Raw genomic sequence first — 72,089 nt, 5'->3', positions numbered from 1 at the left:
TAGTGCGGTGTGAGGCTTCTCTATCCACTGCGAATTCCACATTTTTCCTCTAACTGCTATCATTCACTGGTCAAGTGTGACGTGAGGGTCATTCTTTCTCTGTCCTCGAATATATTACTTAAATGTTTCCATGCATCTTATGAGGTTACATATTTTCTTCAAAGTTTTAAAAATTTCTGACCACAGTGATAACTCTGTATGCTTTGGCATTTTTATTGCCACAATGATCAAATCGGAAAACTGCAATTTATTCTAAATACTAGTCGAAGGATCATATGACCTCAGGCAGATTTAAAGCCAATGTATCGCTATTCTCAATGTGTTCTGTAACAAAACAGGCAGCCGTTGTCCTGGCCTGTTTCACAAAGGACACGTAATAGAGTCCTTACATTTTTATGTCCTCCTTTTCCAATGACGTTTTCCACATATACTCTTCTTTTCTTTGAAATCGAATTTACAATTGATCTCTTCAACGTACGTAGCACGTGTCATATGACTACTGGTCCAGATCGACGTTGGGACAGATGGGTGCCTTTACTGTCCGCTTCCTCCTCACTTTTGGGCTGCCTGACTCATGTAGGTCTGCATGTCTGCATCGTCTTCTCAGAAAAGTGACAGCTCAACAAAAGAGGACTGATTCACGTTCTTACTCCTAGAGGAAGTCCTGTCATTCTCTGCCTCATGGTTTCCTTTCCTATCTTAAGCGCATTTGCACCTAGGAGTGGAAGTGTGTAAAACAAGTGTGCCTCTGATTGGTGAGATGTCCTTTGGAACATTACGGTTCTGATTCTCACAAATATGGGTCAATTTCCATCACGGAGTAAACTGTGAAAGGGTTTCAAATGGCGTTGCTCCTCCCATCCTGATCAATGCACGGATATTTGCAAGAAATTTTTCCTTTCTTCCTTTACTTTCCAGCGAAGACTGAACACGAAAAAGACAAGTTCCTATAACGTATTCCACTCTTTTCCTGAGACACTGTTTATGTTCCTCCCTGTGTGTGTGTGTGTGTGTGAAAGAGAGAGAGTGGGGTGAGCTAAACCCCGATATTGGTAATTTTAAATGCTGAATTTTAAGAAATTTGAATGTGTTCGCATTTCCAACCTGTGAAATTGACATTGAACTTTCCTATTTTTTTTCAGAGGAACTCAAGAAAAACTTGGGTAAGCTGTTTCATGTCCCTCTACTTCAATAGTTCCCTAGGATGCCTGGTATTTGGACTCTGTGATACCCCTGCCAAATTATCTCTAATGCATCAATTTACGTGCACTTCTAGTGAGTGTTGACTTTTCACACTCAAATCGGATGGTGTTGAGCTTCCTCCGTTCTAAGTTCTGTCCGTTTCCGTTCCTCTTCCCTCCATTCTCTTCCGTTCCTGCTATTTGCATTTCATCCCATGCCATCCCTGGAAACGGTGGCTTCTTCTGTCCTGCAGACATTTCCCAGACTTTCTCTAAGAGGTTGTCGAGATGAAGGACATTTCGTTGGTTGCCATATGGGTTTTATTCCAGATATGTTCCCGGAAAACCTTCTAACTTAAGACTTCTTTCGTACGTTCCAAGTTTGAGGGCCTGTGACTATGAAATTCATACTTACCCACTATACTGAAAGACAAGAGAAGATCCCAAAGAGCTGAGGGTAACATCTCTATCCATTGTGTGTTTAAAGTTGTTGTTATTACTGATATCATTCATTGGTCAAGGGTGAGATGAGGGTCACTCTCCCACTGCCCTCAAGCTTACTAGCCAAGTCTTCCCATGCGTGTAAATACGTTACACATTCCTCCTAACTTTTAAAACATTTCCGACCACAATGATAGCTCCTTAATCTTTGTCGTGTTCATTGCCACAATGATCAAATCGGCAAGCTGCAATTTATTCTAAATATTGGTAGAAGGATTGCATGACCTATGGCAGGTTCAAATCTACTGTATTGCAATTTTCAATGGTTTCTGTAACAGCACAGGCAGCTATTGTCCTGCACTCTTGCCCAAGGGACGCGTAATAGACTCATTACGTTTTTGCATCCGTCTTTTCCAATACGTTTTCCAGTGATACACTTGATTTCTTTGGAACGGAATTTACAAATTTATCTCTTGAACGTACACAGCACGTGTCATGTGACTGCAGGTCCAGATCGAGATTGGCACAGATGGGTGTGCTTACTGTCTGCTCCTCATCACTTTTGGAGTCCCTGTCTCATGTACGTGTGCATGTCTGCATCATATCCTGAAAAACATGACAGCTCGACAAAAGAGGACTGACTCGTCTTCTTAATCCTAGAGGAAGTCCTATCGTTACTCCCCTCATGGTTTCCTTTCCTATCTTAATTGCTTTTGCCCCAAGGAGTGGAGGGACGTAAAACACCAGTGCCCCTGATGGGTGACATGTCCTCGTAAACTTAAGGTTCTGATTCTCACAAATATGAGTCCATTGGCATCACAGAGTAAACCTGGAAAATGTTTCAGGTGACGGTGGTCCTCCCATCCTGCCATGTACCTTCATTTGCAATAAACTGTTCCTCTCTTTCTTTACTTTTCAGCAAGGACTGAACAAGAAAAAGGCAAGTTCCTGTAATGTATTCCACTGCTTACCTGAGCCTCTGTGTATGTCTCTTGCTGTGTGTTTGCGTGTGTGTGTGTGTGACAGAGAGAGTGAGGTGAGCTAAATCTTGCTAGAGTTAGTTTTAAATACTGTATTTGAAGAAATTTCAAGTTGTTTTCAAATTTCCATCCTGTGAAGTAGACATTGAACTTTGCTATTTTTTCCCAGAGGAACTTAAGATAAACCTTGGTAAGTTGTCTGACATCCCTCTACTTCCATAGCTCCTTAGGATGCCTGGTTTCTTGGCCTCTGTGAGACCCCTGCCTTTATATCTCTAAGCCATCCATTTAAATGCACTTCTCCTGAGTGTGGACTGTTCCCACCCAAATTGCATGGTGTTGGGCTTCTTCCATTTTAAGATGTATCCGTGTCCGTTCCTCTTCCATCCGTCCACTTCCATTCCTGCTATTTCCATTTCATCCCATGCTTGCCCGGAAACATTGGCTTGTTCTGTGCTGCAGACGTTTCCCACAGTTTCTTTAAGAAGCTGGCAAAGTGAAGGACATTACTTTGATAGGCGTATGGGTTTTATTCTATATATATTTCTGAAAAACATCATAACTTAAGACTTCTTTCGTATGTCCCAAATTGGAGGGCCCATGCCTCTGCAACTCATACGTACCCAGTACAACGAAACAGAGGAGAAGATCCCAAAGTGCTGAGCGAAGCATCTCGACCCATTGAGTGTTCAAAGTTGTTGTTATAACTGATATCTTTCATTGGCGAAGTGTGACCTGAGGGTCACTCTGCCCCTGCCCTCGAACATACTACCCAAGTCCTCCCATGCATGTGAATATGTTACATATTTCCTCCTAACTGGTAGAGAATTTCCAACCACCCTGATCGCCCTGTATTCCTTGACGTTTTTGTTGCCTCAAGGATCAAATGGGCAAGCTGCAACTTCTTCTAAATACTGGTACAGGGATTGTATGACCTACGGAAGGTTCAAATCTAATGTATCTCAATTCTCAGTTTGTTCTGTAGCAACACAGGCAGCTATTGCCCTGGCCAGTTTCCCCAAGGACACGTAATAGAATCCTTACATTTTTACCTCCTCCTTTTCCAATGACGTTTTCCGGTTATACTCTTGTTTTCTTTAGAAAGGAATTTACAAATTTACCTCTTCAGTGTACATAGCACGTTTCATATGATTACTGGTCCAGAAAGAGATGGGACAGATGGGTGCCTTTGCTGTCTGCTTCCTCATCCCTTCTGCAGTGCCTGACTCATGTATGTCCGCATGTCTGCATTGGCTTCTGAAAAACGGGACAGCTCGGCAAAGCGGTTCTGATTGATAGTCTTAATCCTAGAGGAAGTCCTATCATTTCTGCCCTCAGGGTTTCCTTTCCTATCTTAATTCCTTTTGCCCCAAGGAGTGGAGGGATGTAAGACAAGTGTGCCTCTGATGGGTGAGATGTCCTGTGGAACCTTGAGATTCGGATTCTCACAAATATGGGTCAATTTGCATCACAGACTAAACTAGGAAAGAGTTTAAAATGGCGGTGCTCCTCGCATCCTGACAATGTACCTTCCTTTGTAATAAAATGTTCCTTTCTTCCTTTACTTTTCAGTGGAGCCTGGACAGGACAAAGGTAAGTTCCTGTGACGTATTCCACTGTTCATCTGAGCCACTGTTTATTTCTCTTTCTGTGTGTGTGCCTGTGTGTGTGTGTTTGAGTGCGAGGTCAGCTACAGCTTGAAAGTCGTAATTTTAGATACTGAATTTTAAGAAATTTGAACTTGTTTCCGCATTTCCGGCCTCCGAACTGTTTCTTTCTTTCTTTTTTTTTTTTTTTGAGAGGAACTTAAGAAAGGCTTTGGTAAGGAATCTGATAACCCTCTACTTCCACAGCTCCTAAGGATGCCTGGTTTCTTGGCCTCTGTGAGACCCCTGCCATTATGTCTCTAAGGCATCCATTTACACCCACTTCTCCTGGGTGTTGACAGTTCCCACCGTGCTTTTCCCATGTCGTGTTCTGTCAGTTACCATTCCTCTTCCCACTCTCCGCTACCATTCCTGCTAATTCCATTTCATCTCATGCCATCCTTGGAAACATTGGCTTCTTCTGTGCTGTAGACATTTCCCAGAGTTTCTATAAGAAGTCGGCGAAACGAAGGATATTACGTTGATAGGCTTGTGGGTTTTATTCCATATATATTTCTGGAAAACATCTTAAGACTTCTTTCGTATGTTCCAAGTTTGTGGGCCCATGCCTATGCAACTCATACTTACCCAATACACAAAAAGGGAAGAGAAGATCCCAAACTGCTGAGTGAAGCATCTCTATCCGTTGTGTCTTCTAAATTGTTGTTGTAACTGATATCGTTCACTGGTCAAGTGTGAGATGAGGATCACTGCCCTCTGCCCTCAAACATATTACCCAAGTGTTCCCATGCATCGAAATACGTTCCATCCTTTCCCCTAAGTTCAAAAGCATTACAACCACACTGCTCGCTCTTTATTCTTTGACATTTTTATTGCCACGATGATCAAATCGGCAAGCTGCAATTTCTTCTAAATGTTGGTACAAGGATTGTATGGCCTAAGGAAGGTTCAAATCTAATGTGTCTCAATTCTGAATGTGTTCTGTAACAACACGGGCAGCTAATGGCCTGGCCTGTTTCCCCAAGGACACGCAATAGAATCCTTACATTTTCAACTCCTCCCTTTCCAATGACGTTTCCCAGGTATACTCTTGTTTTCTTTGGCGTGGAATTTAGAAATTTATCTCTTCCATGTACGTAGCACGTGTCACATGACTACTGGTCCAGCTAGAGATTAGGACAGCTGGGTGCCTTTACTGTCCGCTTCCTCATCACTTTTGCAGTGCCTGACTCCTGTATGTCTGCATGTCTGCATGGTCCTCTGAAAAATGGTACAGCTCGACAAAACAGGACTGACTGATATTCGTAATCCTACAGGAAGTCCTATCATTCCTGCCCTCATGGTTCCCTTTCCTATCTTAATTGCTTTTGCACCTAGGAGTGGAGGGATGTACAACAACTGTGCCTCCCATGGGTGAGATGTCCTTTGCAACCGTAGGGTTCTGGTTCTCACAAATATGGGTCATTTTGCACACGGTGTAAACTACGAAAGGGTTTCAAATGGCGGTGCTCCTCCCATCCTGGCATTGTAGCTTCATTTGCAAGAAAGCTTTCCTTTCTTCCTTTCCTTTTCAGTGAAGACTGAACGTGAAAAAGACAAGTTCCTTTAACATATTCCACTGTTTGCCTGAGGCACTGTATATGTTCCTTGCTGTGTAGGTGTGTTTGTGTGGGGGGTGGGGTGTATGAGTGTGTGTCAGTGAGGGAGAGTGACGTGAGCGAAACCCTGATGGCGGTAATTTTAAATACTGAATTTCAAGAAATGTGAATGTGTTCGCATTTCCACCCTGTGAGATTGACATAGAACTTTGCTATTTTTTTTCAGAGGAACTCAAGGAAAACTTTGGTAAGTTGTTTCATATCCCTCTACTTCAATAGTTCCTTAGGATGCCTGGTTTCTTATCCTCTGTGAGACCCCTGACAAAATATCTCTAATTCATCCGTTTACGTGCACTTCTCCTGAGTGTTGACTTTTCACACTCAAATCGGATGGTGTTGGGCTTCCTCCGTTCTAAGTTCTGTCTGTTTCCGTTCCTCTTCCCTCCATCCTCTTCCGTTCCTGCTATTTGCATCTCATCCCATGCCGTCTCTGGAAACATTGGCTTCTTCTGTGCTGCAGACACGTCCCAGATTTTCTATTCGAAGATGGCGAAACGAAGGACGTTACCTTGATTACCATAGTCGCTTTATTCTATGTATATTTCTGGAAAACATCCTATCTTAAGGCTTCCTTCATATGTTCCAAGCTTGTGGGCCCATGCCTATACAACTCATACTTACTCAACACAGTGCAAAAGAAGAGAAGATCCCAAACGGCTGAGTGAAGCATCTCGATCCATTCTTTGCTCAAAGTTGTTGTTATAACTGATATCATTCATTGGTCAAGTGTGACCTGAGGGTCACTCTCCCTCTGCCCTCGAACGTATTACCCAAGTGTTCCCATGCATCTTATGAGGTTACATATTTTCTTCAAAGTTTTAAAAATTTCCGACCACAGTGATGACTCTTTATTCTTTGGCATTTTTATTGCCACAATGATCAAATCGGCAAACTGCAATTTATTCTAAATACTAGTCGAAGGATCATATGACCTCAGGCAGATTTACAGCTAATGTATCGCTGTTCTCAATGTGTTCTGTAACAACACAGGCAGCCGTTGTCCTGGCCTGTTTCGCAAAGGACACGTAATAGAGTCCTTACATTTTTATGTCCTCCTTTTCCAAGGACGTTTCCCACATATACTCTTCTTTGCTTTGAAATCGAATTTACAATTGATCTCTTCAACGTACGTAGCACGTGTCATATGACTATTGGTCCAGATCGACATTGGGACAGATGGGTGCCTTTACTGTCCGCTTCCTCCTCACTTTTGGGCTGCCTGACTCATGTAGGTCTGCATGTCTGCATCGTCTTCTCAGAAAAGTGACAACTCAACAAAAGAGGACTGATTCACGTTCTTACTCCTAGAGGAAGTCCTGTCATTCTCTGCCTCATGGTCTCCTTTCCTATCTTAAGCGCACTTGCACCTAGGAGTGGAAGTGTGTAAAACAAGTGCGCCTCTGATGGTGAGATGTCCTTTGGAACATTACGGTTCTTGTTCTCACAAATATGGGTCAATTTGGATCAGGGAGGAAACTATGAAAGGGTTTCAAATGGCACTGCTCCTCCCATCCTGACAATGTCCCCTCATTTGCAAGAAATTTTTCCTTTCTTCCTTTACTTTTCAGAGATGACTGAACACGAAAAAGACAACTTCCTATAATTATGCCACTGTTTGCCTGAGACACTGTGTATGTTCCTCGCTGTGTGTGTGTGTGTGTGTGCGTGTGTGTGAAAGAGAGAGAGTGAGGTGATCTAAACCCTGATAGTGGTAATTTTAAATACTGAATTTCAAGAAATTTGAATGTGTTCGCATTTCCATCCTGTGAAATTGACATTGAACTTTGCTACTTTTTTTCAGAGGAACTCAAGAAAAGCTTAGGTAAGTTGGTTCATATCCCTCTACTTCAATAGTTCCTTAGGATGCCTGGTTTCTTATCGTCTGTCAAACCCCTGCCAAATTATCTCCATTTCATGCATTTACATGAACTTCTCCTGAGTGTTGACTTTTCACACTCAAATCGGATGGTGTTGCGCTTCCTCCGTTCTAAGTTCTGTCTGTTTCCGTTCCTCTTCCCTCCATCCTCTTCCATTCCTGCTATTTGCATCTCATCTCATGCCGTCCCTGGAAACATTGGCTTCTTCTGTCCTGCAGACACTTCCCAGATTTTCTGTTAGAAGATGGCGAAACGAAGGACGTTACCTTGATTGCCATATTGGATTTGTTCTATGTATATTTCTGAAAAACATCCTAACTTCAGGCTTCTTTCATATGTTCCAAGTTTGTGGGCCCATGCCTATACAGCTCATACTTACTCAACACAATGCAAAAGAAAAGAAGATCCCAAACGGCTGAGTGAGGCATCTCGATCCATTCTTTGCTCAAAGTTGTTGTTATAACTGATATCATTCATTGGTCAAATGGGACCTGAGGGTCACTCTCCCTCTGCCCTCGAACATATTACCCAAGTGTTCCCATGCATCTTAATAGCTTACATATTTTCTTGAAAGTTTTAAAAATTTCCGACCACAGTGATAACTCTTTATTCTTTGGCATTTTTATTGCCACAATGATCAAATCGGCAAACTGCAATTTATTCTAAATACTAGTCGAAGGCTCATATGACCTCAGGCAGATTTAAAGCTGATGTATCGCTGTTCTCAATGTGTTCTGTAACAACACAGGCAGCCATTGTCCTGGCCTGTTTCAGAAAGGACACGTAATTGAGTCCTTAGATTTTTATGTCCTCCTACTCCAAGGACGTTTTCCACTTATACTCTTCTTTTGTTTGAAATCGAATTTACTATTCATGTCTTCAACGTACGTAGCACGTGTCATATGACTACTGGTCCAGATCGACATTGGGACAGATGGGTGCCTTTACTGTCCGCTTCCTCCTCACTTTTGGGCTGCCTGACTCATGTAGGTCTGCATGTCTGCATCGTCTTCTCACGAAAGTGACGGCTCAACAAAAGAGGACTGATTCACGTTCTTACTCCTAGAGGAAGTCCTGTCATTCTCTGCCTCATGGTTTCCTTTCCTATCTTAAGTGCATTTGCACCTAGGAGTGGAAGTGTGTAAAACAAGTGTGCCTCTGATGGGTGAGATGTCCTTTGGAACATTACGGTTCTGATTCTCACAAATATGGGTCAATTTCCATCACGCAGGAAACTATGAAAGAGTTTCAAATGGCAATCCTCCTCCCATCCTGAAAATGTACCCTCATTTGCAAGAAATTTTTCCTTTCTTCCTTTACTTTTCAGAGAAGACTGAACACAGAAAAGACAAGTTCCCATAATGTATTCCACTGTTTGCCTGAGACACTGTGTATGTTCCTCGCTGTGTGTGTGTTTGTGTTTGTGTGTTTGTGTGGGTATGAGTGAGGGAGAGTGAGGTGAGCTAAACCTTGATAGTGGTAATTTTAAATACTGTATTTTAAACAATTTGAATGTGTTCGCATTTCCATCCTGTGAAATTGACATTGAACTTTGCTCTTTTTTTTCAGAGGAACTCAAGAAAAACTTCGGTAAGTTGTTTCATATCCCTCTACTTCAATAGTTCCTTAGGATGCCTGGTTTTTGGCCTCTGTGAGACCCCTGTCAAAATTATGTCTAATTCATCCACTTACATGAACTTCTCCTGAGTGTTGACTTTTCACACTCAAATCGGATGGTGTTGGGCTTCCTCCGTTCTAAGTTCTGTCTGTTTCCGTTTTATTGCCACAATGATCAAATCGGCAAACTGCAATTTATTCTAAATACTAGTCGAAGGATCATATGACCTCAGGCAGATTTACAGCTAATGTATCGCTGTTCTCAATGTGTTCTGTAACAACACAGGCAGCCGTTGTCCTGGCCTGTTTCGCAAAGGACACGTAATAGAGTCCTTACATTTTTATGTCCTCCATTTCCAAGGACGTTTTCCACATATACTCTTCTTTTCTTTGAAATCGAATTTACAATTGATCTCTTCAACGTACGTAGCACGTGTCATATGACTACTGGTCCAGATCGACATTGGGACAGATGGGTGCCTTTACTGTCCGCTTCCTCCTCACTTTGGGGTGCCTGACGCATGTAGGTCTGCATGTCTGCATCATCTTCTCACAAAAGTGAAAGCTCAACAAAAGAGGACTGATTCACGTTCTTACTCCTAGAGGAAGTCCTGTCATTCTCTGCCTCATGGTTTCCTTTCCTATCTTAAGCGCATTTGCACCTAGGAGTGGAAGTGTGTAAAACAAGTGTGCCTCTGATGGGTGAGATGTCCTTTGGAACATTACGGTTCTGATTCTCACAAATATGGGTCAATTTCCATCACGGAGTAAACTATGAAAGGGTTTCAAATGGCACTGCTCCTCCCATCCTGACAATGTACCCTCATTTGCAAGAAATTTTTCCTTTCTTCCTTTACTTTCCAGCGAAGACTGAACACGAAAAAGACAAGTTCCTATAACGTATTCCACTGTTTTCCTGAGACACTGTTTATGTTCCTCCCTGTGTGTGTGTGTGTGTGTGTGTGTGTGTGTGTGTGTGTGAAAGAGAGAGAGTGGGGTGAGCTAAACCCTGATATTGGTAATTTTAAATGCTGAATTTTAAGAAATTTGAATGTGTTCGCATTTCCAACCTGTGAAATTGACATTGAACTTTCCTATTTTTTTTCAGAGGAACTCAAGAAAAACTTGGGTAAGCTGTTTCATGTCCCTCTACTTCAATAGTTCCCTAGGATGCCTGGTATTTGGACTCTGTGATACCCCTGCCAAATTATCTCTAATTCATCAATTTACGTGCACTTCTCCTGAGTGTTGACTTTTCACACTCAAATCGGATGGTGTTGAGCTTCCTCCGTTCTAAGTTCTGTCCGTTTCCGTTCCTCTTCCCTCCATTCTCTTCCGTTCCTGCTATTTGCATTTCATCCCATGCCATCCCTGGAAACGGTGGCTTCTTCTGTCCTGCAGACATTTCCCAGACTTTCTCTAAGAAGTTGTCGAGACGAAGGACATTTCGTTGGTTGCCGTATGGGTTTTATTCCAGATATATTCCCGGAAAACATTCTAACTTAAGACTTCTTTCGTACGTTCCAAGTTTGAGGGCCTGTGACTATGAAATTCATACTTACCCACTATACCGAAAGACAAGAGAAGATCCCAAAGAGCTGAGGGAAGCATCTCTATCCATTGTGTGTTTAAAGTTGTTGTTATAACTGATATCATTCATTGGTCAAGGGTGAGATGAGGGTCACTCTCCCACTGCCCTCAAGCTTACTAGCCAAGTCTTCCCATGCGTGTAAATACGTTACACATTCCTCCTAACTTTTAAAACATTTCCGACCACAATGATAGCTCCTTATTCTTTGACGTTTTTATTGCCACAATGATCAAATCGGCAAGCTGCAATTTATTCTAAATATTGGTAGAAGGATTGTATGACCTAGGGCAGGTTCAAATCTACTGTATTGCAATTTTCAATGGGTTCTGTAACAACACAGGCAGCTATTGTCCTGCACTCTTGCCCAAGGGACGCGTAATAGAATCATTACGTTTTTCCATCCTCCTTTTCCAATGACGTTTTCCCGTTATACACTTGTTTTCTTTGGAACGGAATTTACAAATTTATCTCTTGAACGTATACAGCACGTGCCATGTGACTGCAGGTCCAGATCGAGATCGGCACAGATGGGTGTGCTTACTGTCTGCTCCTCATCACTTGAGGAGTCCCTGTCTCATGTACGTGTGCATGTCTGCATCATATCCTAAAAAGCATGACAGCTCGACAAAAGAGGACTGACTCGTCTTCTTAATCCTAGAGGAAGTCCTATCGTTACCCACCTCATGGTTTCCTTTCCTATCTTAATTGCTTTTGCCCCAAGGAGTGGAGGGACGTAAAACACCAGTGCCCCTGATGGGTGACATGTCCTCGTAAACTTAAGGTTCTGATTCTCACAAATATGAGTCCATTGGCATCACAGAGTAAACCTGGAAAATGTTTCAGGTGACGGTGGTCCTCCCATCCTGCCATGTACCTTCATTTGCAATAAACTGTTCCTCTCTTTCTTTACTTTTCAGCAAGGACTGAACAAGAAAAAGGCAAGTTCCTGTAATGTATTCCACTGCTTACCTGAGCCTCTGTGTATGTCTCTTGCTGTGTGTTTGCGTGTGTGTGTGTGTGACAGAGAGAGTGAGGTGAGCTAAATCTTGCTAGAGTTAGTTTTAAATACTGTATTTGAAGAAATTTCAAGTTGTTTTCAAATTTCCATCCTGTGAAGTAGACATTGAACTTTGCTATTTTTTTCCAGAGGAACTTAAGATAAACCTTGGTAAGTTGTCTGACATCCCTCTACTTCCATAGCTCCTTAGGATGCCTGGTTTCTTGGCCTCTGTGAGACCCCTGCCTTTATATCTCTAAGCCATCCATTTAAATGCACTTCTCCTGAGTGTGGACTGTTCCCACCCAAATTGCATGGTGTTGGGCTTCTTCCATTTTAAGATGTATCCGTGTCCGTTCCTCTTCCATCCGTCCACTTCCATTCCTGCTATTTCCATTTCATCCCATGCTTGCCCGGAAACATTGGCTTGTTCTGTGCTGCAGACGTTTCCCACAGTTTCTTTAAGAAGCTGGCAAAGTGAAGGACATTACTTTGATAGGCGTATGGGTTTTATTCTAATCATAACTTAAGACTTCTTTCGTATGTCCCAAATTGGAGGGCCCATGCCTCTGCAACTCATACGTACCCAGTACAACGAAACAGAGGAGAAGATCCCAAAGTGCTGAGCGAAGCATCTCGACCCATTGAGTGTTCAAAGTTGTTGTTATAACTGATATCTTTCATTGGCGAAGTGTGACCTGAGGGTCACTCTGCCCCTGCCCTCGAACATACTACCCAAGTCCTCCCATGCATGTGAATATGTTACATATTTCCTCCTAACTGGTAGAGAATTTCCAACCACCCTGATCGCCCTGTATTCCTTGACGTTTTTGTTGCCTCAAGGATCAAATGGGCAAGCTGCAACTTCTTCTAAATACTGGTACAGGGATTGTATGACCTACGGAAGGTTCAAATCTAATGTATCTCAATTCTCAGTTTGTTCTGTAGCAACACAGGCAGCTATTGCCCTGGCCAGTTTCCCCAAGGACACGTAATAGAATCCTTACATTTTTACCTCCTCCTTTTCCAATGACGTTTTCCGGTTATACTCTTGTTTTCTTTAGAAAGGAATTTACAAATTTACCTCTTCAGTGTACATAGCACGTTTCATATGATTACTGGTCCAGAAAGAGATGGGACAGATGGGTGCCTTTGCTGTCTGCTTCCTCATCCCTTCTGCAGTGCCTGACTCATGTATGTCCGCATGTCTGCATTGGCTTCTGAAAAACGGGACAGCTCGGCAAAGCGGTTCTGATTGATAGTCTTAATCCTAGAGGAAGTCCTATCATTTCTGCCCTCAGGGTTTCCTTTCCTATCTTAATTCCTTTTGCCCCAAGGAGTGGAGGGATGTAAGACAAGTGTGCCTCTGATGGGTGAGATGTCCTGTGGAACCTTGAGATTCGGATTCTCACAAATATGGGTCAATTTGCATCACAGACTAAACTAGGAAAGAGTTTAAAATGGCGGTGCTCCTCGCATCCTGACAATGTACCTTCCTTTGTAATAAAATGTTCCTTTCTTCCTTTACTTTTCAGTGGAGCCTGGACAGGACAAAGGTAAGTTCCTGTGACGTATTCCACTGTTCATCTGAGCCACTGTTTATTTCTCTTTCTGTGTGTGTGCCTGTGTGTGTGTGTTTGAGTGCGAGGTCAGCTACAGCTTGAAAGTCGTAATTTTAGATACTGAATTTTAAGAAATTTGAATTTGTTTCCGCATTTCCGGCCTCCGAACTGTTTCTTTCTTTCTTTTTTTTTTTTTTTTTGAGAGGAACTTAAGAAAGGCTTTGGTAAGGAATCTGATAACCCTCTACTTCCACAGCTCCTAAGGATGCCTGGTTTCTTGGCCTCTGTGAGACCCCTGCCATTATGTCTCTAAGGCATCCATTTACACCCACTTCTCCTGGGTGTTGACAGTTCCCACCGTGCTTTTCCCATGTCGTGTTCTGTCAGTTACCATTCCTCTTCCCACTCTCCGCTACCATTCCTGCTAATTCCATTTCATCTCATGCCATCCTTGGAAACATTGGCTTCTTCTGTGCTGTAGACATTTCCCAGAGTTTCTATAAGAAGTCGGCGAAACGAAGGATATTACGTTGATAGGCTTGTGGGTTTTATTCCATATATATTTCTGGAAAACATCTTAAGACTTCTTTCGTATGTTCCAAGTTTGTGGGCCCATGCCTATGCAACTCATACTTACCCAATACACAAAAAGGGAAGAGAAGATCCCAAACTGCTGAGTGAAGCATCTCTATCCGTTGTGTCTTCTAAATTGTTGTTGTAACTGATATCGTTCACTGGTCAAGTGTGAGATGAGGATCACTGCCCTCTGCCCTCGAACATATTACCCAAGTGTTCCCATGCATCGAAATACGTTCCATCCTTTCCCCTAAGTTCAAAAGCATTACAACCACACTGCTCGCTCTTTATTCTTTGACATTTTTATTGCCACGATGATCAAATCGGCAAGCTGCAATTTCTTCTAAATGTTGGTACAAGGATTGTATGGCCTAAGGAAGGTTCAAATCTAATGTGTCTCAATTCTGAATGTGTTCTGTAACAACACGGGCAGCTAATGGCCTGGCCTGTTTCCCCAAGGACACGCAATAGAATCCTTACATTTTCAACTCCTCCCTTTCCAATGACGTTTCCCAGGTATACTCTTGTTTTCTTTGGCGTGGAATTTAGAAATTTATCTCTTCCATGTACGTAGCACGTGTCACATGACTACTGGTCCAGCTAGAGATTAGGACAGCTGGGTGCCTTTACTGTCCGCTTCCTCATCACTTTTGCAGTGCCTGACTCCTGTATGTCTGCATGTCTGCATGGTCTTCTGAAAAATGGTACAGCTCGACAAAACAGGACTGACTGATATTCGTAATCCTACAGGAAGTCCTATCATTCCTGCCCTCATGGTTCCCTTTCCTGTCTTAATTGCTTTTGCACCTAGGAGTGGAGGGATGTACAACAACTGTGCCTCCCATGGGTGAGATGTCCTTTGCAACCGTAGGGTTCTGGTTCTCACAAATATGGGTCATTTTGCACACGGTGTAAACTACGAAAGGGTTTCAAATGGCGGTGCTCCTCCCATCCTGGCATTGTAGCTTCATTTGCAAGAAAGCTTTCCTTTCTTCCTTTCCTTTTCAGTGAAGACTGAACGTGAAAAAGACAAGTTCCTTTAACATATTCCACTGTTTGCCTGAGGCACTGTATATGTTCCTTGCTGTGTGGGTGTGTTTGTGTGTGGGGTGGGGTGTATGAGTGTGTGTCAGTGAGGGAGAGTGACGTGAGCGAAACCCTGATGGCAGTAATTTTAAATACTGAATTTCAAGAAATGTGAATGTGTTCGCATTTCCACCCTGTGAGATTGACATAGAACTTTGCTATTTTTTTTCAGAGGAACTCAAGGAAAACTTTGGTAAGTTGTTTCATATCCCTCTACTTCAATAGTTCCTTAGGATGCCTGGTTTCTTATCCTCTGTGAGACCCCTGACAAAATATCTCTAATTCATCCGTTTACGTGCACTTCTCCTGAGTGTTGACTTTTCACACTCAAATCGGATGGTGTTGGGCTTCCTCCGTTCTAAGTTCTGTCTGTTTCCGTTCCTCTTCCCTCCATCCTCTTCCGTTCCTGCTATTTGCATCTCATCCCATGCCGTCTCTGGAAACATTGGCTTCTTCTGTGCTGCAGACACGTCCCAGATTTTCTATTCGAAGATGGCGAAACGAAGGACGTTACCTTGATTACCATAGTCGCTTTATTCTATGTATATTTCTGGAAAACATCCTATCTTAAGGCTTCCTTCATATGTTCCAAGCTTGTGGGCCCATGCCTATACAACTCATACTTACTCAACACAGTGCAAAAGAAGAGAAGATCCCAAACGGCTGAGTGAAGCATCTCGATCCATTCTTTGCTCAAAGTTGTTGTTATAACTGATATCATTCATTGGTCAAGTGTGACCTGAGGGTCACTCTCCCTCTGCCCTCGAACGTATTACCCAAGTGTTCCCATGCATCTTATGAGGTTACATATTTTCTTCAAAGTTTTAAAAATTTCCGACCACAGTGATAACTCTTTATTCTTTGGCATTTTTATTGCCACAATGATCAAATCGGCAAACTGCAATTTATTCTGAATACTAGTCGAAGGATCATATGACCTCAGGCAGATTTAAAGCTACTTTGTTATTCTCTATTCTCTATTATTCTCTGTTATTCGCTATTCTCAATGTGTTCTGTAACAACACAGGCAGCCGTTGTCCTGGCCTGTTTCACAAAGGACACGTAATAGAGTCCTTAGATTTTTATGCCCTCCTTTTCCAATGATGTTTTCCACGTATGCTCTTCTTTTCTTTGAAATCGAATTTACAATTGATCTCTTCAACATACGTAGCACGTGTCATATGACTACTGGTCCAGATCGACATTGGGACAGATGAGTGCCTTTACTGTCCGCTTCCTCATCACTTTTGGGGTGCCTGACTCATGTAGGTCTGCATGTCTGCATCGTCTTCTCACGAAAGTGACGGCTCAACAAAAGAGCACTGATTCACGTTCTTACTCCTAGAGGAAGTCCTGTCATTCTCTGCCTCATGGTTTCCTTTCCTATCTTAAGTGCATTTGCACCTAGGAGTGGAAGTGTGTAAAACAAGTGTGCCTCTGATGGGTGAGATGTCCTTTGGAACATTACGGTTCTGATTGTCACAAATATGGGTCAATTTCCATCACGCAGGAAACTATGAAAGAGTTTCAAATGGCAATCCTCCTCCCATCCTGAAAATGTACCCTCATTTGCAAGAAATTTTTCCTTTCTTCCTTTACTTTTCAGAGAAGACTGAACACAGAAAAGACAAGTTCCTATAATGTATTCCACTGTTTGCCTGAGACACGGTGTATGTTCCTCGCTGTGTGTTTGTTTGTGTGTGTGTGTTTGTGTGGGTATGAGTGAGGGAGAGTGAGGTGAGCTAAACCTTGATAGTGGTAATTTTAAATACTGTATTTTAAACAATTTGAATGTGTTCGCATTTCCATCCTGTGAAAGTGACATTGAACTTTGCTATTTTTTTTCAGAGAAACTCAAGAAAAACTTTGGTAAGTTGTTTCATATCCCTCTACTTCAATAGTTCCTTAGGATGCCTGGTTTCTTATCGTCTGTGAGACCCCTGACAAAATATCTCTAATTCATCCATTTACGTGCACTTCTCCTGAGTGTTGACTTTTCACACTCAAATCGGATGGTGTTGGGCTTCCTCCGTTCTGAGTTCTGTCTGTTTCCGTTTCTCTTCCCTCCATTCTCTTCCGTTCCTGCTATTTGCATTTCATCTCGTGCCATCCCTGGAAACAGTGGCTTCTTCTGTCCTGCAGACATTTCCCAGACTTTCTTTAAGAAGTTGTCGAAACGAAGGACATTTCGTTGATTGCCGTATGGGTTTTATTCCCGGAAAGCATTCTAACTTAAGACTTCTTTCGTACGTTCCAAGTTTGAGGGCCCGTGACTATGAAATTCATACTTACCCACTATACCGAAAGACAAGAGAAGATCCCAAAGAGCTGAGGGAAGCATCTCTATCCATTGTGTGTTTAAAGTTGTTGTTATAACTGATATCATTCATTGGTCAAGGGTGAGATGAGGGTCACTCTCCCACTGCCCTCAAGCTTACTAGCCAAGTCTTCCCATGCGTGTAAATACGTTACACATTCCTCCTAACTTTTAAAACATTTCCGACCACAATGATAGCTCCTTATTCTTTGACGTTTTTATTGCCACAATGATCAAATCGGCAAGCTGCAATTTATTCTAAATATTGGTAGAAGGATTGTATGACCTAGGGCAGGTTCAAATCTACTGTATTGCAATTTTCAATGGGTTCTGTAACAACACAGGCAGCTATTGTCCTGCACTCTTGCCCAAGGGACGCGTAATAGAATCATTACGTTTTTCCATCCTCCTTTTCCAATGACGTTTTCCCGTTATACACTTGTTTTCTTTGGAACGGAATTTACAAATTTATCTCTTGAACGTATACAGCACGTGCCATGTGACTGCAGGTCCAGATCGAGATCGGCACAGATGGGTGTGCTTACTGTCTGCTCCTCATCACTTGAGGAGTCCCTGTCTCATGTACGTGTGCATGTCTGCATCATATCCTAAAAAGCATGACAGCTCGACAAAAGAGGACTGACTCGTCTTCTTAATCCTAGAGGAAGTCCTATCGTTACCCACCTCATGGTTTCCTTTCCTATCTTAATTGCTTTTGCCCCAAGGAGTGGAGGGACGTAAAACACCAGTGCCCCTGATGGGTGACATGTCCTCGTAAACTTAAGGTTCTGATTCTCACAAATATGAGTCCATTGGCATCACAGAGTAAACCTGGAAAATGTTTCAGGTGACGGTGGTCCTCCCATCCTGCCATGTACCTTCATTTGCAATAAACTGTTCCTCTCTTTCTTTACTTTTCAGCAAGGACTGAACAAGAAAAAGGCAAGTTCCTGTAATGTATTCCACTGCTTACCTGAGCCTCTGTGTATGTCTCTTGCTGTGTGTTTGCGTGTGTGTGTGTGTGACAGAGAGAGTGAGGTGAGCTAAATCTTGCTAGAGTTAGTTTTAAATACTGTATTTGAAGAAATTTCAAGTTGTTTTCAAATTTCCATCCTGTGAAGTAGACATTGAACTTTGCTATTTTTTTCCAGAGGAACTTAAGATAAACCTTGGTAAGTTGTCTGACATCCCTCTACTTCCATAGCTCCTTAGGATGCCTGGTTTCTTGGCCTCTGTGAGACCCCTGCCTTTATATCTCTAAGCCATCCATTTAAATGCACTTCTCCTGAGTGTGGACTGTTCCCACCCAAATTGCATGGTGTTGGGCTTCTTCCATTTTAAGATGTATCCGTGTCCGTTCCTCTTCCATCCGTCCACTTCCATTCCTGCTATTTCCATTTCATCCCATGCTTGCCCGGAAACATTGGCTTGTTCTGTGCTGCAGACGTTTCCCACAGTTTCTTTAAGAAGCTGGCAAAGTGAAGGACATTACTTTGATAGGCGTATGGGTTTTATTCTATATATATTTCTGAAAAACATCATAACTTAAGACTTCTTTCGTATGTCCCAAATTGGAGGGCCCATGCCTCTGCAACTCATACGTACCCAGTACAACGAAACAGAGGAGAAGATCCCAAAGTGCTGAGTGAAGCATCTCGACCCATTGAGTGTTCAAAGTTGTTGTTATAACTGATATCTTTCATTGGCGAAGTGTGACCTGAGGGTCACTCTGCCCCTGCCCTCGAACATACTACCCAAGTCCTCCCATGCATGTGAATATGTTACATATTTCCTCCTAACTGGTAGAGAATTTCCAACCACCCTGATCGCCCTGTATTCCTTGACGTTTTTGTTGCCTCAAGGATCAAATGGGCAAGCTGCAACTTCTTCTAAATACTGGTACAGGGATTGTATGACCTACGGAAGGTTCAAATCTAATGTATCTCAATTCTCAGTTTGTTCTGTAGCAACACAGGCAGCTATTGCCCTGGCCAGTTTCCCCAAGGACACGTAATAGAATCCTTACATTTTTACCTCCTCCTTTTCCAATGACGTTTTCCGGTTATACTCTTGTTTTCTTTAGAAAGGAATTTACAAATTTACCTCTTCAGTGTACATAGCACGTTTCATATGATTACTGGTCCAGAAAGAGATGGGACAGATGGGTGCCTTTGCTGTCTGCTTCCTCATCCCTTCTGCAGTGCCTGACTCATGTATGTCCGCATGTCTGCATTGGCTTCTGAAAAACGGGACAGCTCGGCAAAGCGGTTCTGATTGATAGTCTTAATCCTAGAGGAAGTCCTATCATTTCTGCCCTCAGGGTTTCCTTTCCTATCTTAATTCCTTTTGCCCCAAGGAGTGGAGGGATGTAAGACAAGTGTGCCTCTGATGGGTGAGATGTCCTGTGGAACCTTGAGATTCGGATTCTCACAAATATGGGTCAATTTGCATCACAGACTAAACTAGGAAAGAGTTTAAAATGGCGGTGCTCCTCGCATCCTGACAATGTACCTTCCTTTGTAATAAAATGTTCCTTTCTTCCTTTACTTTTCAGTGGAGCCTGGACAGGACAAAGGTAAGTTCCTGTGACGTATTCCACTGTTCATCTGAGCCACTGTTTATTTCTCTTTCTGTGTGTGTGCCTGTGTGTGTGTGTTTGAGTGCGAGGTCAGCTACAGCTTGAAAGTCGTAATTTTAGATACTGAATTTTAAGAAATTTGAATTTGTTTCCGCATTTCCGGCCTCCGAACTGTTTCTTTCTTTCTTTTTTTTTTTTTTTTTTGAGAGGAACTTAAGAAAGGCTTTGGTAAGGAATCTGATAACCCTCTACTTCCACAGCTCCTAAGGATGCCTGGTTTCTTGGCCTCTGTGAGACCCCTGCCATTATGTCTCTAAGGCATCCATTTACACCCACTTCTCCTGGGTGTTGACAGTTCCCACCGTGCTTTTCCCATGTCGTGTTCTGTCAGTTACCATTCCTCTTCCCACTCTCCGCTACCATTCCTGCTAATTCCATTTCATCTCATGCCATCCTTGGAAACATTGGCTTCTTCTGTGCTGTAGACATTTCCCAGAGTTTCTATAAGAAGTCGGCGAAACGAAGGATATTACGTTGATAGGCTTGTGGGTTTTATTCCATATATATTTCTGGAAAACATCTTAAGACTTCTTTCGTATGTTCCAAGTTTGTGGGCCCATGCCTATGCAACTCATACTTACCCAATACACAAAAAGGGAAGAGAAGATCCCAAACTGCTGAGTGAAGCATCTCTATCCGTTGTGTCTTCTAAATTGTTGTTGTAACTGATATCGTTCACTGGTCAAGTGTGAGATGAGGATCACTGCCCTCTGCCCTCGAACATATTACCCAAGTGTTCCCATGCATCGAAATACGTTCCATCCTTTCCCCTAAGTTCAAAAGCATTACAACCACACTGCTCGCTCTTTATTCTTTGACATTTTTATTGCCACGATGATCAAATCGGCAAGCTGCAATTTCTTCTAAATGTTGGTACAAGGATTGTATGGCCTAAGGAAGGTTCAAATCTAATGTGTCTCAATTCTGAATGTGTTCTGTAACAACACGGGCAGCTAATGGCCTGGCCTGTTTCCCCAAGGACACGCAATAGAATCCTTACATTTTCAACTCCTCCCTTTCCAATGACGTTTCCCAGGTATACTCTTGTTTTCTTTGGCGTGGAATTTAGAAATTTATCTCTTCCATGTACGTAGCACGTGTCACATGACTACTGGTCCAGCTAGAGATTAGGACAGCTGGGTGCCTTTACTGTCCGCTTCCTCATCACTTTTGCAGTGCCTGACTCCTGTATGTCTGCATGTCTGCATGGTCTTCTGAAAAATGGTACAGCTCGACAAAACAGGACTGACTGATATTCGTAATCCTACAGGAAGTCCTATCATTCCTGCCCTCATGGTTCCCTTTCCTGTCTTAATTGCTTTTGCACCTAGGAGTGGAGGGATGTACAACAACTGTGCCTCCCATGGGTGAGATGTCCTTTGCAACCGTAGGGTTCTGGTTCTCACAAATATGGGTCATTTTGCACACGGTGTAAACTACGAAAGGGTTTCAAATGGCGGTGCTCCTCCCATCCTGGCATTGTAGCTTCATTTGCAAGAAAGCTTTCCTTTCTTCCTTTCCTTTTCAGTGAAGACTGAACGTGAAAAAGACAAGTTCCTTTAACATATTCCACTGTTTGCCTGAGGCACTGTATATGTTCCTTGCTGTGTGGGTGTGTTTGTGTGTGGGGTGGGGTGTATGAGTGTGTGTCAGTGAGGGAGAGTGACGTGAGCGAAACCCTGATGGCAGTAATTTTAAATACTGAATTTCAAGAAATGTGAATGTGTTCGCATTTCCACCCTGTGAGATTGACATAGAACTTTGCTATTTTTTTTCAGAGGAACTCAAGGAAAACTTTGGTAAGTTGTTTCATATCCCTCTACTTCAATAGTTCCTTAGGATGCCTGGTTTCTTATCCTCTGTGAGACCCCTGACAAAATATCTCTAATTCATCCGTTTACGTGCACTTCTCCTGAGTGTTGACTTTTCACACTCAAATCGGATGGTGTTGGGCTTCCTCCGTTCTAAGTTCTGTCTGTTTCCGTTCCTCTTCCCTCCATCCTCTTCCGTTCCTGCTATTTGCATCTCATCCCATGCCGTCTCTGGAAACATTGGCTTCTTCTGTGCTGCAGACACGTCCCAGATTTTCTATTCGAAGATGGCGAAACGAAGGACGTTACCTTGATTACCATAGTCGCTTTATTCTATGTATATTTCTGGAAAACATCCTATCTTAAGGCTTCCTTCATATGTTCCAAGCTTGTGGGCCCATGCCTATACAACTCATACTTACTCAACACAGTGCAAAAGAAGAGAAGATCCCAAACGGCTGAGTGAAGCATCTCGATCCATTCTTTGCTCAAAGTTGTTGTTATAACTGATATCATTCATTGGTCAAGTGTGACCTGAGGGTCACTCTCCCTCTGCCCTCGAACGTATTACCCAAGTGTTCCCATGCATCTTATGAGGTTACATATTTTCTTCAAAGTTTTAAAAATTTCCGACCACAGTGATAACTCTTTATTCTTTGGCATTTTTATTGCCACAATGATCTAATCGGCAAACTGCAATTTATTCTAAATACTAGTCGAAGGATCATATGACCTCAGGCAGATTTAAAGCTACTTTGTTATTCTCTATTCTCTATTATTCTCTGTTATTCGCTATTCTCAATGTGTTCTGTAACAACACAGGCAGCCGTTGTCCTGGCCTGTTTCACAAAGGACACGTAATAGAGTCCTTAGATTTTTATGCCCTCCTTTTCCAATGATGTTTTCCACGTATGCTCTTCTTTTCTTTGAAATCGAATTTACAATTGATCTCTTCAACATACGTAGCACGTGTCATATGACTACTGGTCCAGATCGACATTGGGACAGATGAGTGCCTTTACTGTCCGCTTCCTCATCACTTTTGGGGTGCCTGACTCATGTAGGTCTGCATGTCTGCATCGTCTTCTCACGAAAGTGACGGCTCAACAAAAGAGCACTGATTCACGTTCTTACTCCTAGAGGAAGTCCTGTCATTCTCTGCCTCATGGTTTCCTTTCCTATCTTAAGTGCATTTGCACCTAGGAGTGGAAGTGTGTAAAACAAGTGTGCCTCTGATGGGTGAGATGTCCTTTGGAACATTACGGTTCTGATTGTCACAAATATGGGTCAATTTCCATCACGCAGGAAACTATGAAAGAGTTTCAAATGGCAATCCTCCTCCCATCCTGAAAATGTACCCTCATTTGCAAGAAATTTTTCCTTTCTTCCTTTACTTTTCAGTGAAGACTGAACACGAAAAAGACAAGTTCCTATATGTATTCCACTGTTTGAGACTCTGTGTATGTTCCTCGCTGTGTGTGTCTGTGTGTGTGTGTGTGTGTGTGTGTGTGTGTGTGTGTGTGTGTGTGAAAGAGAGAGAGTGGGGTGAGCTAAACCCTGATAGTGGTAATTTTAAATACTGAATTTTATGAAATTTGAATGTGTTCGCATTTCAATCCTGTTAAATTGACATTGAACTTCGCTGCTTTTTTTCAGAGGAACTCAAGAAAAACTTTGGTAAGTTGTTTCATATCCCTCTACTTCAATGGTTCCTTAGGATGCCTGGTTTCTTGGCCTCTGTGAGACCCCTGCCAAATTATGTCTAATTCATCCATTTACATGTGCTTCTCCTGAGTGTTGACTTTTCACAGTCAAATCGGATGGTGTTGGGCTTCCTCCGTTCTAAGTTCTGTCTGTTTCTGTTCCTTTTCCCTCCTTCCTCTTCCATTCCTGCTATTTCCATCTCATGCCATGCCGTCCCTGGAAACATTGGCTTCTTCTGTGCTGTAGACATTTCCCTGAGTTTCTATAAGAAGTCGGCGAAACGAAGGATATTACGTTGATAGGCTTGTGGGTTTTATTCCATATATATTTCTGGAAAACATCTTAAGACTTCTTTCGTATGTTCCAAGTTTGTGGGCCCATGCCTATGCAACTCATACTTACCCAATACACAAAAAGGGAAGAGAAGATCCCAAACTGCTGAGTGAAGCATCTCTATCCGTTGTGTCTTCTAAATTGTTGTTGTAACTGATATCGTTCACTGGTCAAGTGTGAGATGAGGATCACTGCCCTCTGCCCTCGAACATATTACCCAAGTGTTCCCATGCATCGAAATACGTTCCATCCTTTCCCCTAAGTTCAAAAGCATTACAACCACACTGCTCGCTCTTTATTCTTTGACATTTTTATTGCCACGATGATCAAATCGGCAAGCTGCAATTTCTTCTAAATGTTGGTACAAGGATTGTATGGCCTAAGGAAGGTTCAAATCTAATGTGTCTCAATTCTGAATGTGTTCTGTAACAACACGGGCAGCTAATGGCCTGGCCTGTTTCCCCAAGGACACGCAATAGAATCCTTACATTTTCAACTCCTCCCTTTCCAATGACGTTTTCCAGGTATACTCTTGTTTTCTTTGGCGTGGAATTTAGAAATTTATCTCTTCCATGTACGTAGCACGTGTCACATGACTACTGGTCCAGCTAGAGATTAGGACAGCTGGGTGCCTTTACTGTCCGCTTCCTCATCACTTTTGCAGTGCCTGACTCCTGTATGTCTGCATGTCTGCATGGTCTTCTGAAAAATGGTACAGCTCGACAAAACAGGACTGACTGATATTCGTAATCCTACAGGAAGTCCTATCATTCCTGCCCTCATGGTTCCCTTTCCTATCTTAATTGCTTTTGCACCTAGGAGTGGAGGGATGTACAACAACTGTGCCTCCCATGGGTGAGATGTCCTTTGCAACCGTAGGGTTCTGGTTCTCACAAATATGGGTCATTTTGCACACGGTGTAAACTACGAAAGGGTTTCAAATGGCGGTGCTCCTCCCATCCTGGCATTGTAGCTTCATTTGCAAGAAAGCTTTCCTTTCTTCCTTTCCTTTTCAGTGAAGACTGAACGTGAAAAAGACAAGTTCCTTTAACATATTCCACTGTTTGCCTGAGGCACTGTATATGTTCCTTGCTGTGTGGGTGTGTTTGTGTGTGGGGTGGGGTGTATGAGTGTGTGTCAGTGAGGGAGAGTGACGTGAGCGAAACCGTGATGGCGGTAATTTTAAATACTGAATTTCAAGAAATTTGAATGTGTTCCCATTTCCACCCTGTGTGATTGACATTGAACTTTGCTATTTTTTTTCAGAGGAACTCAAGAAAAACTTTGGTAAGTTGTTTCATATCCCTCTACTTCAATAGTTCCTTAGGATGCCTGGTTTCTTCTCGTCTGTGAGACCCCTGACAAATATTTCTAATTCATCCATTTATGTGCACTTCTCCTGAGTGTTGACGTTACCGATGCAAATCGGATGGTGTTGAGCTTCCTCCATTTTAAGTTCTGTCCGTTTCCATTCCTCCCTCCATTCTCTTCCGTTCCTGCTATTTGCATTTCATCCCATGCCATCCCTGGAAACAGTGGCTTCTTCTGTGCTGCAGACATTTCCCAGACTTTCTTTAAGAAGTTGTCGAGACGAAGGACATTTCGTTGGTTCCCGTATGGGTTTTATTCCAGATATATTCCCGGAAAGCATTCTAACTTAAGACTTCTTTCGTATGTTCCAAGTTTGAGGGCCCGTGACTATGAAATTCATACTTACCCACTATACCGAAAGACAAGAGAAGATCCCAAAGAGCTGAGGGAAGCATCTCTATCCATTGTGTGTTTAAAGTTGTTGTTATAACTGATATCATTCATTGGTCAAGGGTGAGATGAGGGTCACTCTCCCACTGCCCTCAAGCATACTAGCCAAGTCTTCCCATGAGTGTAATTACGTTATATATTCCTCCTAACTTTTAAAAAATTTCCGACCACAATGATAGCTCTTTATTCTTTGACGTTTTTATTGCCACAGTGATCAAATCGGCAAGCTGCAATTCTTAGCAAATATCGTAGAAGGATTGTATGACATAAGGAAGATTCAAATCTAATGTATCTCAATTCTGAATGTTTTCTGTAACAACACAAGCAGCTATTGTTCTTACCTCATTCCCAAAGGACACGTAATAGAATCCTTACCCTTTTACTTCCTCCTTTTCCAATGACATTTTCCAGTTACACTTTGATTTCTTTGGAATGGAATTTACAAATTTATCTCTTCAATGTACATAGCACGTGTCATATGACTACCTGTCCCAATAGAGATTGTGACAGATGGGCACCTTTAATGTCCGCTTCCTCATCACTTTGGACTGTCTGACTCATGAATAGCTGCATGTCTGCATGGGCTTCTGACAAACATGACAGCTCGACAAAAGAGGACCGATTCATATTGTTAATCCTAGAGGAAGTCCTCTCATTCCTCCCCTCATGGTTTCCTTTCCTATCTCAATTTCTTTTGAACCTACGAGTAGAAGGATGTAAAACAAGTGTGCCTCTGATGGGTGAGAGGTCCTTTAGAACCTTAAGGTTCTGATTCTCTCAAATTGGGTCAGTTTGCATCACAGAGTAAACTATGAAAGGGTTTCAAACGTCGGTGCTCTTCCCATCCTGACAATGTACCTTTTTTTTGCAAGATATTTTTCCATTCTTTCTTTTTTTTCTTTTGTCCCATTACTTTGTTATTTCAAAAATTAATTTGGTTGGAGAAAATAATCAGACATTATTCCAAGTATACGCAACATCTTACACTTAAAAATATAATTGAAATCTTTGGTTACTTTGTTCTTCAATATATTAATATTTCTGAAATCAATTTGCTTATTAAATTCTTTTTTAAATTTTTTATCTTTTTTGGATGTACATCATATTTTGAATTCTGTGTACATTACATCATGTTCATCACCCGAAAACTAAGTGTAGTCCATCCCCTCACGTGTGAGCCTAATCATCCCTGTACCCTCCCTTCTCCCTCCTTCCCCAATGGTAACCACCAGTCCAATCTCCAATGCTATGTGTTTTTTTTTTGTCATTGTTTTTATCTTCTACTTATAATTGAGATCATATGGTATTTGACTTTCTCCCTCTGGCTTAGTCAGCATAATACCCACAAGGTCCATCAATGTTGTCACAAATGGCCAGATTTCGTCATTTCTTATGGCTGAGTAGTAGTCCATCGTGTATAAATACCACGTCTTCTTTATCCATTCATCCTTTGATGGGCACTAGGTTGCTTCCATGTCTTGGCTATTGTGTATAATGCCGTAATGAACATAGGGGTACAAGTATCTTTATGCCTTTGTGTTTTCAATTTCTTTGGATAAATACCCAGCAGTGGAATAGCTGGATCATATGGTAGATCTATCCTTAAATTTCTGAGGATACTCCATAGTGGCTGCACCAGTTTGCACTGCCACCAGCAGTGAACAAGGGTTCCCTTCTCTCCACACCCTCTCCAACATTTGTTGTTTCCTGTCTTCTTAATTATAGCCATTCTGACCGGAGTGAGGTGATACCTCATGGTAGTTTTGATTTGCTTTTCCCTAATAACTAATGATGTTGAGAATCTTTTCATATGCCTGTTGGCCATCTGTATATCTTCTTTGGAGAAATCTCTGTTCAGATCTTTTGTCCATTTTCTAATTGGATTGTTGGGTTTTTTGTTTTTGACCTGTATGAGTTCTTTGTATATTTTGGATATTAACCCCTTAGCTGATAGATGGTTTGCAAATATCTTCTCCCAATTGTTAGGTTGTCTTTTCATTTTGTTGATGGTTTCCTTTGCTGTAAAGAAGTTTTTAGTTTGATGTAGTCCCATTTGTTCACTTTTTCTTTTGTTTTGCTTGCCCAGTCAGACATGGGACTTGAAAATATGCTGCTCAGACCAATGTCATAGAGCATACTGCCTATGTTTTCTTCTAGAAGTCTCACAGTTTCAGGTCTTACATTCAAGTCTTTAATCCATTTTGAGTTGATTTTTGTGCATGGTGTAAGAGAATGGTCTACTCTCATTCTTTTGCATGTGGCTGTCCAGTTTTCCCAACACCATTTATTGAAGAGACTCTCCTTTCTCCATCGTATGCACTTGACTCTCTTGTCGAATATTAGCTGTCCATAAACGTGTGGGTTTACTTCTGTGCTCTCAATTTTGTTCCATTGATCTGTGTGTCTGTTTTTGTGCCAGTACCATGCTGTTTTGGTTACTATGGCTTTGTAGTATAATTTGAAATCAGGGAGTGTGATACCTCCAGCTTTGTTCTTTTTTCTGAGGAATCCTTTGGCTATTCGGGGGTCTTTTGTTGTTCCATATAAATTTTAGGATTCTTTACTCTCTTTCTGTATAATATGTTGTTGGAACTTTAATAGGGATTGCATTGAATCTATAGATTGCTTTAGGAAGTATAGACATTTTAACAATGTTAATTCTTCCAATCCAAGAGCACGGAATATTTTTCCATTTCTTTGTGTCTTCTTCAATTTCTTTCAACAATGTTTTATAGTTTTCGGTGTACAGATCTTTCACCTCTTTGGTTAAGTTTATTCCTAGGTATTTTATTCTTTTTCTTGCAATTGTAAATGGAATTGTATTCTTAATTTCTCTTTCTGCTACTTCATTGTTAGTGTATAGTAACGCAACCGATTTTTGTACATTGATTTTGTATCCCGCTACTTGACTGTATTCCTATATTATTTCTAAAAATATTTTAGTGACTCTTTAGGGTTTTCTAGATATAAAATCATGTCACCTGCAAAGAATGACAGTTTCACTTCTTCTTTTCCAATGTGGATCCCTTTTATTTCGTTTTCTTGCCTGATTGCTCTGGCTGGGACTTCCAATAGTATGTTAAATAAGAGTGGTGACAGTGGGCATCCTTGTCTGGTTCCTGTTCTTACAGAGATAGCTTTCAGTTTTTCTTCATTGAGAATGACATTTGCTGCTGGTTTGTCATATATGGCCTTTATTATGTTGAGGTATTTTCCTTCTATACCCATTTTATTTAGAGTTTTTATCATAAATGGATGTTGTATCTTGTCAAATTCTTTCTCTGTGTCTATTGAGATGATCATGTGATTTTTATTCTTCATTTTGTTAATGTGGTGTATCACATTGATAGATTTGTGGATGTTGAACCTTCCCTGCATCCCTGGAATGAAACCCACTTGATCATGATGTATGATCTTTTTAATGTATTGTTGTATTCCATTTGCTAGTATTTTGTTGAGGATTTTTGCATCGATGTTCATCAGTGATATTGGCCTGTAATTTTCTTTTTTTGTGTTGTCCGTGTCTGGTTTTGGTATCAGGATAATGTTGTCTTCATAGAAGGGGTTAGGAAGCCTCCCTCCTCTTCAATTTTTTGGAAGAGTTTGAGAAGGATAGGTATTAAGTCTTCTTTGAGCGTTTGGTAGAATTCACCAGGGAAGCCATCTGGTCCTGGACTTTTATTTCTTGGGAAGTTTTTGATGGCTGTTTCAATCTCCTTACTGTTGATCAATCTATTCAAATTTTCTACATCTTCTTGGTCCAGTTTTGGAAGGTTGTATGTTACTAAGAATTTATCCATTTCTTCTAGATTATCCAATTTGTTGGCGTATATCTTTCCATAGTATTCTCTTATTATCTTTTGTATTTCTGAGGTGTCCGTTGTAATCTCTCCTCTTTCATTTCTGATTTTATTTATTTGAGCCTTCTTTCTTTTTTTCTTGGTGAGTCTAGCTAAGAGTTTGCCAATTTTGTTTATCTTTTTGAAGAACCAGCTCTTGGTTACATTTTTTCTATTGTGTTTTTTTTTTTTTTTACTCTATTTCGTTTATTTCTACTCTGATTTTCATTATTTTCTTCCTTCTGCTGATTTTGGGCTTTGTTTGTTGTTCTTTTTCCAGTACCTTTAGGTGAACTTTTCGATTGTCTATTTGGGATTTTTCTTCTTTGTTGAGATAGGCCTGAATTGCTATAAACTTCCCTCATAGAACCGCTTGTGCTGTATCCCACAGATTTTGGCATGTCATGTTTTCATTTTCATTTGTCTCCAGGAATTTTTTGATTTCTTCTTTGATTTCTTCATTGACCCAGTCATTGTTCAGTAGGATTTTGTTCAATCTCCACATTTGTGTGGCTTTTCTGGTTTTCTTTCTGTAGTTCATTTCCACTTTCATACCTTTGTGGTCAGAAAAGATGCATGATATAATTTTGATCTTCTTAAATTTATTGAGAAATGTTTTGTGGCCTAATATGTGATCAATCCTGAAGAATGTTCCACAGACATTTGAAAAGAATGTGTATTCTCTGGTTTTTGGATGGAATGTTCTGTATGTATGTACTAAGTCCATCTGGTCTAATGTGTCCTTGAGGGCCAGTGTTTCCTTATTGATCTTCTGTTTGGATGATCTATCCATTGGTGTAACTGGAGTGTTAAAGTCCCCTACTATTATTGTGTTACTGTCTATTTCTCCTCTTATGTCTGTTAATAATTGCTTTATATACTTAGGTGCTCCTATGTTGGGTGCATAGATATTTACAAGTGTTATACTTTCTTATTGGATTGTTCCCTTTATCATTGTAGTGCCCGTCTTTGTCTCTTATTACAGTTTTTGTTTTAACGTCTATTTTGTCTGATATAAGTCTTGCTACCCCTGCTTTCTTTTCTTTGCCATTTTCATGGAATATCTTTTTCCACCCTTTCACTTTCAGTTTGTGAGTGTCTGTAGGTCTGAAGTGTGTCTCTTGTATGCAGCATATACATGGGTCTTGTTTTTTTATCCAATTGGCCACCCTAGGCATTTGGTTGGAGCGTTTAGTCCATTGACATTTAAAGTAGCTACTGATAAATATGTATTTATTGCCATTTTGTCACTTTTTCTTTTTTCTGGGGGTTTTAGTAATTCGTCTCTGTTCTTTTCTTTTTCTCTTGCTCTCTTCCCTTGTGGTTTGATGGCTATCTTTAGTAACATGTTTAATTTCTTTTGTCTTACTTTCTTTTCCTGCTTGTTATAGGTTTCTGATTTGTGGTTACCATGAAGATCCTATTTAATATACTATGCATATAACAGTCTATATTGAGTAGATAGACTCTTTAGCTTGACCTCTTTCTAAAAGCTCTACTTTTTCACTCCCCTCCTCCCACGTTATATGTTTTTCACATCATATATAGTCTTTTGTTTAGTGTGTGTATATCCATTACCCTCTTATCATTGAAATAGGTGATTTTAGTACATTTGTCTTTTAACCTTCATATTATCTTCACAGGTAGTTGATCTGCTGCCTTTACTATATTTTTACCTTACAAGTGATTTCATTGCCTGTTTTTTTGTTGTTGTTGTTTTGTTTTCTTGATAATTTTTTTTAATCTCTATTTGGGGTCATTGCTTTCCCACTTAAATGAGTCCCTTCAGCATTTCTTGCAGAACTGGTTTCTTAGTGAAAAACTCCTTTAATTTTTGCTTGTCTCGGAAGCTCTTTATCTCTTCTTCCATTCTAAATGACAACCTTGATGGATAGAGTATTCTTGGTTGTAGGTTTTTTCCTTTTAGCATTTTAAGTATGTCATGCCATTCTCTTCTCGCCTGTAGAGTCTTGACTGAGAAGTCCACTGATAGCCTGATGGGCTTCCCTTTATATGTCACTTGTGGCCTTTCTCCTGCTGCTTGTAAGATTCTCTCTTTGTCTTCCATTTTAGAGATTTTGATTATAACATGTCTTGCTGTGGGCCTCTTTGGGCTTCTCTTGTTTGGAGCTCTCTGTGCTTCCTGAACTTGGATGTCTGTTTCCTTCCTCAGGTGAGGAAAATTTTCCTCTATTATTTCACCAAATAAATTTTCTGCCCCTTTATCTCTCTCTTCTCCTTCTGGGACCCCTATAATCGGAATGTTAGTGTGCTTGATATTGTCCCAGAGTTCCCTTACACTGCTCTCATTCTGTCTAATTCTTTTTTCTCTTTTCTGTTCTGCTTGGGTGATTTCCTCTAGTCTTTCATCTAGCTCACTGATCCATTCTTCTGCTTCCTCTACTCTGCCTTTGAGTCGCTCTACTGAATTTCTCATTTCGAGTATTGAATTCTTCATTTCTGATTGGTTCTTTTTTATATCTTCCAATTCTTTGCTGATGTGCTCACTGTGTTCATCCATTCTTCTATGAGCATCCTCATTATATTTTCTTTGAATTCTTTGTCGAGCAGATTGCTAGTTTCTGTTTCACTCAGTTCTTTTCCTGGGGTTTTGTACTGTTCCCTTGCTTGGAAAGTATTCTTTTGCCTCCTCATTATGCCTCTTTCTCTGTGTTGTTGTCTTTGTATTAAGTGAGTCGGCTATGTCTCCTGATCTTGAAGAAGTGGCCTTATGTATGAGATGCCTTATGAGGCCTAGCAGTGTGCTTCCCTCTCGTCACCAGACCATAAGATCCAGGAGTGACCCCTTTGTGGGCTACTTGTGTCCTTCTGCTGTGACAGGGTTGCCTCCATGGCAGGTACCCAGGGAGTATGATCTTTCCCTCCCTGGCCAGCTGTTTGTAAATCTGGTTTGGGGAGCCTCAGCACTATTGGCTACAAAGTCTATCAGCACACTCTTTTTGCAATTGTCCTCTTAATTGGGTTGGTACCCAGTGTAGCTGGTTGCTAGGCTCAGGGGCATACAGTTGTGATAGGCCTGAGGCCAACAAGGCTGTTGTCAGTTCTCTTAGAGTGCAGCTGAGTGGGGCTAGCCCTTGGCATGGGGGCGCTCAATTGTTTCAGGCTTTGGAAGGTGGGGCTGATCCTTTTTATGACTATTTGTGAAGCACAACTCTTCTGTTGCTGATAAGCCTCACCCCCTACAGGACCACATGCACTGTCAACACAGTCCTGGTCCATGCACACTTCTCAGCTCCCTGGAGCATATCCCAATGCCACACAGCAGAACCCCCCTCACCCCCAATGCCCCCCACAGTTCACCTGGTCCTCATACAAGCCCTGCCCCACAGAGGCAGACACCCTTGCCTGCCTGTAGAGGATCAAGGCACCCAGTCAATGCAGGCTGAAAAGTAGCCTGAGGGCTTGCTGTTAGGTGGGCCAGTCCCTAGGGGGTGTTGCCTGCCCTGGCTGAACTGGATTAAGTCTGTACTCTAATGGGTGTGGCCGACCCCTGGGCTAACAACCCAAGGGATGCACATCAATGGCCCCCACCGGTGTCCATAACAGCATGCCTGGACCAGCTCAGAACAATGGCCCCCACCAATGTCTCAGTCTCTGGAGAGGTCCCTCCTCTCACCAAGATGCCCCCAGAGCCCACAAAGTGAGTCTCATTTCACCAAAGGACTGTTAGCCTTCTCTCTGGTGATTTTAGGTTGCTGTAATGAGTGAGTTTGTGCATGGGCCCTTTACAACCCAGGTCTTTTCAGCTTTTGGCCGATAGCTTTTCTGGGGGTGTCCTCGCTGCAGTTAATAGTCAGCAAAGCCAGACAGTAAGACACCCGTCCCAGTTGGGCTGAGTCTAAAGGATGCTTATAGCAGTATCACCACCACTCCGGACCTCACTCCTCCAGGGAGGGCTGCGTACCTTAGGGTGGCTGCTGCCTGGCCTGCTGAGAAGCTCTGCTGCTCCCAAAGGTGGCTGTTTTCCTCTCCGGCCAGAATTACTGCCTCTTCTGCCTTTGTCACCCTTGTCATGGGGGCTCTTTTTATCCAGTTTTCAGTTTTCAATCCAGGGTAATTCTTCCAATAATTGTTGTAACCTGGTTGTGTTCGTGGGAGGAGGTGAGTTCAACGTCTGTTCACACCGCCATCTTCTGTAGCTTTCCTATTGTTCCTTTCTTTGTTTACTTTCAGTGAAGACTGAGCGTTGTAAAGACAAGAACCTATAATGAATTCCACTGTTTCCCTGAGCCACTGTGTATGTCTTTTGCTGTGTGTGTGTGTGTGTGTGTGTGTGTGTGTGAGAGAGAGAGAGAGAGAGAGAGAGAGGGAGATGAGCTAAACCTTGATAGTGGTTATTTTAAATACTGAATTTTAAGAAATCTGAATTTGTTTTCACGTGTCCATCCTGTGAAATTGACATTGAATTTTGCTATTTTTTCTAGAGAAACTTCAGAAAAACTTTGGTAAGTTGTCTGATATCCCTGTACTTCCATAGCTCCTTAGGATGCCTGGTTTCTTGGCCTCTGAGAGAGCACTGTCATTATATCTCTAAGCCATCCATTTACATGCACTTCTCCTGAGTGTTGACTTTTCCCACTCAAATTGGATGGTGTTGGGCTTCTTCCATTTTAAGTTCTGTCCGTTTCAGTTCCTCTTCCCTCCATCCTCTTCCATTCCTTCTTATTTGCATTTCATCTCATGACATCCCTGGAAACATTGGCTTCTTCTGTACTGCAGACATTTCCCAGAATTTCTTTAAGAAGTTGGCAAAATGAAGCACATTACATTGATTGGCATATGGGTTTTATTATATATTTATTTCTGAAAAAGATTCTAACTTAAGATTTCTTTTGTATGTTTCAAGTTTCAGGGCCCATGCATATGCAACTCATACTTACCCAATACACCAAAACAGAAGACAAGATCCCAAACTGCTGAGTGAAGCATCTCTATCCATTGTGTGTTCAAAGTTGTTGTTATAACTGATATCATTCATTGGACAGGTGTGACATCAGGGTCACTCTCCCTTTGCCCTTGAACATATTACCCAAGTGTTCCCATGCATCTAAATGCATTCCAATTTTTCTCCTAAGTTTTAAAAAATGTCCAACCACACTGATTGGTATTTATTCTTTGGCATTTTTATTGCCACAATGATCCAATCGGCAAGCTGCAGTTTATTCTAAATATTAGTAGAAGGACTGTATGACTTAAGGAAAGTTCCAATCTAATGTATGTGAATTCTCAGTGTGGTCTGTAACAACACAGACAGCTATTGTCCTGGCCTGTTTCCCAAAGGACACATGATAGAATCCTTACACTTTTACATCCTGCATTTCCAGTGATGTTTTCCAGTCATACTCTTGTTTTCTTTGGAATGGAATTTAGAAATTTATCTCCTCAATGTACACAGTATGTTCCATATGAGTACTGGTCCAGATAGAGATGGGAAAGATGGGTGCCTTTACTGTCTGCTTCCTCATCACTTTTGGAGTGCCTGACTCATATGTGTCTGCATGTCTGCATGGCCTCTGAAAAATGGGACAGCTCGACAAAAGAAGACTGATTGATATTCTTAATCCTAAAGGAAGTCCTATCATTCTTCTCCTCATGGTTTCCTTTCCTATCTTAATTCCTTTTACCCAGGAGAGGAGGGATGTAAAACAAGTGTGCCTCTGATGGGTGAGATGTCCTTTGGAACCTTATGGTTCTAATTCTCACAAATATGGGTCAATTTGCACCACAGGGTAAGCTATGAAAGGGTTTCATATGTCGGTGCTCCTCCCATCCTGGCAATGTACCTTCATGTGCAATAAATTGTTCCTTTCTTCCTTTACTTTTCAGAGAGGACTGAACATGAAAAAGGCAAGTCACTATAACATATTCCACTGTTTGCCTGAGGCACTGTGTATGGCTCTTGCTGTGTGTTTGTGCATGTGAGAGTGAGGTCACCTAAACCTTGATAGTGGTAATTTTAAATACTGAATTTTACCAAATTTGAATTTGTTTTCGCATGTCCATGCTGTGAAATTGACATTGAACTTTGCTACTTTTTTCCAGAGGAACTTAAGGAAAACTTTGGTAAGTTGTCTGATATCCCTCTACTTCCGTGCCTCCTTACTTCAAACCTTAAAACATGGGAGAACAGTCCTACCTTGGTGAATGAGGTTTTTCCCTTCATTGTCCTTTGAAAGAGGGTAAAGTCTGTTGTCTCCTAGTGGTCAAGTGTGAACTTGAGGCTCACTTTCGACTGTCCTTGAACATATTACCCTAGTGCTCCCATGTATACAAATATTTTACAGTGTTCTTTTTCCTTTCCAACCATAGAAAGCATCGTTTAACCATTTTCACTTTTACTGACACATCTATTAATTCTGGGAACAGCAGTGTGTTTTAAATGTTTGGGAACACTAGATAGCCCATGAAAAAGAGTGAACATAGACCGTTATCTTACACCATACCCCAAAATTAGCTCAAAATGTATTAAAGACTTGAATGTATGACCTGAAACTATGAAACTTCTACAAGGAAATATAGGCATTACAGGCTTTGACATCAGTCTTAGTAGTATCTTTTTGAATAACATGTCTGCCCAGGCAAGGGAAACAAAAAAGAAAAATCGACAAATGGGACTACATCAAGCTAGTGCATGGCAAAGGAAACCATCAACAAAATGAAAAGATAACCTAACAATTTGGAGAAGGTTTTTGCAGATCATATCTGATAAGGAGTTAACTTCCAAAGTATATGAGGAACTCGTATAACTCAAGAGCAACAATAAAACAACCCAATTACAAAATTAGCAAAGAATCTACACAGACATTGTTCAAAAGAATATATATAGATGGTCAACAGGCACATGAAAATGTGTTCTACATCACTAACTATCAGGGAAATGAAAATCAAAACAACAGTGAGAAATAACCTCACACCCATCAGAATGGCCATAATTAAAATGACAAGAAATAACAAGGGTTGGAGCAGATGTGGAGAAAAAGGAACACTCGTACACTGCTGGTGGGAATATAAACTGTGTGAACACCATGGAAAACACTACAGAGATTCCTCAAAAAATTAAGAATAAAATTACCATATGATCCAGCTGTTCCATTTCTGGGTATTTATCCAAAGAACATGAAAACATGTTCTTTTTTTGTCTAATTCAAAAAAGATATTTGCACCCCTATGTTCATTGCTGCATTACTCACAATAGCCAAGACTTGGAAGCAATCTAAGTGCTCATTAGTGGATGAATGGAAAAAGATGATGTGGTGGATATATACAAAAGAATATGGTTCAATCTTAAAAAGGATGAAATCTTGCCATTGCAACAAGATTGAAGGACCTTGAGGATATTATGCTAAGTGAAATAAGTGAGACAGAGAAAGCCCAGTACTGTATGGTTTCACTCGTATGTGGAAGATAAAAAACAGCAGCAACAACAACCAACAAATACATAGATATAGAGATTAGGTTGGTGGTTACCAGAGCAGAAGGGGGGGGAGTGGGGAGGTTGAAAGGAGTAAAAGGGCAAATGTGTATGGTGATGGATGGTAATTAGTCTTTGGATGGTGTACATGAGGTAGTCTACATAGAAATCAAAATATAATGGTGTACATCTGAAAAAAATGATAAACACTAGAGTCACATTCTGGGAAAGAGATAAAATGAGAGTTTAAAGCAGGCTTCTAACATTTAGTAGTGATTCTAGCATTCCTTTACCTCCATTAACTCATTATATTTCCCTTCAAGTAAATGAGTTAATAATCAACATTAATTTTATTCCATTTTATTTCTGTTTGTTTATAAAAGATTTATGTGCTGAGAAATTATGTACTTATATATGTTAATAGGAATGGAATGAATGTGGTTAGAGCCACATCACTCAATTCTTTGAACTTCTTCTGAGGTAAATGATAAAATCAGAGAATACAGGTTAATCAAAACTAATTTTGAAAGTTCTGCCAGTCGAAAACTCAATTAAATTCTATTGTAGTTTTGTTAAAAGCATAGAATTGGAAACCATCAGATTTCAAAAAATATTGTATCCCATCATGATAGTCATTTGCTTTCTTGATGGCTGTGACATCTAATAAAAGAGTTTCTCAGGACTTAAATATATGTTGACCATTAATTATACAAATTATGTTTCACTTAAAGATACCTTGTGTAATCTGAAATACTAGGAAAGATTTTTGAAATTAAAAATCAATTTCAATAAATTGCTACCAATAACATTTATCAAATTATTTTATTTTATTAAATATACATTTTGACCCAAATCTTGAATTATTTATATCCTTAAAACTATCCATAAAAGAAATATATATGAGATAAAATCCTATTTGGTATTTCTATCCGAATCTTCACAATTCTTCTTTTATTCAATCAATTGAGAAAGTTTATTCCCCTTTCTTACTTTTCCAAAATAAAAATATGCTTCCTTGATATTGTTTCAGGGTTTTTGTAGCTGTTGTTTTTGTTCTTTTTTTTTTTTCTAATTACATTCATCCTACCAATTTACTGTGCACTGGAAATTTTCTACTCATTTTTGTTTTCTCTATTGGTTCCTGTGACATTCACACGAGTGTTTCCATTTTATTTTTCAGAAAAACTTCAGGAAGAAATGGGTAACTTTTTCCTGACATTCTTTTTCACTGATATATTCCCTAGAAATATTTTTCTTGTCCCTTCCTGACTCTTCACTTTACTCCTTCCTGTCTTTCCTCTTCCTTCTTGTGAATTTCAAATCACCTTATCTCTTTTCTTTCTGGCATCCTGGACTCCTCCCATATTATGTTTCCTTCCCATCATCTTCCTGAGATTTTCTTCATTCTCTTTCCTTTCTTTGCTAAATTCTTATGCTTTTTCTTTCAGACGATTACTATAATTTCCTTATAAGATTGGTGAGATGAAGTGGAGTAAGCTAAGAAAAATGTGACTTTCTTCATTCAGCAGAACACTTCCTTTAACTTGGGTTCTCTAATATGTCTCCTGAGATGGAGTGCCTATTCTTTTGTACATGATATTGTCCTGGTTTTTAAGAGAAGTGTTCAAACTCCAAAACTGCTTAATGAGATAAGTCCTCCTTTTGCTGACCTTTTAAAGACTTCATATATACTGAGGTGAAGTGTAATTTTTAGACTAGCTAATCCACTTCTCTAGACCATATTCTCAAGTGATCTAAAGTGTATAATTATTTTTGTGTAATTTTGCCTAATTTTTTATTTCCAACTATAATTACTACTGTTCTTTCACTTTTATTTTAATCCATTCAACTATTAATTCAACAAATTGCTAAACCATTTTTTAGTACCTCACTACAGGAATTATTTAAATCCTCATGTCCTTTCATATAAGATTGACTTCAAATTGTGGTGAAGTTTTCAAGTGAAATGGACTTTAGAAATTTCTTTCATTGCTTTTGAAATCGACATTACTCGGCTAATTTGCAGACACAAGTACTGGCAGATGTGTGGCTTTAATTGCATCTTCTTTTTAATGTTAAGAAAGCCTGTGTTATACATGGATGTTCATATATTTTTCTCTCAGGTAGGAGGAAGACTCAATTCAAGTCAGGTGAGTGATGATTGTCTCTCAGAAAGCTCCATTCTTCTGTTTCTCTTAGATTCTGCCCCTGTAGCACTGAGATAAGATGCAGAAATACAACAGAAATGTCTACAGTAGGCAAAGAAGCGTTTGAAGCATTACATTTCTGAATTTCAGTGACTTCAATAAATTCTCTCTGAAGTGCAAACCAGAAATGATTCAGCATTTTCTACCTCCTCTCCTCCTTTCCTTCTTCCTTTCTTTTGTTCCTCCTCGGTCTCTCAGACCTCTTGTTGCTTCTATATTTCTATCTATCCTCCAATTGATCATTTTTATCACCATGTTTGAAAAAATGGAACGTGAGGACATAGGATAAAAAGAGAAAGTCCAAAATATTTAGAAGAAGAAATGTGACAAAGACAAGGAGAAATGGAAAAGACAATGAGAGAACAGGAAAGAAGAAAAAGTAAATGGTTTCCTATTTTTTCCTTTGCAGTGTGGAGGAACGTACCATTATATGCTGGTGAGTGACTCTGATGAAGAAAATTCTTCTATCAAAGATATTTTAAATGAATACATACTGTGTACAAAACAATATGCTGAAAATCAAGGAAACTCCAAAGAATAATTCCATGAACTCAATAGATCACTCAATATTTTAACAGATAATTATGTGTTTGAAGCACTAAAATTTAGAAGTTTTATTATTTTTTTAATCTGCATCTCATATCATGCTTTGAGGATAGATAAAGTGTTATTACCTGCTATAAAATATAAGGAAACATAGCCAAAAGAAGTTATTTGGTCAAACTGACCATATTCTGTACCTCCTCCCCAAAATCCGAAATAGATCATAGACACTTATCCTGGGGGAGTGTTGGATCCATCCTAGGGATGGATCAGGTCTTCAAGTGAGATGTAATTTAGCAGACTGTGAAAAGAGGTGCAACTATATGAAAGAATATTTCCTTTGGTTGCTATCATTCTTGACTTGATCCTAAGGAATGTGTACTCACATTATTATGGACAAATCAGCAGATTTACCTTTCAAATGGTAGGTTCTCATGTGCATTTTTTCCTTGCAGATTGGAGGAAAGAAGAGTTTGAAGCTGGTGAGTCCATGAGGATCCAGGAGGGACCCTGCTTCTTGTGGTGTAGTCTCAGGGAAAGATGGGTGGACGTAAGCTGGATCTACCTCATTCTGTGAGGACTCCTCTGGCCCAGGCCTAGAGACCTTTCCCAGAAATATGATGGTCTGCTTGTCTTTGCAGTAAATTTGACTCTGGATGCAGCCTCTGCCCATCCTGCCCTCCACTTGTCTGAGAAAGGGAGACAAGTAGCCTGGCAAGAAAAGCCTCAAGATCTATGCAGCTCCACACAGAGATTTGAGTCCCTACCCTGTGTGCTTGGTCAGCTAAATATCAAGTCGGGGAGATGCTACTGGGAGGTGGATGTCAGAGACACATGTTCCTGGGACCTGGGTATTTGTAGGGATAACATAACAAGGAAGGGGAGGGTCACAATGTCCCCACAGAATGGTTTCTGGGCCATCAGGCTCTATGAGGGGGACTACTGGGCCCTCACCTCCCCAGAAACTCTTCTTACTCTAAGGAAAAAACCCCTTAGTGTGGGGATATTCCTGGATTATGAAGCTGGAGATGTATCTTTCTATAACATGACAGATGGCTCCCACATTTTCACTTTTCCCCAGAACACATTCCATGGTGTCTTAAGACCTCTTTTCAGACTTTGGTCCTCTGACTCAGGCCCCTTGACCATTGTCAAGGTCGAGGAGAACTGACTTATGTTGCAATTTATATGCCTACCCATCTCCCACTAGCCACAAATTGATTTTTCCTTCATCCTCACTGGTTCATTCTCAAGATGAAGTTCTGGGACTGATGACTGCCCCTCATATCAATTCTACCTTGTTCCTTAGTTATACATTCTTCCTTCTTATTGCTGTGCCCTATGACAGCCTAGTATAAAGATTAGATTTCCTGGCCTTCCCTACTGAATGTGACTACATGATGAGCCTGAATTATTCTGTATCACTCATGGGATATGTCCTTAAAGGGAAATTGTGGGCCCTTCTTTTTTCTTTCCTTTTTCCAATGGTTATAATGTGTCATGATGGATGGAAGTCAAAGAACATCTCTGACATTGTAATATGACATGGATGGCAGAGAAGACAGAATGAGCATGGGTTTTTGACAACTTCATGGAACTACTCTATTGCCCAATTCCTGAATTATTTTTTGTGAGAAATAAACATTTGTCTTTGAGCCATTTATACATTGGATTTTTGACACTTATGATTGAATCTAATTATCCCTGATGCAGCATCCCTTTAAGGATGGCAGCCAATGGCATGCATAGTTGAATATTCAGGTGAAACAGGAGGTGTAAAGTCCTGTACTTGCTTGTTTAGCCACTCCTGCACTCCAGTGTGTCAGTCTCATCAGAGCCTCTCAATTTCTCCTGATCCATCAATCCCTCCCGACTTCACTTCCTGCCCTTTCCTGTGTAGATGCCCTGACTAATAATTTTAAATATTCTCTTACTAATAAAAGAAAATGCCTTTCTTTCCCATCTGCTTGGCCAAACTCCAAATACAAATGGCTCTACTCATCCATTTCCCATACTGGCAGCTTAACATTCTGTAAAAGTCCTCACATACGAGCAAATTGGATCCTCTGTAGTCACCTATCACAACGTGGATGCAAGCGCTATCTGGTAATCCTCCCACGTGCCTCCTACCATCTGCAGTTCCTTACTTTTTCACACTCAATTTCATTAAAAATTACACTTTCTAGAGGAAGATCCAAGATGGCACCATGAGTAGTCCTCTTTGTCTCTCCCCCTTGAGTCTACAATTATTTGGACATTCATCGCTTAACAAAGGATATCCATATAGCATCTCAGGACGTGTGAGAGACCCACGCAGCTATACATCAGAAGGCGGATGGATTTCCCTCCGGGAGGAGGTGGAGATAGGTGAAAACTCTCTGACCCTGACCAAGCAGCCTAGTACCTGCAAGCGGCTTTCTTCCAACAGACGCCCCCAGAACATCAACACACACCTAGAGCAGGAGGGAGCACACACCAGAGGAGCGACGGTGGAAACAGGTGACCAGAGCCCTACCTAAGCCCCCTGCAATTACTCCTAAACCCAGAGGGAAGCTCCGAAGTTACACACCTGAGTCCACGGGGAAAGCATCACCCTGCCATTGGTGGGGAGGCACTGCCTGGCATCCACGGCACCTGGAGGGTCCCGGAGAGAATCCCAGAGGGTGCAGCGGCCCACCAGCTGACGCTGCCTACCCGGTGGGGCTCGGGACTGCTGGAGATCTCCTCAGAGAAGACTGGGGCTGGGTGGAGCTCCAGCAGCTGGATGTGTGGCCTGGTGGGGAAGAGCCAGAGTTCCGCCCAGGCAGCTGACAAAACTCTCTGTCTGCCATTAGCAGAGGGACCCTTCCCAGCATTCACAATGCCAGGAAGGTCCCAGAGAGAGTCCCAAGCAGCACCACGACCTTCCGGCTGCCGCTGCCTGCCCGGCATGGCTCAAGACTGCCGGAGATCTCCTCAGAGAGGACTGAGGCTGGGTGGAGCTCCAGTGGCAGGCTCCGCAGCCTGGGGGGGAAGCTCCAGAGTTCTGCCCGGGCAGCAGACAAAACTCTGCATCTGCCATTAGCGGAGAGGCCCACCCAACATCCACAACACCGGGAGGGTCCCGGAGAGGAGAATATCAGGCAGGGCAGCAGCCAGCCAGCTACCACTGAAATCAAGGTCTCTGGCTATCCCCCAGACAGGGCAAAGGGCTCCCCGAGATCCTGGGGGACAGGACTGGGGCTGGGTGGAGTTCCAGTGACACAGCTCCATAGCCTAGGGGTAAACCCTACAGTCTCACAGCATCCTCAGCGAAAGCCTCTGCACAGCACTAATAGAGAGCACCCATCCGGCAGCCACAAGGCTGGAAGACCCAGGGACAAAAGTAGCATAGCTAGGTGAGCTAAGGACAGACTGTAGAAGATGCCAATAGCTCTGCTGTGACCCATAATGGACAAGTGAGATTTTGTGGGTGCTGACAGTGACAGAGCAGCAAATATAAGTGATCCTGCCCCTGGCCGCTGGGAAAGCCCATAACACCATTGCAGATCCCAAGGAGAGAGCATGTCTAGGTGGTCTGCAACAGTACGCACCAGCAGCCTGAAGCCCCCCCATGACGGCCCCCATGGCAGAAGAGGGAACCCACAGGACCACTGTGACTACGAGGAGGGGCCCTGGCCCAGGTAGCAACAGCTGATAAGGTTCCTGGTTAGTGCAGTATAAAAAGCTGCTCCCCCACCACACCAGCAGAAACAAGGGGAAGGAATAACTAAACTCTATCTCTATGCGGAGGCACAAATCTACAACATCAAGCAATATGAAAAAATACATTAAATCTCCAGAACAGAAGGAAAATAACAAATACACAGAAAACAATCCCAAAGAAAATGAAATATATAACCTAAATGACGATGACTTCAAAACAGCCATCATTAAAATACTTAATGAGTTAAAAGAGAATTCAGATAGACAACTCAACGACTTCAGGAGCTATGTCACAAAAGAGTTTGATACTATAAAGAAGAACCAAACAGAAATACTGGAAATGAAGAACACAATAGAGGAGATTAAGAAAAATCTAGATGCACTGAATAATAGGGCCAATAATATGGAGGAAAGAATTAGCAATTTGGAAGATGGGAATATAGAAATGCTGCAGGCAGAGGAGGAGAGAAAAGCAAGACTAAAAAGAAATGAAGAAACTCTCCGAGAATTATCAGACACAATTAGGAGATGCAACGTAAGGATTATAGGTATACCAGAGGGAGAAGAGAAGGAGAAAGGGGCAGAAAGCCTATTGAAAGAAATAATGGCTGAGAACTTCCCAAATCTGGTGAGAGAGATGGAACTTCATATGACAGAAGCCAATAGATCTCCAAACTTTATCAATGCAAGAAGACCAACCATACGGCATATAGTAGTGAAGCTAGCAAAAGTCAACAACAAGTAGAAAATACTAAGGGCCGCCAGGCAGAAGAAATTAACCTACAAAGGAACCACCATCAGGCTATCAGCAGATTTCTCAGCAGAAATTTTACAGGCTAGAAGAGAGTGGAATGATATATTCAAAAATCTGAAGGACAAAAACCTACAGCCGAGAATTCTCTACCCAGCGAAAATATCCTTCAAATACGATGGAGAAATAAAAACTTTCCCAGATAAACAAAAATTAAGGGAGTTCATTGCCACAAAACCTCCTCTTCAGGAAATCCTCAGGAAAACCCTCATTCCTGAAAAATCAAAAAAAGGAAAGGGGCTACAAAACCAAGAGCAGAGGAGATAAGTAGAAGGACAACAACAGAGAGTAGCAGCTCTTCATCAGAATAGATTAAACCATGGGACGAGAAACAAAAGAAATTGAAGAAAACCGGAAAACAAGACATAAAATGGCAGCGGTAGGCCCCCATATCTCAATAATCACTCTAAATGTAAATGGATTGAACTCCCCAATCAAAAGACACAGAGTGGCAGGATGGATCAAAGAACAAGACCCAACAATATGCTGCCTCCAGGAAACACACCTCAGCCCCAAAGACAAACACAGACTCAGAGTGAAGGGATGGAGAACAATACTCCAAGCTAATAATGAACTAAAGAAAGCAGGTGTCGCTATACTAATATCAGACAAAGTAGACTTCAAAACAAAACAGATAAAGAAAGACAAAGAGGGACAGTATATAATGATCAAAGGGACTCTCCACCAAGAAGACATAACACTTATAAATATATACACACCCAACACAGGAGCACCAAAATTTGTAAAGCAACTTTTAACAGAACTAAAAGAAGACATCAACAATGATACAATAATAGTAGGGGACCTCAACACACCATTAACACCAATGGACAGAACATCCAGACAGAAAATCAACAAGGAAATAATAGAATTAAGTCAAAAATTAGACCAGATGGACTTAATAGATATATATAGAACACTTCATCCAAAAACAGCAGGTTACACATTCTTCTCAAGTGCACGTGGAACATTCTCAAGGGTTGACCATATTTTGGGAAACAAAGCAAGCATCAATAAATACAAGAGAGTTGAAATAATATCAAGCATCTTTTCTGATCATAATGCTATGAAACTAGAAATCAACTACAAGAATAAAGCTGGGAAAGGGGCAAAAATGTGGAGACTAAACAACACGCTTCTGAACAAACAATGGATTATTGAAAAAATTAAAGAAGAAATCAGATATTATCTGGAGACAAATGAAAATGAGAACACAACATACCAAATCATTTGGGATGCAGCAAAAGCAGTCCTAAGAGGGAAATTCATTGCAATACAGGCTCACCTCACTAAACAAGAAAAAGCTCACATAAGCAACCTCAAACGACACCTAACAGAATTAGAAAAAGAACAAACAAAGCCCAGAGTCAGTAGAAGGAGGGAAATAATAAAAATAAGAGCAGAAATAAACGATATTGAAACAAAAAAGACAGTAGAAAGGATTAATGAAACAAACAGTTGGTTCTTCGAAAAATTAACAAAATCGACAAACCCTTAGCCAGACTCACCAAGAAAAGAAGAGAGAAATCTCAAATAAATAAAATTAGGAATGAGAGAGGAGAAATCACAACAGATACCAATGAAATACAAGGGATCATAAGAGAATACTATGAAAAACTATATGCCAACAAATTGAACAACCTAGAAGAAATGGACAAATTCCTAGACTCCTACAACCTCCCCAAACTGAATCAGGAAGAAATGGAGAATCTGAATAGGCCAATCACAGGTAAGGAAATAGAAAGAGTAATCAAAAACCTCCCCAAAAATAAGAGTCCAGGACCAGACGGCTTCTCTGGAGAATTCTACCAAACATTCAAAGAAGATTTAATACCTATGTGTCTCAAACTGTTCCAGAAAATAGAGGAAGATGGAGCACTCCCTAATACATTCTATGAACCCAACATCACCCTGATCCCCAAACCTGACAAGGACAACACAAAGAAGGAAAACTACAGGCCAATATCACTGATGAACATAGACGCAAAAATCCTCAACAAAATTCTGAAAAACCGAATACAGCAATACATCAAAAAGATTATACACCATGATCAAGTGGGTTTTATACCAGGGACACAGGGATGGTACAACATCCGTGAATCAATCAACTTGATACACTACATTAACAAAATGAGAAACAAAAACCACATGATCATCTCAATAGATGCAGAGAAAGTGTTTGACAAGATCCAACAGCTATTTATGATAAAAACCCTCAATAAAATGGGCATAGAAGGAAAGTACCTCAACATAATAAAGGCCGTATATGACAAAACCACAGCCAACATCATACTCAATGGACAAAAACTGAAAACCATCCCTCTGAGGACAGGAACAAGACAAGGGTGCCCACTTTCACCACTCCTATTCAACATAGTACTGGAGGTGTTGGCCAGAGCAATTCGGCAGGAAAAAGAAATAAAAGGAATCCAAATAGGTAATGAAGAAGTAAAACTCTCGCTGTTTGCAGACAACATGATCTTATATATAGAAAACCCCAAAGAATCCATAGAAAAACTATTAGAAACAATCAACAACTACAGCAAAGTAGCAGGGTATAAAATCAACATACATAAATCAGTAGCATTTCTATACACTAACAATGAACTAACAGAAAAAGAACTCAAGAACTCAATCCCATTCACAATCGCAGCGAAAAGAATAAAATACCTTGGGATAAATTTAACCAAGGAAGTGAAGGATTTATACAATGAAAACTACAAGACTTTCTTGAAAGAAATTGGCAACGACATAAAGAGATGGAAAGACATTCCATGCACATGGATTGGAAGAATAAACATAGTTAAAATGTCCATACTACCTAAAGCAATCTACAGATTCAATGGTATCCCAATCAGAATCCCAAGGACATTCTTTACAGAAATTGAACAAAGAATCCTAAAATTCATATGGGGCAACAAAAGACTGCGAATTGCTAAAGCAATCCTGAGTAAGAAAAACAAAAATGGAGGAATCACAATCCCCGATTTCAAAACATACTACAAAGCTACAGTGATCAAAACAGCATGGTACTGGTACAAAAACAGGTCCACAGATCAATGGAACAGAATTGAAAGCTCAGAGATAAAATGACACATCTATGGACAGCTAATCTTCAACAAAGGAGCAGAGGGCCTACAATGGAGAAAAGAAAGTCTCTTCAACAAATGGTGCTGGGAAAACTGGACAGCCACATGCAAAAGATTGAAAATTGACCATTCTTTTTCTCCACACACCAAAATAAACTCAAAATGGGTCAAAGACCTAAAGATTAGGCCTGAAACAATGTCTTCTAGAAGAGAATATAGGCAGTACACTCTTTGACATCTGTTTCAAAAGAATCTTTTTGGACACTATAACTCCTCAGTTGAGGGAAACAATAGAAAGAATAAACAAATGGGACTTTATCAGACTAAAGAGCTTCTTCAAGGCAAGGGAAAACAGGATTGAAACAAAAAAACAGCCCACTAATTGGGAAAAAATATTTACAAGCCACTTATCTGACAAAGGGTTAATCTCCATAATATACAAAGAACTCACACGGCTTAACAACAAAAAAACAAACAACCTGATCAAAAAATGGGCAGAGGACATGAACAGACATTTGACACATGAAAAGATGTTTGTCATCGCTAATCATCAGGGAAATGCAAATCAAAACTACACTAAGATATCACCTTACACCCGTTAGATTGGCAAAAACATCCAAAACCAAGAGTGACAAATGTTGGAGAGGTTGTGGAGAAAAAGGAACCCTCATACACTGTTGGTGGGAATGCAAACTGGTACAGCCACTATGGAAAACAGTATGGAGATTTCTCAAAAAGTTAAAAATAGAAATACCCTATGACCCAGCCATCCCATTACTGGGTATCTATCCTAAGAACCTGAAATCAGAAATCCCAAGAGTCCCATGCACCCCTATGTTCATCGCAGCATTATTTACAATAGCCAAGATGTGGAACCAACCTAAATGCCCAGAAACTGATGATTGGATAAAGAAGATATGGTATATATACACAATGGAATACTACTCAGCCATAAAAAGGACAAAATTGGCCCATTCACAGCAACATGGATGGACCTCGAGGGTATTATGTTAAGCGAAATAAGCCAGACAAAGACGAACTCCATATGACTCCACTCATAGGTGGAAGTTAACATATTGACAAGGAGAACTGATGGGTGGTTACCAGGGAAAAGGGGGGGGTGGGGGGAGGACACAAAGAGGAAGTGGTGTACCCACAACATGACTAACAATAATGTACAACTGAAATCTCACAAGGTTGTAATCTATCATAATATTAATTTTTAAAAAAATTACACTTTCTTTAAACTTCAAACTCTGCTCTCACCTTACTCTCAATATATGACCTGGTTCACACTTTGAAAATAATAATAATAATTAGAATAATATTCCATTATTCTATATAGTTATATTTTACTTACATATACTGTTATGTTATATATGCTATATGTCATATAGTATATATACAAATTATATAATTAGTATAATAATAATTAGAATCCATCAGAAGGGAATTGTTTCATCTTTGTAATAACAAATATAACAAACCTATCTAAATCTCTACCTCTCATTCCTTCCTCATTGTTATATTAAGAGAAGTATTCATCTTCCTTTATAGAGAACACCACACCCAACTATTCTCTCCATCCATCCTGTATTGCCCTCTCTGGTACTAGGATCATAGGTTTTTCCTCTCAGTCTTTCTACTATCTCCTACCCATGAAACTTGAAATTTTCAAAATCTTGCCCATCTTAATACAATACAATTTTCTATCAACTCTATATCCTCCTATATATTTCTAACTCTTTCATAATCAGACTTCTCAAAATACTTGTCTTAGAACCTTATTTCTACCTCCCTGATTCCCATTTCCTTCTCAGAATACTCTGTTACAGATGAAATTGTTTTTTACCCAAGCCCTCAAATTCATATGTTGAAATCCTAACCTCCAGTACATCAGAATGAAACTTTATTTGGAAATATGGTCACTGCAGATGTAATTAGTTAAGATGGAATACGGTGGAGCCCTAATCCAAATGACTGGTATCCTAATAAAAAGGGAAATTTTGGCTTAGACATGCACACAGGGAGAACACCATGTGAAGACTGGAGTTTTGCTGCCACAAGCCAAGATGTGCCCAAGATCGCTGGAAAACCACTAGAAGCATCTTCCCAACAGATCCTTCACAAGCCCCTTAGAGGGAGCACGGCCCTTCCACTCTGTTCTCAGACTTGTAGCCTCCACAACTGTGAGACAATAAACTTCTGTTGTTTCGACCATTCAGTTTGCTGTACTTTGTTACAGGAGGCCTAGCAAACTAATGCACTCTTTTCTTTAAAAATACAATTTGACCATTTATTTTCTTTCATAATAACCCAATGCAAAAGGACTTGTTACAGTTATTCTGAGAAGTTCCTACATTTATATAAACTTCACGTCACACTTGAAAATCAACATATAAAAAATGTGCTTTAACCATACTAGGAATTCCGAAATTTTGACGAATCTATATAAAATAGTTAAATATGTGATAATTATGTCTTGCATTTTACAGTGTTCATAATTTCACATGCTCTTATGACACTATCTCATATCAAACTTAATATCTCCTATAAACATTTTATTCCTATTTTGTAGATGAGTAAAATAAGGCTTTGATTATTTAAATTATGTGACTGACTTATCCAAAGTAACATATTTACTAGATGCCAGAACTGGAAGTGACCCCAAGTCTCCCAACTTCCCAAGTTCAAGGCAATTTTCGATAATCAATTAAACTTGCTCTTTTCTTACTTGTATAGGCCAGGGCATCCTGACACGTGTACTTCATGCTGAGAAGGAGTGGCAGGTTTATGATGTAAGAAGCCAGTTTAATAGCAGTGTGGCCAAAGAAAGTTATAGTAAATGGTGGGCATTAAACTCTTCTAGTTTAAATGACCCTAAGCCAGTAATCCTCAAAGTGTGGTTCCATGGAACGTTAGTCCTATGATAGCCTCCTTGGTCAAATAAAGCTTGCAAATTGTTTTAGAATGCAAAGATTATAAAAAACCCTGTAGGCTGTGGTACACTCTGGAAGACACTAAACTATTCCAACCCAAAAGCGGTCAAAAAAATAGGAAAAGAATCTATCCTTATATACAAAGACTCGAAAATGTTAAGAATATTTCTGAAAATCATGTCTAAATCACTTTTTCTGTTATTAAAGGCCACTTGCTTAAGAAAATAATCTGTAGCATAAGAGCCATGGTTTCCTCTATGGCACTAAGAGTTTGTGCTATTCTTTCTCTTCACTTCCTCAGTCCAGTATACCCCCAGGATACCCCAGTCCAGTTCCACCTATGGGCCTGACCAGTGCACACATCTACATGAGCTGCTGTAACAGAAGGCATTTTTAGAACCTGAAGATGCCATTGAGATAATGTAATGCAAGGTGTTGAAGGATTCTTTCTTTCAACCACAATGGATTACCAGGTCTTTAAGAATCAGAAATGAATAAAAACACATTTGAATGCCTTTGGCAAGTGGTTCTCCACACTGGATAAACTTAGAAGCACCAAAAATAGCTTTTTAACTTTAAGCTTTTAAATTTTGAAGCCCAGGCTTCACTTCAATTGAATTAGATCTTCTGAAATTTTGCCTGAGGCAGCAGTATTTTGTTTGAATATTCCTCCAAGAGATGTTACACACAGCCGAGTCCAGTCTTTGTTTTAAGTGGTGCATGCACTTTTGAATTCTTACGTGCAAACATTCACTCTGGATTCTAATCAAACCTGCCAATTTTACAGGTCAGCTTAGAGGACCTGAGGGACCTGATCACTTGCCCAAGGTCACCTTGGTTAGTGCTATCTCAGAAATGAGATTCCACCAGGACTTCAAGGTGTTTTGTTGTCATTGTTGTTGTTATGTCATACTGATCGTATAAAAGAAAGATCAAGCCTACACCACAATTTGCCTCAAAATTAGGAGATTCCTAGGACCTATAGTTTTATCTGGTCATCTGACACATGCCTTCAATTTTCCTGGGTTTCTGGTTTCTAATAGCCTATTTGTACTTGTGTCAATCTATTTAGTCAGGCTTGACTCTGGTTCATGGTGCTCCTACTTTTATCTTCCTCTCTGTGATGGGTAGTTTTGTGTGTCAACTTGGCTAAGCTAAGTACCCAGTTATTTCATCAAACACTAATCTAGGGTGTTGCTGTGATGGTCTTTTGTAGATCATGTAACATCTACAATCAGTTGACTTTAAGTAAAGTAGATCACCCTCAATTATGTGGGTAGGACTCATTCAATCAGTTGAACTTTAAGAACAAAAACAGGTTTACCAGGGAAGAAATTCTGCCACAAGACTACAGCATTAACCTGAGTTTCCAGCCTGCCAGTCTGCTTGCCTCATGGTTTTCAAACTTGCCAGCATTCAAAAATCATGTGCTACTCCAAAAGGTTATCTACTATCAGTATAAATATTGGCAGTTTTGCCCTTGGCTAATGTACAAGCCCGTGCAAGAACATAGAATTCAGCCTGTCGGACTGAAGTAGCCATATGGTAAAGTACTGCCTCAATGAAATCAAAAGGAGTTGCAATAGCATATCCAGTACAACATTTGCCATTGTCACCTTTTAAATAGGAACCCTCAGTAAACCATGAGAAGTTGGTGCTACTCAAAGGAGTTTCCTGTAGATCATCATGAGGAGTTAGGAGCCCATCAATCAGCATAAGCAGCCATGAGCAATTTTGTTGGCAATGGAGGGGAGAAGAGTAACATGGTTGGGGTTATCAGAAAAGAGTTATCTGAGGAGCAATTAAAATAATTTCATAGGAAGTGAGTCATCTAGCTGAAATGTGTTAAGTGTGTTGAAAATTCAGGAGAGATTCTATACATGAGGAATAAAAATGGTTAAAGGGGATCCTACAATGATTTTCTTGGTGGCCTTAACCAAAAGTACAGTGGCAGTAATGGCTCTAAGGCCAGGGGAGTATCCCCATGCCGCAGGATCCAGATGCTGGCTATAATACCCTATGGGTAAATGGCAGTCCCCCTATTCTTGAGTAAGTACCCAAGGCCACTCCCTTCCTTTTCATATATAAAGAGGAAAAAGCAAATCAGATCATTGGGATGTCCAAGGGCAGGTGGGATCATCCTTAATGGCCTTTAAGACTACATAATCTGGTTTTCCCATAAAATTGAGTGGGAGTTGTTTTTCTTTAATAAAATATACAGGGGGTTGGCCATAAGGGAAAAATTTGGAATGTAATGTCAGCAATAACCAACTAGCTGGAGATAACCTCACAGTTGGAGCCTACTTTTGGGTTTGGGGAAACTTAGGACACCATGAAGCCTATCTGGACCTAGGTGTAGCCCTTGTTCTGATAACAGATGGACTAAATTTCAAATCTGGGTTGGGGAAAACTGCAATTTCTCCTTGGTGACCTCATGTCTGTTTAAAGCTAAAGCTTTAGCAAGTGCGTCCTGTCTTCCTGTGAGGAGACTTGGGAGGGAGAGTAAAGAAGCAAGTCATCCACATATTGTAACAAAGTAGAACTCCTGGGGAACTTTCTAGCATCTGGATCAGCCTTCAGGACTTGTGAAAAGAAAAAGGGCTCTCAGGAAAACCCTGAGGCATTACTGTCCAAGTGAACTGTTTTCCTTCCCAAATGGAAGCAAAAGGTACTGATTAAATTCATCAACTGGAATGCTAAAGAATGCACTATGTAAATCAGTTACCATAAAGAATTTGCTCCCAGTCAGAATGGATGTTATTAGTGTATAAATATTATGAAGACCAGGGTGTCGAGGGATAACAATGTTTTTATTGCTCGAAGGTCCTGGACAAACCTCCACCCTCGGCCCTCGGGTTTTCTTATAGGTAAAATGGGACTATTACAGGGACTAGTACAAAGGATAATGAGGCCTTGAGCCTTGTAATTTTCCTTTATCAGCTTTATACCTCAAAGGGCTTCTTTATTTATAGGGTATTCAAATATTCTGGGGAGGGGTTGTGAAGGATTTATTTGAATATTGATGGGATATCTGCTGTGCATTTTACCAATGTCAGTTGATGGCAGCTGATTCAATAGGGACAAATGACCAGTGTTTCCAGAATCAGCTCTAGTCCTGTCAGAGATGAAACAAGTAAAAGGTGTCAAAGTGTCATTTAATTCACCAAGTTGGCTGTTTTGATGACTATTGACAAATCCTAGAATTATTTGCCCCTTTCTGGAGAAAGAAATTCCAGCTTGGTAATTTTTTAAGAAGTCTTGGTCTGAAAAATGAACAGGGGTGGAGGGACTAAGGAGAAAAGAGTTTGTGTCTCTCAAAGAGCCTAAACAAAAGGGAATAGGTTCCTGTCTCTGAACCTTTGGAGGTTTATTAGACAACCCCACTATTTCAACTGTTTTAGTACTCCGAAGCAGGAGTACTGCCTACAATAGTGAGGTTGAGCACTGAGAGTGTGGCTCCATTGTGAAGTAGGACAGAATGACATTCCTCTCCAATCTGGAGAAGCGTTTCTCTGAGCCAATTAAGGAGGACTGGGAAGAGACCTTGCAGTTCTTCAGAGCCCCATCACTGAGAATTTAGAGGACAGTGGAAAGGCTGGTTAGAAAACTGAAGGTGCTCAAAGTGCTTAAATTTGTAACAATCTCTTTTCCAATGGCCTGGCTGTTTGCAATAATAACAGAAACTAGGAGGATTTTGGTTTCGTTTAGGGTCCTTCATATACTGGAGTTGAAGATTAAGAATTTTAGTGGTCTTTCTTTTAGGTGACTCATCGAGAGGTCGAGAGAGTTGGTTTGCTAGATTATAAACCATATCTGGAGTGGACATAATTTTCCATTCCAACCTGATCCTTTTTACTAGAAGGGAAAGATTCCAGCTCAGCCCATTAATAGAGTTAAAAGCTGCCCGGGTGGAATGAACATCTGAAGGAAGACCAGAATTTTCTTCAAAAACAATATGAAGTGAATTGTAATAGTCATGAACAGGTTCATCAGGTTTCTGTGCACAAGCCTGAACTTGGTTCCAATCAACAGGCTTTGGGAAAGCCCTAGGAATGGCCTGATGAAGTCATCTAGTGGTTTCCTGAGCCTGATCATACAACAGGTTAATGGGTTGATGTCCTGGTTGTAACTCTAGACTTTTCAGGATTCTCCCAATTAGCAGTTTTTATTCTTTGCTGGCCTGGCCTTCCCTGACAAGCATATGAACGAGCTAATATAAGTCTGGGAAACCAGATTGGTAAGTTAGAATGACTATATTGAGTTCCTCGGCAAATCTGTGAGGATCTTTGGTTACTTTGGGAAAATCGTTGAATATGGTTTGCAGTTCAGTTTTAGTCCAAAGAATATAAGAAACTAAGGGTTTAGCCTTTGGATTCCCAGAAGACTTAGTTTTAAAGGAACAAGGCATGATAGATTCAGAGGAAGAGAGAGTGAGGAGAGTTTCAGAGGAAACGGAAGTTAGGGAAAGGTGTTAGTTTGGGGGAATTGAGGGTATAGAAGAGGTGCAGGTGGTATAGAAGGGAAGGAGGAAGATGGCGTTGGAGGGAGAGCCTGAGACTAAGAAACCAGGAAGAGGAACAAGATGGCACTAGAGGAGAGGAACACAGGCCTTCAGAAGCCACTTTGTCTTTCTTTGATCATTTGTTTGCCTCAGTTAATCTTAAAATTTTATTTTGCAAAGGGGCAATTTTAGACTCCTGACAATGTTTGGAAGCCTCAAAATATCAGTTGACATGGGCGTCCCATTCAGTTTTGGAAATTACAGAACTATGATCATCTAATTTGTTTTACAAAAGTCACTTTGGGGAGTTCAAAAGTTCCTCATAATGGCTATTGATATTCTAAATTACTTTTGGTTAAATTGGTCTATTTAGTTAGAAATGTGCATGAGAAATGACTGTGATTTTTAAACATAAAATAGGCCAAGATCCCTGTCTGCAGGGTGCCCTCAAAATATTCAGATAACTGGGATCTAATTTCTTAGAGATTTTTCTCTAGAGCAAAGGGATAATTCTCAAAGAGCCTAAACAGCTCAAACAGCTTCAACAACTTACAACTCAAACAGCTTGAAAAGCTCAAACAACCTATAGCTTAATACAGCCAGCTCTAATAGGACAGTCCAATTCCATTAAGGTGGACCAAATCAGTGCAGTTCCAAAGAACAGTTTGGTTCCCAAGGGAATAGGGCAGAAGGTTGATCAATGCACCTTAAAGGGAGAGTCTGCTTCCAATCCAGTCAGGCCACAGGCTGGATGGCACAGTGCCAATGAACAGTCTGAAAGTCAGGCTGAAGGCTAACCAGTGCCAAGCATGAGAACAGTCCAGATCCAAAAGGAATCAGACCAAAGCCCAGCACAGTTCAAAGAGACAGCCTGATTCAGAGTCAGGCTGAAGCTCCACCTGAGTACCCACAGACAAACAAGGCCTTAACCAGAAAAGGACAAAGCCTTAAAATAGATCTCAAATAAAGCCTGGAGAGCCTCACATGCAAAGAGAGTGGAAGCTCAGATCCAGGAGAAAGACTCACCCTCAAACTCTGGGGTCAGCAGGAAAAACAGCAAGCTCAATGGGCTCTGTTGTGGGTACCACACCTGTTTTCATGAGCCTTGGAGTTGTCAGAGTTGTCTCTGGATCCCCATTCAGGCCAGCAAAATGTTGACCTTAAACAAATAGGCAGCCATTTATTTCTCCAGAAGAAAAATCAGTTTATTCAGGCTCAGCAAAGAATTGCAATCCAAGGTCTGCAAAAATGGCAAGCCATGTGCAAGTTCCACAACAGTGATATGGACCCTGATATCAGTTTCCCCACATTAAACCCAGCATATATGGGGTTAAAACCAAAACACTCATTCCCTGCTTACTCTCTGGCTTCCTGGCTCCAGAATCCACTATCCTCCATGGAGACAGACACCGTCAAGGACAGGCACCTGGACTATCTCCTCCTGCAGAGAGATAGGGGCTGGTGGGAAAGCTGCTGACCAGCAAAGTCATGAGCTCCCTCTTCTCTGCTAGAGTCTCAAGGCCAGAGACAGGCTGGTGGGAAAGCTCCAACCAGCAAGCCCATATGCTCCCCTTCCCCTACCTAAAACCCCAAATAAAACCCCTTCCTTTTAGCTTTTTGGGGAGTTTGGGATTTGAGCATTAGCTGCCCTCTCTCCTTGCTCAGCTCTGTGCAAAAATAAAATTCCTGCTTTCTTCCACCACACCCGGTGTCGGAGATTGGCTTGCTGCACAACGGGTGAGCAAACTCACTTCAGGTTTGGTAACAACAGCAAGGGAAGAGAAACTGTTTTATGGAGAGGAAGAGAAAGTTGAGAGGGCTATTCTCAACAAAGAGTTGGAGTTGTAGTTGCTTTTCATTGGCTGAATTGTGATAGTCTCTCATTGACTGAGCATTTGCTGGTCAAGAAGAAGAAGTCTTTCTTCCTCTTTAGGCTCTGCTATTGATGAAGAGTATGAGAGCTCCTCTTCTGGCCTCCTAACTTCAATTTAATGATGTTTTTGTTTAATACCTTGACACTAGAGACGTTAGAGCCTAGGCCCTACCTTTGCACTTTTCCTCTGCCACTCCAAGACACAGGTATCTCCTGACGTGGTGTTTTTACAACAGTCTGGTGCCCTGGTTTTTATGTTGAGTGCCCCAGGTTTTGTGGCTGCTTCCAGGATATGCTCCTTGATGGTTCTGGTAGCCAGCATGGCTTGTGTGCAAGAGTTCAATGGGAGAGTATCAAAGAAAGAATACGTAGGAATAAATTTAACCAAGGAAGTGAAAGACCTGTACACTGAAAGCTATAAGACATTGATGAAAGAAATTTAAAAAGATGCAAATAAATGGAAAGATGTTCCATGTTCATGGATTGGAAGAATTAATATCATCAAAATGTCCATACTTTCCAAAGAAATCTAGATTCAATGCAATTCCTATAAAAATTTCCTTGGCATTTTTCAAAGAAATAGAAAAAACAATCCTAATATTTGTATAGAACCCAAAAGACCCCAAACATCCAAAGAAATCTTTAGAAACAAGAATGAAGCTGGAGGCATCACACTTCCTGATTTTGCTATATTACAAAGCTATGGTAATCAAAATAGTATGATAGTGGCATATAATTACACACATAGATCAATGGAACAGAATAGAGAGCTCAAAATAAACCCACATATATATGGTAAATTAATTTATGACAAAGGAGCCAAGATTATACAATGGAAGAAAGACAGTCTCTTCAATAAATGGTATTGGGCAAACTGTACAGCCACATGCAAAAGAATGAACCTGACCACTACCTTACACCATACAGAAAAATTAAGTATGGATTAAAATGGGTTAAATGGATTAAAGACTTGAACATAAGATTGGAAACCATAAAACTCCTAGAAGAAAACATAGGCAGTAAGCTCCTTGACATCAATCTTGGCAATGACTTTTTGGATTTGACAGAAAATGCACAGGCAATAAAAGCAAAATAAGTGAGACTACATCAAACTAAAATGCTTTTTCACAGCAAAAGAAACCATCAACCAAATGAAAAGGCAACCTACCAAATCAGATATTATATATCAGATAAGAAGTTAAGATCCAAAATACATAAAGAAGTTACACAAATCAATAGCGAACAACAAACACACATGCAAACAATTCAATTAAATGGGCAGAGGATCTGAACAGACATTTTTCCAAAGAAGACATGCAAATGGCCAACAAGTACATAAAAAGATGCTCAACATCACTAATAATCATGGAAATGCAATGCAAAATCACAATGAAATATCACCTCACACCTTTTAGAATGTCTGTGATCAAAAAGACAAGAAATAAGGGCCAGCCCAGTGGTGCAGAGGTTAAGTTCGCAACTTCTGCTTCGGCAGCCCGGGGTTTATTGGTTCGGATCTTGGATCCCAGGTGTGGACCTTCACACTGCTTGTCAAGACAGGCTGTGGCAGGCATCCCACATATAAAGTAGAGGAAGATGGGCATGGATGTTAGCTCAGGGCCAGTCTTCCTCAGCAAAAATAGGATTGGTGGCAGATGTTAGCTCAGGGCTGATCTTCCTCCAAAAAAAGAAAAGACAAGAAATAACAAGTGGCGGCAAGGATGTGAAGAAAAGGTAATGCCTGTGTACTTTTGGTGGAAACGTAAATTGGTGCAGCCTCTATGGAAAATAGTATGAAGGTCCTCAAAAGATTAAAAATAGAACTACCATATGATCCAGCAATTCCACCTCTGGGTATTTATCTGAAGAAAACAAAAACACTAACTCTAAAAGATAAATGCACCCCATGTTCATTGTAGCATTATTTGCAATAGCCAAGATATGGAAACAACATAAGTGTTCATTGATGGATGAACAGATAAAGAAAATGTGATATATACAAACACACGATGGAACATTATTTGGCCACATGAAAGAATAGTCTTGGCATGCAACAACATGGAAACATGGATAGATCTTGAGGGCATTATGCTAAGTGAAATAAGTCAGACAAAGAAAAATACCATATGATCTCACTTATAGGTGGAATCTAAAAAAGAAACAGCTCATAGATACAGAGATCAGATTGGTGGCTGCCAGAGGCTAGTAGTAACGGCTGGGTCAAATGTGTGAAGAGAGTCAAAGGGACATACTTCCAGTTATAAATTAAATGTCATGGGGATGTAATGTACAGCATGATGACCATAGTTAATAATACTGTATTGCGTATTTGAAAGTTGCTAAAAGAGTAAATCTTAAAAGTGCTCATCACAAGAAAAATAAATTTTTGTAACTATGTATGGTGACAAATGTTAACTAGAGTTAGTGTGGTGATCATTTTACAATAAATACAAATATCGAATTATTGTGTTTAATATAATTTTATATGTCACTTACACCTCAATTAAAAAAAAACTGAAGTGAGTCTTTTATACATAGCATATAGTTGGGTCTTGTTTTTTGATCCATCCAGCTACTTTATGTCCTTTGATTGGGAAATTTAGTGCATTTACATTTAAAGTAATTATTGATAGATATGGATTTATTATCACCCTTTTCTTCATCATTTTCTGGTTCTTTTGCAATTCCTTAGTTCTTTTTCTTCCCTTGCTATCTTCCTGTGTGGTTGGATCATTTCCTTTAGTGGTGTGCTTAGAATCTTTTCTCTTTGTCATTTGTGTATCTAATATAGGTTTTGTTTTATGCTTGCCATGAGGCTTACATAAAACATCTTAGAATTATAGCAGTCTATTTTAAGCCAATAACAACTTAAGTTTGAATGCATTCTGAAATTTTACATTTTCTCTTCTTCCCCAGATTTTATGTTTTTGATGTCATAATTTACATCTTGTGTATCCATTAACAAATTATTGTACTTATAGTTCTTTTTACTACCTTTGTGTTTTAAACTTCATGCTAGATTCATAACTGATTAACTCACCACCATTACAACATTATATTATTCCGAATTTAGCTATTTATTTACCTTTACCTGTGACAATTAGAGTATCATATATTTTCTTGTTAGCAGTTAAGGTCATTTCTTTTCAGCTTAAAGAAGTCCCTTTAACATCTTTTCTAAGGACCATCTACTGGTGATAAACTCTTCCAGCTTTTGCTTGTCCAGAAAACTCTCTCTCCTTCAATTCTGAAGGACAACTTAGCCAAGTAGAGTATTCTTGTTTGGCTTTTTTTTTTCTTTCAGCACTTTGACTATATTAAGCCATTCTCTTCTGGCCTGTACAGTTTTTGCTGAAAAATATGCTGATAGTCTTATGTGGGTCCCTTTGTAAAGTACAAGTTGTTTTCTCTTACTGCTTTAAGATTCTTTGACTTTTGACAGTTTGATTATGATGTATCTTGGTGTGGGTCTCTTTAGATTAATATTCCCTAGAACTCTCTGGTTCCCTGGATCTGGATGGCTGTTTCCTTCTCCACATTCAAGAAGTTTTTGGCCATTATTTCTTCAAATAAGTTTTCTGCCCCTTTCTCCCATTCTTCTCCTTCTGGGATGCCTTTAATGCAAATATTGGCCCACATGATTATGTCCTATAAGTAACTTCAGCTATCTTCACTCTTTGTCATTCTTCTTTCTTTTTGCTCCACTAACTAGATGAATTCCATTCCCCGATGTTCAAGTTCACTGACCCTTTCTTCCATTTCATCTACTGCTGTTGAATCCCTCTATTGAATTTTTCAGTTCAGTTTTCGTATTCTTCAGCTTTGTGATTTCTGTTTGGTACACTCTTATGTTTTCTATCTCTTTGTTAAATTTTCACTTTGTTCATGCATTGTTCTCCTGACCTCAGTGAGCATCTGTATGACCATTATTTTGAAGTCTTTATCAGGTAAATCACTTACGTCCAATTCATTAAGGTCTTTTTCTGAGGTTTTATCTTGTTCTTTCACTTAGAACATATTCCTTTGTTTCTTCATTTTCCTGGACTCTCTGTGTCAGTTTCTGTGCAACAGATGAAACAGCCACATCTGCCAGTCTTGAAGGGGTGGTTTCATGTAAAAGATAAAATTTATCACTCAACCCTATTCCAATAGCTCTTGGTTGTCTCTCAAACCTTTGTGATTACTTAAGCAGCCCTCTTTCTTCTCAGGGTCTCCCATTAGTTGATGGTGTGCCCCAACCTGTCAGTGTCCCAGATGGGAGGTTCTCAGTCAGCACCTAGATGCAGGTAAATGAAAGCTGGATGCTCAGGCACCAGCTTTTAAAACATGCAAATGTACCTCTTTAAGGGGAGGACTGACAAGAAGGTGTCCCTGTCTGGTCTTTCTGCACCAAGCCCTGAGAAAATAGCCAGTGAAGAACTGTTTGTTTGTTTTCCACTGTCCCATTGAACCTGTGAACACAAGCCCTGCTGGTCACCAGAGCCAGGCTATCAAGGGATGGTCCTTTTTGTGACAATCACAAAAGGTGGAGCACCAAACGTGTGCACAAGTTCCTCGCATGGACACACCAGTGACCTGGGATGGGGCTGAGGAAAAAGCACAAATATGGCACCTGCTGGCCTCTTGAGTCTCTGGAGATTGTTGTAGACAGCCCCTACAGGTGCATTAAGTTAGAAGCTTGCCCCCCAGACCACAGCTTTTAAGATAAGCAACAAGGCCTCTTCACAGAAAGACTGCATATTTCAATCTACTGCCTCTGTGCTCGGCCCTGGGGGAGAACCACTGTGAACCCACATGAAACTGTTAAGAATTTTTTCTCAGTTTGCTATAGCTCTGTGGGTCTTGTGGCCATAAGCCCCTTTGGCTTTCAGAACTAGACATTTTGGAGGCCTGTGTCTCAAGTGGAAGTCTTAAAAACTGGGGTGCCAGATGTGGGGTTCAAATCCTTGACTCCTCAGGGAGAGGCTGGAAGTTGTGAGTTCCCTCGTGATTGCGGCTCACTGCACCAACAGTAGGGTTTATGGTGAGATTGTGTCTCAGCCTCTCCTACCCATTCTGATGGGGGTTGTTTCTTTTGTGACCAATGTGTAAGATTCACTCAGCCAGTTTCTGGATTTCTTTCAGAGGGAATTGCTCTGTAAGTAGCTGTACATTTGGTATGTCCATGGAAGGAGATGGGTTCAGAAGCCTCCTATCTCCGTGTTTCTACTTAATGCACTCTATTTTCATCCCAAGAATTCCACTGACCTTTTCTCATTAAAGCCACTATTCTCACAGTTACTCTCAGTGGGTGCAATAGCAGTGATGTGAACCATGTGTGTCTTCTCTACACCCAAATTTTCATGGAGAGATAGCTTTAGAGCTCTGATATTTTATGGAGTCAACTGAATGCAGTCCTGTCACTTATTGAAAGTGCTAAGTATTAAGAAGCCAAGTTACACACCCACAAATTCCCATCAATTCTTCTAAAATTGTGTGCTGAAATTCAATATTTCTTTCCCAATGCAATATTTGAACCCAATACACAATTAAAGCTTCATCTGTCTGCTTTATGGTTAATCCTCCAGAGGTTTCATGCAACATAAGAGATACCTAGATTCTAAGGAGAGGAAGTCTCATTATAAAGTGGCAGATATAAAGCAAGGACCTAAATGTCTAAAAAAATTTCCTTGCAATTCCTATCAAAACAATTCATAGTTAAAGGGTTGTTTACCTGGATGAACAGGTCTTTCACAGGGAGAAATAAAGTTCTACCTCAAAAGCAGTATTGTTTGTTTATTTTGTCATACAAAAATTGTAATTCATGTTATATCACAACATTCTTCATAGTGATACATTATTTTAAGGATATAGAGACCTGAAGGATTTACTAATTACTGAATAACTTTTTATCTATTTATACTAACACCAAAACATATGCAATGCTTCCTGGGACTGGCATCGTGGATACCATGGCATGGGTCCCATTGTTTCCACATCAGTGAGCCACAGGTTTACTTTAGTGCATGGTGTTAGTATCTCAGCCTGACCAGTATTTCCCAGATGAATTGAGAGTCTTGGGTTATAAATACCACCTCACTGATTATTTCGGTACAAGTGCTCATGGCTTAGGTTATGGGGTGCTTTAAAAGGCCCAAACATTTTCTTTCAGGACATTAAGGAACTTTAAGTCTGGAAGAAGCCTGTTTGACTATGAAGCAATTCCTCATTTGATCTCCCCATAAACCCTCCTGTACTTTAATTATTAGTATTGCTGAGGATGCAGGCAACTCAATATATCCAGAAGGTATTGGCCACTGACACTTCCCTCATATTTCTATACTCTTCTAAAAGAATCCAGAGAAGTAACTTTAACCATTTAAAAAACTGAAGAAAAAAATATGTCAGCACATAGTCAAGCTCACAGCAATAATTATATTTCATTTATTTACTATTGACTAAATTCAAAAGGCTACTGATTTTATGATCCAGATATCTTTGCTTAGTAACCATTTATGGGGTTGATTTATTACAGCAATCTTTCTCATATTCAGTAAGTTTGCCTTTGTGTGACATTTTAATAACATATTGAATGGTGCATGTAAATTGAATAACATGGTGAGAGATTGATAAACATAAAAATCTTACTTGCCCTTTACAGAAAAAAAAATTTTAAGACAGGTGGAAGTAAGGTATTTAGAAAACAGCAATGGCATTTGATGATGTTAATTTGTAACAGGAAGATTGAAAGCTTTTTGGTTTGGTTTGGTTTGGTTAATCTGAACAATCTCAAACTTAAGGGGAGCACTAAAAGATACAAGACTATTGTGAATCCAGAGTAGGGGTGAGTCAGTGAATTTGGCTCAAGTTTTTGAATAAGCCAGGAGAGTGCAGAATCATATTTTAAAGAAATGATAGTTAGAGATAGATAGATAGATAGGTAGATAGATAATAGATAGATAGATTGATTGATAGATAATGGATAGATAGATAGATAGATAGATGATAGATATGGTAGGCAGGATTATCACTCCTCAAAGATATCCAAGTTTTAACTCCTGGAACCTGTGAATGTGTTTCCTTACATGGAAAAAGGAAATTAAGAGAGCAGATGGAATTAAGGTTGCTAATCAGCTTGCCTTAAAATAGGGAGATTATCCTGGATTATCACAGACAACTTAATATAATCACGGCAGTCTTTAAAGGTGGAAAGGAGAGGTAGAATAGAAAGTCAGAATGACATGATGTGAGAATGACTCAATCCACCATTGGTGGCTTTGAAGAAAGAGGAAGGGAGCCACAAGTTACAGAGTGGTCGATAGAAGCTGGAAAGGAAAAGAAACAAATTCTCCCCTACGGCCTCCAGAAATGAAAGCATCCTTGCCAATCCCTTGATTTTTATCCAGTGAGATCCCTGTTAGATTTACTCTACAGAACTATAAGATAATAAATTTGTGTTAAGTTTCTAAGTGTAGGGTAGTTTATTATGGCAGCAATACAAAATTAGTAAATAAACAGATTATGCATGGAGATGATAGTTGACAAAGATACATGATGAGACATGAACAGAGAAAAAGAGAGATAAAGATAGGTAAAGAAAAGTGAAAGAGACATGGTAGAATCAGTATCCAGTGAAAATTTCCTAAGATTGGATTATTTCATTTCAAGACCAGTCAGTCCCTCCCTAAATTGCTTCCATTCCATAATTAACAATCCTATAGCAACTCTCTGGGTGAGCACTCAGCCTTTTCTTACTAGATACTCTTGCTATACTTTCAGTTTCTTATCTCTTCCCTTTCATCTTCTACTCTCTGATTCTAAGGACTTATTTCATTCTATCCCACTGTGGTTCTTGACTCCACCCGTGGTCCTCATATTATACCACTGTCCATCTCTGTCTCCACCTCCACTCACTCCACTTTCAGAAACTGAGAACCATCTGAGTCCCTTTTCATCCATGTAACCACTTTCTTGAGTTCAATCACTTGGAGGGAAATGAATCCTATATGTTCTCTTTTTAATCATTAAAGTTAATGTCAAATATAAGTTTTATTGTGCATAATGTCCAATCACTGTTCCTGTGAAGATACTGTTGAAAACTCACATGGGAATACATACCCTGTGCTGTTTACGTTGGAGATTTGTATTTTCCTTTGCAATGAATGAACTAAAAACAGGGAAAGAGATGTCTGAAGTAGCACAGGGAAATAAGAAAATACAATCCTGTAAAATTTAAAACCCACGTCATCACTTCTTCCTTCCTCTACATGACAATGGAAGATAGTGTATTCTTAAAAATGTAAACTTAGGTATACTGTTGGAGTATTGTTACTTTTTGTGTTTACACCATTACACCACTTATGTATTCTCAAAAGGGAGCAGACATCCCTCTACGCCTAGCACAGGCCCCTGTATAGAATAAGTATTAAATGAATACATAAAAAGATTCTTCTTCTCTTTGAGGAGAATTTTTTCTTCTTCACCATTTCTAACCATCAAGCATAAGGAATAGAGAGGGAAGAATGTGGGTTTTTTTCCAATATCAAAGAAAAACCATCCTTAGTAATCAAATGGGATAACTAAATCCTGCTCCAAGTTCTATGGAAAAATTCCCTCATCGCTAAAAGTTGTTTTTCTTGGGTAGTAAGAAGGGACTTGGACTGATTTGATTTTTCAATATAGAACAGTAATGGAGTCTTATTCTGCTATTCACTGATTACATTAGAACCTACCAAGTTCTCAGGACCATAATTTGATAAGGAATTTGACATATTTAATCTTAACAAGAATATACCTCTAATTGAGAAGGGTCTTAAATCCCTCAAGAAGAATAATTGTTCAAAATTATTGCCGGTGGAGTGACATCAGCATCATGGCAAAGTGAGTTTGCCCAGGATTCTCTCCTCTCCAACATACAACAAAAAGGAGCAACCATATTCCAATAAAAAATATCCTATTAACACAGGAATCCTTGGAGACCCACAGCAGCCAACCGACGGAGGGTGGAGAGGCTGGATCCCCCCTTGGAGCAGCTGGAACAGGGTAAGAGAGAACTTCCACTCCCTCCTGTAAAGACTGGGATCACTGCCGCAGGAGGGTCCGTGAGGGAAGGAGTGGGGTAGGGGTCATGCATCCATGGGATCACCCAAGATTCCCTAGGGCCCTTGCAGCCTAGAGGGAAGGCCTCTAACCAGGCAAAAGCTTTCTTGTGGGGTGATCTTATCAAGCCAAGACCCCAGGAGACCAGAAAGAGGGAGCTGATTGGGAAACTGGGGTCTGTGGGGAAGATAAAGCGCCACCCCTGACCCCCCACAATCTGCTCTGTGCTGCTGTGCCATCTTGGCAGAAGGCAGAAGGCTCAGAATACACAGCTCCTGACCCCCATCTAGTGGCAATAGCCTGTAACTGCAACCAAATAATATCACAATGCAGAAAAACCGTACTTCCAGCATCCAGCAATTTATCAAAACTCCAGACCAGAGGGAAAACAATAAAATCACAGAATTATGTTCTGAAGACTTAGAAATAAGTAAACTAAATGACAGTGAATTCAGAATAGCTATTGTCAAAAAACTCAATGAGGTAAAAGAAAATATAGAGAAACAATTCAATGCGTTCTGGAGCTACTTCACAGAAGAAATTGAAACTATAAAGAAGAATCAATCAGACATACTAGAGATGAAAAATACAATGGATAAGATAAAACAAAATATGGATACCCTCAATGCTCGTGTGGACACCATAGTGGAGCAAATCAGCATAATCGAAGATAGACAGGTTGAATGGCTCCAGACAGAGGAGAAGAGAGAACTAAAAATAAAAAGAAATGAAGAAAATCTCCAAGAAATAGCTGACTCAATGAGGAAATGCAACATAAGAATTCTAGGTATCCAAGAAGGAGAGGAGAAAGAGAATGGAGCAGAAAGCTGCTCAAAGAAATGATAGCAGAGAACTTCCCAAATCTATGGATTGAGAGAGAAATGTGTGTGGAGGAAGCTTTCAGATCTCCTAGATTTGTCAATGTAAAAGGACCTACTGCAAGGCGTATAGTAGTAAAACTGGCAAGAATGAATGACAAAGAAAGAATACTCAGGGCAGCAAGGCAGAAGAAAATAACCTAAAAGGAACCCCTGTCAGACTTTCAGCCGATTTCTCTGCAGAAACCTTACAAGCTAGGAGACAATGGAATGACATATTCAAAACTTTAAAAGATAAAAATCTTCAGTCAAGAATACTCTATCCAGCAAAAATATCCTTCAGATATGAAGAGGAAATTAAATTTCCCACACAAACAAAAGCTAAGGGACTTCATAGCCACGAGACACCCCCTCCCCACAAGAAATCCTCAAGAAGGCCCTTATACCTGGAAAAACAAAAACAAACAAAAAAAAAAACGAGAAAGGGGCCACAAAACACAGAGTAAGGAGACAGATAGAATCAGAATAGGATAGCAAATATTCGACTATAGCATTAGGATAAAGGGAAGGAAAACACCAAAAACAAGGACAATCTTGTCACTTTAACCACAAACTCACAACACAAGTTGGAATAAGATATAAAACTAATAACCTAGGAGGGGAGGAGGAAAGGGACTAAGTCGGTTTAGACTAAGGAAATAAGAGGACATCAGAAAATGGACTATGTTATGCACGAGATTCTGTATACAAAGTTCAGGGTAGCCACTAAACTAAAAGGCAGAACAGAGACACAAAAAATAAATAAGAAAAAAGCTAAGAAACACAGCATAAAAAACTGCAGAAGTCAATGGGTAGACCAAAACACACAGGACGAGAAACAAAGGAAATGCAGGAAAATCAGAAAGCAAGTAACAGAATAACAGCATTAAGCCCTCATGCATCAATAATCACCCTCAATATAAATGGATTGAGCTCTCCAATAAAAAGACACAGAGTGGCAAGATGGATCAAAAAACAAGATCCAAGAATTTGTTGCCTCCAGGAAACATACCTCAGTTCCAATGACAAATACAGGCTCAGAGTGAAGGAGTGGAAGATGATACTCCAAGCTAATGGCAAACAAAAGAAAGCTGTTGCAACAATACGTCTATCAGACAAAGTGGATTTTAAAATAACACAGTAATAGTAGGGGACTTCAACACTCCAGTCACATCATTGGAGAGATCATCCAGACTGAAAATAAACAAGGAAAGAGTGGAATTAAATGAAAAGCTAAAACAGTTGGACTTAATAGACATATATAGAGCACTCCATCCCAAAACAGCAGAATACACATTCTTCTCAAGTGCGCAGAGAACATTCTCAAGGATACACCATATGTTGGCAAACAAGGGAAGCCTCTATAAATTTTTAAAAAGTTGAAATAATAACAAGCATCTTCTCCAATCATAATGCTATAAAGCTAGAAATTAATTACAAGAAAAAAGCTAAGAAAGATGTGGAGACTAAACAATATGCTATTGAACAAGCGATGGATCATTGAGGAAATTAAAGAAGAAATCAAAAATATCTGGAGACAATTGAAAATGATAACATGCCATACCAACCATATGGGATACAGCAAAAGCTGTATTAAAAGGGAAATTCATTACAATACAGGCACACCTTAACAAACAAGAAAAATCCCAAATAAGCAATCTCAAATTATGCCTAACTGAATTGGAGAAAGAAGAACAAACAAAGCCCAAAGTCAGCAGAAGGAGAGAAATAAAAATCAGAGCAGAAATAAATCCTATTGAAACAAAAAATGCAGTACAAAGGATCAATGAAACAAAGAGCTGGTTCTTTGAGAAGATAAATAAAATTGACAAATCCCTAGCCAGACCTACAAAGAGGAAAAGAGAGAGAGCTCAAATAAACAAAATCACAAATGAAAGAGGAGAAATAACAACAGACTCCACAGAAATACAACGGATTATAAGACACTACTACAAAAAACTATATGCCAACAAAATGGATAACCTAGAGGAAATGGATGAATTCTTAGACTCTTAAAATCTCCCACAGCTAAATCAAGAAGAAGCAAACAATCTGAATGACCAATCACAAGGAAAGAGATTGAAACAGTAATCAAATGCATCCCAAAGAATAAAACCCCAGGACAATATGGCTTTCCTGGGGAATTCTACCAAATGTACAGAGAGAATTTAATACCTATACTTTTCAAGCTATCCCAAAAATTAGGGAAGATGGAACACTTCCTAACACATTCTACGAGGCCAACATCACTCTGATACCAAAACCTGACAAGGACAGCACAAAAAAGGAGAACTACAGGCCAATATAGCTGATGAACATAGATACAAAAATTCTCAGCAAAATTTTGGCAACCCGAATTCAGTAATACATCAAAAGGATTATGCATCATGATCAAGTTGGATTCATACCAGGGACACAGGGATGGTTCAACATCCACAAATCAATCAATGTGATACACCACATCAACAAATTGAGGAATAAAAACCAGATGATCATCTCAATAAATGCAGAGAAAGTATTTGACAAGATCCAACAGCCATTTATGATAAAAACTCTGAACAAAGTGGGGGTAGAATGAAATTACCTCAACATAATAAAGGCCATATGACAAACCCACAGCCAACATCATACTCAATCAGCAAAAATTGAGCACCATCCCCCTGAGAACAGGAACGCGACAAGGATGCCCTCTATCACCACTCTTATTCAACATAGTACTGGAGGTTTGGGCCAGAGCAATTAGGCAAGAGAAAGGAATAAAAGGACTCCAAATAGGGAGGGAAGAAGTGAAACTCTTGCTGTTTACAGACGACATGATCTTATATATAGAAAACCCCAAAGAATCCATTGGAAAACTTTTAGAAATAATCAACAACTACAGCAAAGTTTCAGGGTATAAAATCAACATACATAAATCAGTAGCATTTCTATACTCTAATAAGTAACTAACAGAAAAAGAACTCAAGAACACAATACCATTCACAATTGTATCAAAAAGAATAAAATACCTTGGGGTGAATTTAACTAAGGAAGTGAAAGACCTATACAACGAAAACTACCAGACTTTCCTGAAAGATATTGATGACGTTATAAAGAGATGGAAAGACATTCCATGCACATGGATTGGAAGAATAAACATAGTTAAAATGTCCATATTACCTAAAGTAATCTACAGATTCAACACAATCCCAATCAGAATCCCAATGACATTCTTTACAGAAATAGAACAAAGAATCCTGAAATTCATATGGGGCAACAAAACACCCCAAATAGCCAAAGCAATACTGAGAAAAAAGAACAAAGCTGGAGGCATCACAATCCCTGACTTCAAAACATACTACAAAGCTACAGTAATCAAAACAGCATGGTACTGGTACAAAAACAGGTGTACAGATCAATGGAACAGAATTGAAAGCTCAGAAATAAAACCACACATCTATGGACAGCTAATCTTTGACAAAGGAGCTAAGGGCATACAATGGAGAAAAGAAAGTCTCTTCGACAAATGGTTTTGGGAAAACTGGAGAGCCACAAGTAAAAGAATGAAAATTGACCATTCTTTTTCACCATTCACAAAAATAAACTCAAAATGGATCAAAGACCTAAAGATTACACCTGAAACCATAAGGCTTCTAGAAGAAAATATAAGCAGTACACTCTTTGACATCAGTATTAAAAGGATCTTTTTGGACACCATGTCTTCTCAGACAAGGGAAACAATAGAAAGAACAAACAAATGGGACTTCATCATACTGAAGAGCTTCTTCAAGGCAAGGGAAAACAGGATTGAAACAAAAAAACAACCCACTAATTGGGAAAAAATATTTGCAAGTCATATATCCGACAAAGGCTTAATATCCATAATATATAAAGAACTCACACAACTCAACAACAAAAAATCAAACAACCCAATCAAAAAATGGGCAGGAGACATGAACAGACATTTCTCCAAAGAAAATATACGGATGGCCAATAGGCACATCAAAATATGCTCATCATCACTGATCATCAGGGAAATGCAAATCAAGCCTACACTAAGATATCACCTTACACCCATGAGAATGGCAAAAATAAGCCATAAAATAAGTAACAAATTCTGGAGAGGTTGTGGAGAAAAAGGAACACTCATATACTGCTGGTGGGAAGGCAAAGTGGTGCAGCCACTATGGAAAACAGTATGGAGATTTCTCAGAAAATTAAAAATAGAGATATCATATGACCCAGCCATCCCACTGCTGGATATCTATCCAAAGAACTTGAAGTCAGCAATTCCAAAAGTCCCATGCACCCCTATGTTCATTGCAGCATTATTTACAATAGTCAAGATGTGGAAGCAACCTAAGTGCCCATCAACTCATGATTGGATAAAAAAGATATGGCATATATATAATGGAATACTACTCAGCCACTAAAAAGAATAAAATTATCCCATTCACAACAACATGGATGGACCTTGAGAGAATTATGTTAAGTGAAATAAGCCAGGTAGAGAAAGACAATCTCTGTATGACTCCACTCATATGAGGAATTTAAACGTGTAGACAAAGAGAACAGATTAGTGGCTACCAGGGGAAAGGAGGGGTGGGGGCGTGGGCACAAAGGGTGAAGTGGTGCACCTACAACACGTCTGACTTAACAATAATGTACAACTGAAATTTCACAAAGGTGTAAACTATCATAAACTCAAAAAAATGTTTTTTAAATAAAAGTAAAAATTAATCTTACTATATTCTTTTTTAATTTTATATTTGATAGGTCCTCAATTTGCAATATTGGTATTCTTTTTGCAGATTCTTAAGTTTTCTTTGTACCCTTAATCATAATAAAAAAAAAAAACTTCTCAAAACAAAAAAAGCCAGGGCCAGATGATTTCACTGGTGAATTCTACCAAACATTCAAAGAAGAGTAAACACCAGTCCTTTGCAAAGTTTTCCAAAAAACTGTTATAACTATTCCAAAACCCAGTAAAGTTGTAGGATACAAAATCAACATACAGAACACAGTTATGTTTCTATACACTAATGACAAAGCATCTGAAAAATAAAAAGAAACAATTCCATTCATAATAGCAATAAATAAATAAATTAAATACTTAGGAATGAATCTAACCAAGGAGTTGAAAGTTCTGTATGCTAAAAACTATAAGATTTTGATGATAGAAATTGAAGAAGACACAAATAAATGGGAAGATAGCCCATGTTCATGGGTCAGAAGAACTAATATTGTTAAAATGTCCATATTACACAAAGTCATCTATCAGTTTAATGAAATCCCTATCAAAATTCCAAGGACATTTTTCACAGAAAAAGAAAAACCAATCCTAAAATCTATTAAGTGAAACAAAAGACTCCAAATAGCCAAAACAAACCTGAGAAAAAAGAACATAGCCAGAGGCATACACATTTTGATTTCAAACTATTCTACAAAGTATAGTGATCAAAACAGTGTGCTGCTGGCATAAAAATAGACACATAGACCAGTGAAACAGAATAGAGAGCC

General features: G+C 40.0%; 1 long non-coding RNA gene across 1 annotated transcript; it reads left to right on the top strand.

The window, feature by feature from the left end:
* The first annotated feature begins 40,112 nt into the window (after positions 1-40,112).
* LOC139077481 (uncharacterized) lies at positions 40,113-41,421 on the top strand. The gene is made up of 2 exons (XR_011530046.1): positions 40,113-40,240; positions 40,400-41,421. It is a non-coding gene; the product is annotated as an uncharacterized lncRNA (long non-coding RNA).
* Positions 41,422-72,089: the final 30,668 nt, after the last annotated feature.

The sequence above is a fragment of the Equus przewalskii genome, chromosome 19, assembly GCF_037783145.1.
Source record: "Equus przewalskii isolate Varuska chromosome 19, EquPr2, whole genome shotgun sequence".
Classification (NCBI taxonomy): domain Eukaryota; kingdom Metazoa; phylum Chordata; class Mammalia; order Perissodactyla; family Equidae; genus Equus; species Equus przewalskii.
The sequence above is the reverse complement of the archived record's forward strand: the minus strand, read 5'-3'. Positions and strand labels throughout refer to the sequence as shown.